Source organism: Gopherus evgoodei, chromosome 2 (assembly GCF_007399415.2).
Source record: "Gopherus evgoodei ecotype Sinaloan lineage chromosome 2, rGopEvg1_v1.p, whole genome shotgun sequence".
In the NCBI taxonomy this organism is placed as follows: Eukaryota; Metazoa; Chordata; order Testudines; family Testudinidae; genus Gopherus; species Gopherus evgoodei.
In genome coordinates this window covers 17,642,366-17,714,454 of record NC_044323.1, presented here as the reverse complement: position 1 = coordinate 17,714,454, position 72,089 = coordinate 17,642,366, and the positions used below count along the sequence as shown (strand labels likewise).

At 44.6% G+C, this 72,089-nt stretch overlaps 1 protein-coding gene and 1 long non-coding RNA gene across 3 annotated transcripts; both read right to left on the bottom strand.

Annotated features, from left to right (window-relative positions):
* Window positions 1-19,657: 19,657 nt before the first annotated feature.
* Window positions 19,658-35,065, bottom strand: INSIG1 (insulin induced gene 1). Of its 2 annotated transcripts, XR_003998739.1 has the most exons (7): window positions 34,869-35,065; window positions 33,559-33,971; window positions 29,038-29,162; window positions 28,148-28,314; window positions 27,523-27,622; window positions 23,803-23,949; window positions 19,658-19,670 (listed from the first exon to the last, which is right to left on the bottom strand). XR_003998739.1 is itself a non-coding variant. In XM_030550083.1 (6 exons), the coding sequence occupies exons 2-6, from the start codon at window positions 33,962-33,964 to the stop codon at window positions 23,920-23,922; spliced, it is 828 nt and encodes a 275-aa protein (XP_030405943.1). In that variant the 5' UTR covers window positions 33,965-33,971; window positions 34,869-35,065; the 3' UTR covers window positions 21,533-23,919. The 2 variants fall into 2 exon arrangements, 1 of the variants encoding a protein (XP_030405943.1); XM_030550083.1 differs by lacking the exon at window positions 19,658-19,670 and having other exon boundaries at window positions 21,533-23,949.
* Window positions 35,066-49,507: 14,442 nt separating this feature from the next.
* On the bottom strand, window positions 49,508-49,948 carry LOC115645435. Its single transcript, XR_003998740.1, has 2 exons — window positions 49,915-49,948; window positions 49,508-49,720 (listed from the first exon to the last, which is right to left on the bottom strand). It is a non-coding gene; the product is annotated as an uncharacterized LOC115645435 (long non-coding RNA).
* Window positions 49,949-72,089: the final 22,141 nt, after the last annotated feature.

Sequence of the window (72,089 nt, the reverse complement as noted above, 5' to 3'; positions counted from 1 at the left end):
TCAGCATCCAAGTATCGCTGCTAGCCCCTCTGAAGGCTGATAGATGACAAGATCAGCGAGGTTTGTTTTCCAAAAAGATTCCAGCAGAGCCCGAGAAGCAGCAGGCTGGCTTCGCTGGGACACGGCTGGGGAGTTGAGAAAACTTCCCGCCCGCCCCGGTGTGCTTGGGGACTGTAGGTTTGAATCTCTCACTTCGTTTCTCTTTCGCATGACGCACGGGGCGAGCGAAGAGCTCTCGCGTCCCTTGCAGCAAACAAGCGACTGGGGTTACCTTGGGGAGGGGGTCAGGTGGCTTTTGTGCTTTATCAACAAGTCCCACATTGCCAGAGGAAGGGGAGGGCAATACCGGGAACTTCCTCCCTCTGCGCAAAGGCTCCCCAGCCCCCCCAAGCTAAACCGGAGCGCAGCCCAGGAGAGCCCCAAAGGGCTCGGTCGCTGCGTGTGTGGACAGGCGAGGCACGGGGCTGCGCTCACTTCCCAGGGCCGAGTGTTAATATAAACGTTCCACCTTCTCCTTCCGGCCCTGCCCGGCGTAGCCCCCCCCCACTTGCTGTTGGGGGTTGTCGCTGTGGCTGCATTATCTCGATATTTGCACGTAGAATTAATAATAATCAGTGAAGAGCCTGCGGCAATTCCTTTAACCAGCCCGCTCGTTCTGGACAGTACAAAATCCCTCCCCTTGGTAATTAGGCTGGAGGTGGCCGCACGTCTGCAGTGATGGAGCTCCCAGAGGGCCATGCTAATTGAATGATTGGGTGAGCCCCCAAGCCCCTGGGGCATCACAGGGGACCGGGAAGGGAAGCGAAGCGGAGTGGTTCTCTTGTAATCGCCTGGAATGGGAATGAGGCAGCCTCCAATTCAATTATAAAGATCCTCCAGGAGCCATTGTAATGATCTTGTCAGGTTGTTTGTAAAATGTAACAATGGCGTGTTTAAGGTGATGGTAGGTACCTGTGTGTACATGTGCACTCACAGGCTACACCAGGGGTTCTCAGCCTTTTTCGTTCTGAGGCTGCCCCCAACATGCTATAAAAACTCCATGGCCCACCTGTGCCACAACAACTGGGGTCTGTGAGGCAGGAGCTGTGGGGGGTCACTTTTGGGGGCCCCACAAGCCCAGAGTGGTCTGGGGGGATTAGCGGGGGGCCAGGCGCAGCCCACTCTGCTTCCCTCGCACCGGCCGCAGCTGTGTCATTCGGGGGCTTGAGGGAGGGGATCCCCCCACTCACCGTCAGCAGCAGGAAGTGGAGCAGCCTGGCCCCAGTCCACTCTACTCCGCCAGCTCCAAACCGCAGCGCTCCGCTTCCCGCCGCCGGTGAGAGCCAGGGACGGTCCTTTCCCCAACCTGAGCAACATGGTTGAGGCCAGGGCAAGGGAAGTGCAGCGCTGCAGCTGGGAGCTGGTGGAGTGGAGTGGAGTGGTTTGGGGACAGGTTGCTCCACTTCCCACCGCTGCCAGTGAGTCCAAGGTCCCTGGGGGAAGAGGTTGGAATGGGGGTGGGCTGGGGGTGGAGCAGGAGGGAAGGGTAAGAGGCAGGGCAGAAGGAGTTGTCCAGGGCCCCACACCCCCCTAAGGACAGCCCTGCCCCTTGCAGGGGACCCTGACCGAGGGATAGGGCTGGTCGCTGGGGCTAATGCTGCCACATATGCAGCACACAGCTGCCTACGGCACCATGAAATTGGGGGCAATTTAGTGACCCAAATTTCATGGCGCCCTATTGTCACGGACTCATAGATCATGCCCATTCTTGGCCCTGTGTGGTCCGTGGGTGGTGCCCCTTTCAGTGAGACAGCCCTTCTCGGGGGTCCACTCTCTCTCGGGGTCAGGCCCCTCCACCTCCTGGAGCCGCACCTCTCTGAGCCTTAGCACATCTTCCTCTGCCATGGGCTCCCTCCAGAAGTCCATGCTCTCTGGACCCCCTGGGACTCTTCACCCCCGAAGGAGCTGATGCAACCCTGTTTTCTAGACCAGAGTGACTCTCAGCCAGCATAAAACAGGAGGGTTCATTGAGAGTTGATCACAGCACAGGAAACTCTCAGGGCCTCAGGCCTGGCCTCTCACAATAACAGCACATCCCAGTCTCCCTGCATCCAGGTGGGCTCGGCCTGCTTCCCCTCGCCAGCCCCGAGACCCCTGCTTCCCAGCTGGGCCTCTAATATCCCCAGCCTCAAGCCCCACCTCTGTCCATTGTCTTCTCTCCAGGTAAACAGGGTTGTAAACAGGAAGGCCTGAGTCCCCTCTCCTAGCAGCTCTCCTCTGGCTGGAACCGGCTGGTCAGGTCACCGGGGTTCTCTCTCTGCAGCCCATTGTCCTCCCACTGACCAGAACCAGTTGTCTCCTGGGCTGGGATCCCGAGTCCCTCTCCGGTCCTCTGTAACAACAAACTCCCTCTCCCCTCACCTTGTTAAACCAGTAACACCCAGGGACATTGAGTCCCACCCCCTGTGCATGCAAACCCTGGAAAAGACAGAAAACCCCAAGAAAAAAAACCCCACTTCGTCACACCTACACAGCTGCATATGCCTACGGACGGCCCTGCAAAAGATCACAAAAGATTCAGGTTGCTTCCAGTCCCAAAAGACCACTCATGTACCCCGGGTCAATTTGTACCTTAGATCTCATGCCAAAGACAACACATGCAGCCTATTCTATAGTAAACTAACTAGGATTTATTAACTAGGAAAAATAAATGAAAGCGTTATTTGCAGGTTAAAGCAGGCAAATGTGTTACACTCTCTGGTTCCAAAAGGTGGCACAGCTGTAGTAATCTGTCAGCACTGAATGTCTTTAGGGCTAACTCAGGTTGCCCTGGGTGCTCTCTGCTTTTGTTTCCTAGCTCCAGCCCTGTGAGAGTCTGAACAGCAAAGAGATGAAGAGTTTTCATGTTAGCTGTCTTTATTTCCTTCTTCCACAATTCAAGCGAATGGGATGAGCTTCCTTGCACATAGCACCTCCAGGGATGTAAGGGGGCCATTAACCCAGTCTTTGTATCACAATGTTCCACAAAAGCGCATTTCGTTTTGATAGTCCTTCTTGATGGGCCAAGAACCACTCCTCCTGCCCGGGTTCACAAGTTCAGAGCCGGGATTTTTAAGCTTATAAAGCCAAATTTACTTATCACCTTGTAGCACGGGGTGTGGCCATTACAGGTAAGATTAATGCATGCAGCAATTTATGGTATTTTAGAGATTCTAAACACATCTTTACAAATCTAACATCTATCTTCAACAATACCAACATACAGGTGAGCTTGTCTGGTTTCCAGCTGTGAATGTGTCAGTGCTCAGCTGATGCCTACAGCCTTGGCAAGAGCTGGCACCTGGTCTACCAGCATCACAAACATCCTCCTATACTTTGGCTGCCTAAAATCTGTAGTTGCCCATTACCTTTCAGGATGCTATTCAGCTGCTTTTGGGACTAGTGCTATCAGTGATGTCCTGGAACAGTGCATTGTGGGGTGTCTGTAGCGCACCATGAAGTGCTAGAGGCCTTCACGGTAGAGGAGGAGGATCTCATTTAAAAGCAGCATCTGTCTGTGCTCAGCTTTGCATTTTCATCTGGAAAAACATAACTCTGAAGAATTCTAAGATTTCTGCATTAGCTGTTTAAGTGCAATTACAAATGAAGAGAGGCACGGTCTGTCAGGCAGGTTTTCCTTTAAAGTTAGGGCTCTAATCATCTTTGCACTTTGCAAGTGGTTGGGCTGCTCAGAGTCACTTTTATAAGCAAAATCTCAGAAAGCTCCTGCTTCACCTTGAAACTAAACAGCATCCCAACGGCCTGCAAGGAGCCCATAATGAGCAGAGTGGCAGGGCTTGTTCTGTAATGAAACCAAGGGTCACTTTAAAAAAAGGGGAGCCAAGACGTCCATCTTACTGCTGAACTCTGTTAGTATTGTTCCTTTGTCCTCCTCCATCTCCGATTGTCTGTTTTGTACACCTGTCACTTCCTATCTGACAGCTACACTGTAAGCGCTCTGGGGCAGGAACTGTTTTCTTTGCTACATGTCTGAATGGTGCCTAACACAGAGTATGGTGTTCGTAGCCATTTTTAGTAGTTTATGTTTAACACAGTACTGTACAGTATTTGTTTTTTGGTTTTTTGTCTCTGCTGCTGCCTGATTGTGTACGTCCGGTTCCAAATGAGGTGTGTGATTGACTGATCTGTTTGTAACTCTGAGGTTCGACTGTGTTTACTAAAACGTGTCTCTTTGTGAGGGGAGAAGGGGGAGTGAAGGAGTGACAAAATAGTGGAAAGAGGAAAGGATGAAGGGAGAGATTGAAAGGTTGTCAGCAGCTTCACCTAAAGAGACCACAAATGGGAGAACTAATACCATTTTAAAACAGCATTAAAATATAAGAGCATGTTTTAAAGATCCATCCATCCATGCTAAGTCATGGCATCATAGGGATCAGGATGGAAAAGACCAATGAAGGACTTCCCCTGAAATGTTCTTGAGTGCTTTGTCTAGCATAATGTAAAAAGTCTAAGCGATGAGACAGTCCAGTAGACCTCTGATATCTGCCCCCCCTAATCTCATCCTATTTTCCCTAGGGCCAGATTGATGTGTGTGTGGAGGAGTTTTCTGTACCTGGATTACCCCTTTCATTGTGAATGGAGAGCTCAGCCATTTCTGCAGCACTGTTCTTCATCACCTCTCCTCCGACCCAGCAGAGACCTTTCCAGGCTGGCCAGCTGCCGTGAACAGAGTGGAGACCGGATAGGCTGTGAGGAGTGGGAAGATGAGGGATGGGGCCAGAGAGAATGCACACCACTTACCTTATATAGAGAGCCAGAATATTGGCTGCAAATATACTATGTTGTCTATCAGCACCAATACACAAGTCAAATGGTAAAGAATTCTAAGAGTCCGTTCGGAACATACTCAGCTACTGTCTCTCTTCTTGGATCAGTTTATCCCTCGTAGCTTATTAAAGTCCTGATCCTGCGAAGAACGACTCAGGTGTTGAGCCATATGCACAGTCAGCAACCCCATTGACTTCAGTGGAATTGATTACTCATGTGCGTAAAGTTAAGTATGTGTGTCAGTCTTGGCAGGATCGGCTCCTAAGTGTAAAAGTCATGGCGATGGGAGAGCAAAGCAAGGAGGAATACAAAATCACTTAGCTGTTTCCAGCCTGGGAATAGATTCACTCTTCATTCTCTCAGATAAGCAATTAAAGCAATTTCCCCAAGTAGTTCCCACCCAGTAAGGAGTCCCAAAATACGAAAATTCATTCCTCTCATATTATTTTCCAGATGTTAATTCTGTGCTTGCCTTTATTAAAGCTTCCTATTACCAGGGTGACTCATTTAATAATTAGTTCAGGCATAGGGTGTAGCATCTGTTACAGATTTTACCTGTGCCTCTAAGGCAAAATTGCTTACCTCAATTCTCTCTCTCTCTCTCTCTCTCTCTCTCCTTTACCTTCTAGGATTTTAATAACATGTAAAAAGGTCTTTGAATTAATGGGAAACCCCTATTCCTCAACAAGGTCAACATATGGCTCAGTTGGACCTACCTTCAATTCTGCAGCTGGAATGTACCAAAACAGAGGTGAGCCAAATCCAGCTGTTACCTCCCTAAGTCCCACTGCAGATCTAGCAGGAATTGTGCATTCATCCTTTCCCTAAAAAAATATTTCCCAACGTCTTGCCGTAGGCTGCACTAATACATTAATAATGTTGTATGACCCCTTGTATGCAAATCCCAGATCTAGACTTTGAGTTCTAACAGTGCAGGCATTTTGGTGACTCCCAGACATTGGCTTTAATATGGCTGGATCTTCTGCTATTATGTGTGATGTTCTTCAAAACTGGAGCTCTGTTATTTTAAATATTTACTTTGTATGAATGTTAAGAAAAGGAGAAGGGACATATACCTTCCAGACTACAAATATACTGAGAAGTTGTGACGATGCGGTTCTGGCGGGACCCAACTGAGAGTACCAATTCAGGACAAATCACTTAAAACAGGGCAGTTACAACCCAAGGCTGGGGTTTTTCCACCTCTAAGGCAAACCAAACCAGCCAGACAAAGAGGACTTTGATTTCACCCCACTGGCTAACCACAAGTCACACAAGCAATTTCCTTAGACACTCCAGTTTTCCAGTATCACCACCAGTGCCACTCGTCCTGGGGATGAATGGTTATGAAAACCAACACCCCAATAAAAGAAAAAGGTTCTCTCAATCCCAAAGAATCAAGCCCCAGACCCAGGTCAATATACAAATAAGATCTTACCCACAAATCACATTGTTGCCAATCCTTTAGAATCTAAAATCTAAAGGTTTATTCATAAAAGGAAAAAGATATAGATGAGAGCTAGAATTGTTTAAATGGAATTAATTACATACAGTAATGGCAAAGTTCTTAGTTTCAGGCTTGTAGCAGTGATGGAGTAAACTGCAGGTTCAAATCAAGTCTCTGGAGTACATTCCCCACTGGGATGGGTCAGTCAGTCCTTTGTTCAGAGCTTCAGTTTGTAGCAAAGTTCCTCCAGAGGCAAGAAGCAGGACTGAAGACAAGCTGGAGATGAGGCATCAGCCTTTTGTAGTATTTTCCAGGTCTAAGAACCTCTTTGTCCTTACTGTGGAAAATTACAGCAAAATGGAGTCTGGAGTCACATGGGCAAGTTCCTGCATACTTTGCTGAGTTACAAGGCCTCTCTGCCTTCTCTCAATGGGTCAGTTGTGTAGGTGATGGTCCTTACTGAGCCATCAGGCAGGCTAGGCAGAGCTGACACCAACTTGTCTGGGATGTTTCCCAGAAGCACAGCACAAGTTTGAAATAAAGACAGTATAGAGCCAATACTCATAACTTCAACTGCAACATGATACATACATATAGACAGCATAATCATAACCAGCAACCCATAACCTGGTCTTAGACACCTTATATGACCCCCTTTACATAAGATTTGGTGCCACTACCGGACCTTGGCTGCAACCATGTTCTATATGGTCCCAGATTATATCAATAACGTCACAGAAGTCATAATGTCCAGTGGATGGGGCATTGGGCTGAGACTCGGGAGGCCTGGCCTGTACACTGAACTTCAGCACTGGCCTGCAGTGTCACTTCAGGCAAGTCACTTTTTCTCTCTGTGCCTCTGTTTCCTTTCCCACCTTTGTCTGTCCTGGCTATTTAGATTGTAAGTTCTTCAAAGCAGGGACTCTCTTACCATGCACCTAGCACAATGGGGTCCCCTCTCAGTTGGAGTCTCCAGGTGCTATTTAAATACAAATTACAATAATAATAAAAAACCCAAATTAAATATATTGGTCCAAATTTTGTCCTCAGTTACACTCATGCAGCCTTGTTGGCTTCAATGTTGACTGCTAGTCTTCGACTACTGGGCCAGATCTTGAAGTCTGTACTCAAGCCACACTCTCATTGAAGTCACTGTGTCAAAACCTGATTGATAGTGAACACCACCAATTACTATTGGACCTAGTCCTAAAGTTCTTGCTCATATTTTTCTCAGTCCTTACTCAGGAAAAGCTCTTTTTATTTCAGTGTGGAGTTTTGCCTGAATAAGGATGGAGAAAAAACAGAGCAGGGACTTCAGGACCTGGCAGCGTGACACCAATGAGTATTTTGTCTGAGGGCTTGTCTGCACAGCAACTTGGTGTTCGGCAAGCCAAGCTGTGAATCGACAGCACCCTGCCCTGCCATGCGCTGTCTGGCTGTGTGGACTGTCACTGTGCACTGAAAGTTCTGTAGTGCCCTTTGACACACTCCAGTTGAAAACAGGAGTATGTCCAAGTGTACTATGGAACATTTTACTAGGGACCACACAGTGGACTGGTGTGCTGCAAATTTACACTCTGGCTTGCCACACACTGAGTCATTGTGGAGACAAGCCCTGAGTAAGACATTAATAAAGACTGAGAAGAGACTTTAGGATTTTGCCCTGTGTAAAGACTTCAGGATCTGAGCCTGCTACTAGACATGATTATCTTCTACTACTCACTGTAGTTGTAGCCGTTGCTGTTTGCTACTGTTTGGTCCAAATCCTGAAGTCCTTCCTCAATCTTTACACAGCCCATCAGTGTGAGTTCTCCCTGAGTAAGCTTGAAGTAGGTAGTGTAGGATTTGGCCCAAGAGAGTTTTGACTGAGTACAACAGAGTAAGGTCACCAGCAGGGGTGGTTCTAGCCATTTCGCCGCCCCAAGCACGGCGGCACGCCGTGGGGGGCGCTCTGCCGGTCGCCGGTCTCGCAGCTCCGGTGGACCTCCCACAGGCATGCCTGCTTATGCTCCACCGGAGCTGCGGGACCAGCAGACCCTCCGCAGGTGCGCCTGCGGGAGGTCCACCGGAGCCGCCTGCCGCCCTCCCAGCAACCGGCAGAGCGCCCCCTGCGGCATGCCGCCCTAAGCACACGCTTGGCGTGCTGGGGCCTGGAGCCGCCCCTGGTCACCAGGATCTGAACTTCTGCTGCTAGTACTCTGCTTCTGTTAGGCCTTGTCTGCACTATACAGGCTTGGCTGATACAGCTACACCGGCAGAACCCCCTTGTGTAGACACAGCATATGCCAGCAGAAAGAGGAGTTCTGCAAGCAGAGTAATACCACCTCTCTGAATGACATAAACTCACTCTTGTTGGCATAGCTGGGTCTAAACTGGGGGTTTAGCTGGCGTAGCTCTGTCACTAGGGCTATGTGGTTTTGTTACACTCCAGACTGACATCACTCTGGCGACAAAACTTTGTATTGAAATCCTAGCCCTAGTCTGTTACCACTACTCTTCTCTGCCTGCAAAGCTTAACATCTTAAGCAGGTGCATAATGTTTAGCATGCAAGTAGTCGCACTGACTTCTGTATTGACTTCAGTGAGGCCACCGATATGTTTAACATTACGCACATGCTAAAATAAGGGGGTTGTTATAGGTTAGGGGGTTGTTACAGGAGTGGGTGGGTGAGATTCTGTGGCCTGAATTGTGCAGGAGGTCAGACTAAATAATCATAATGGTCCCTTCTGACCTTAAGTCTATGAGTATGAGTAAGGGCTTTGCTGGACTGAGGCCTTTCTAAGTGGGATATCTGAGTGCTCCAAGGAAGCAATTGCTACTCAGTATGTTAGCTCTCTCTACAGAATGAAAAAAATAAATCTGAAAATAATCTCCATGTGGTAGAGTGCTGCGTGGGAATGCTAGCCCAGACAAGATCTCCTGTTGCAAAAGACACTTTTGAAAGGTTTGGTCTTCGTTCTATATGCTTATTGCTAGGTAAGACAGCAAAATATATAATTGTGTTGGTTTTCTCTTTTGTATAGCAAATCAAATTCTGCTCTGCATGACACCTCAGGATTGGTTTCCAAGACATTGCCAGATTAGTGAACTACAAAAGCAAGTACTGTCTACATTTCTGGAAAATGTTTTCAGCAGAGCTCTAACAACTTCAAGGGATTGGCTTACCAGGACAGAGCAAAGTGTGGGATGGATATTGCTCAAAATCCTGCTCTATGTTCCTCTACATTAGGCATCTGGAAAGAGATACGAGTCAACTCAAAAGGGAAGGTGACCCTGGTTGCTTATAGGAGAAAACGTAAACACCTCATGGACTACAAACTATTTTAGAAAAATCCATAGTCACGAACATGTAAGTATGCAAATTGATTTGCTAGCTACAGTCTATGCACACGAGAGGATTCCATAACAATTTCCAGCAGTTTTTTTCCAGCAATATTTGTAGTCTTTCCTCCACCCTCCTAATCATGCTTAAAGTTATGCGTATTTATAGGATGATGTTCTACTATCAGTTACACTGGTGTCAATCCAGAGTAATTCCATTGAGCTTTTCACTTTACCTGCAGCTGCTTTCTGAACTAGCCTGGCACACCTCTTCCTAAGCAGCCACCCAGGGGTCTGTCCCCAACCTAGGAGAATACTAAACATGCATTGTGCTGCAAAGTGACCCAGTTGCTTCTAGATTCTGCAACCATAGTATAGCCAAGACCTGGTGTATTACGTGGTTAATTGTACCTAAGCCCAGCCGCAAGGTTCTTGAATTCTTCAGCACTCTGGTGAGGTAGAGGGGACATTCTGTGGCAACTTTATTCATATTTTAAAAAGGAGGTTTTTAGTGAATTAAATGTAAAAATGAATAAGACATTTGGTAAAGCAGCCCTTGTGTTACCAATTTTGATGCTGAAGTCAGCCTTAGCCCCACATTTTCAGTGTCCAATGTGCTTTAGCAGTGGTTCTCAAACTTTTGTACTGGTGACCCCTTCCATATAGCAAGCCTCTGAGTGTGACCCCTCCCTTATAAATTAAAACACTTTTTTATATATTTAACACTATTATAAATGTTGGAGGCAAAGCAGGGTTTGGGGTGAAGGCTGACAGCTTGCAACCTCCCTCCCCCAAGTTTGAGAACCCCTGTGCTTTAGAATGCTGTATTGATGACTCACAGCTACATTATAGAAGTTATCAGGGAGAAAGCTGGAGGTTTTGGCAGCTGGGTAGAGGAGGTGGGGCTTTTGGGACCTGGGATGGCATCAGAGGCTATTTGGAATTATTGGATAAATACATAAGATGAATGTTTCTACTAAAGTGAGCAGAAATGAAATAGTTAACAACATTGATATTTAAAATAATCATCTGTAGGTTTCAGAGTTAAAAGTTTACTGAGATGAGAAGCAAAGGTCCCCGTCCCCCATCCCGAACTATAGTTTCGGGTTGCCTGCAGTCTCTCAAGGACAGCACTGTGTTAGTTACACTTAGCTGACCTTTTAAAGCTGTTCTTTACAGCCATAAGGGCTAGAAAGATTTGGGTTGTTTGTTTAATGAAAGCTCAACTTCTGGAATGCAGTTCTGAAGCAAGGGGAGGATTCAGTGGCAAATTCTACAGCCAGATTTCCCTAACTATTCCACATGGGAATTGTAACAGAGTGAACACTGGTCCCTTAAGGGAGCTGTGATGCAGTTTGTACCCAACATAGGTAATGAAAGAGTTAAATGAAGACAGGGCTATCAATGCACCTGTAAGGTGGGCCAGGCCCAGCTGGAGATGTAGCCCAGTTTAGGGATGAGCATAAAGGGAGGAAGCCCAGATGAAAGGGAGGTGGCAGCGAGTGAAGGAAAGAACTCTGCAGTCCCTCACTGGTTGTTAGAGTGTGAAGGGAAGGTCTAGAGAGAGGCAGATGGACCATGAGCCCAGGGAGGGGCTATGGGAAAGGACCAGAAGGAAGGATAATGTAGGAAGAAGTCCAAGGAGGCTGTGATGAGTCTGAGGGAGCAGATCTTTGCTGCTTTCCCTAGGGTCCATGGACTAGAAACCAGAGGAGAAGCAGGGCCTGAGGTCCACTACCAGTCCATTGGAAATGGTGGTGCAGAAACACCCTAACACAAGTGGGAGAAGGACTATTGAGTTTGGAGTTGGCCTCTAGGGAGAAATCCCTGGGAGGTCTTGCTCTGTGCAAGAGGGGAAGCAGAACCCCGCAGAGCCTGGGCCGGAGTGAAGGGGCTGTGGTGGAATGAGCTGGGTAGGGGTGAAGACTGATGTTTATCTGAGTTTAGTTATTGGACTCTCTCTTCAACTCAGAAGTGACTAAAAGTGACCTGGCCAGAGGGATGAGTCATGAGAAGAGGCAGATCACTGCATGACCAGAGTGGTTGTTGATGCTAGAGGAGGAGAGCCTGCTATGTCACACCGAGCCATGAGAAGATGTGCCAGCTGGGAGTCCACTTTTCTACAAGAGCCTATAGGCCAGGCATAGTCCTGGTCTCTGTGCAGTCCCTAACGAGGGCTTTTTGGGGAACGTAGTCAGGGGAGAGAGACTGATGTGAGGTGGAGTCCAGGAACTTAACATTAAGATCAGATCTAAAATAATTGAATATAATGAAAGGTCTTGGAAGCATAGACATGTAGGACTGGAAGGGACTTTGAGAGGTCCTCTAGTTCAGTCCACTATGCTGAGGCAGGACCAAGTAAACCTGGACCATCGCTAACAGGTGTTTGTCTAACCTGTTCTTAAAAACCTCCAGCGACAGGAATTCCACAATTTCTGTAGGTAATCTGTTTCAGTGCTTAACTAGCCTTAGAGTTGGAAAACTTCCCTCCCGCCTCCAATATCTAAGTTTTCTAATAACTTTCTCATTTCTTCTTGGCTTAATTTGGGAGAGACGAGGGACCGGGGTGGGTTTGGAGTGTAGTACTCTCCCAAGATTACTGGGATAAGAGCCTAGGAGGGGCTGTGAGGGGCTGTTAGGAGGCCTAGAGACAGACTGGAGAAGAGCAAGGAACTCCATGGAGGGATAAAGCACATCAAGGAAAAGGCCTGAGGTAACGTAGCAATGGTGTGGGCTTGAATCTTCGCGTATGCACCTGTGCTTCCCCGACTGAGAATTCCAGTGAGAATTGGAGGAACTCCACCTGCACCTTGCTGCATCAAAGGAGGGTTGAAGCTGTGGCCTAGGGAGAGCCATGGAAGGAACTGGGTAGCCTGGGAAGGGCTAAGAGACTGTTTAACCCAGGAAGGGTGATGGGATCTTAGTTCTGTGTCAGTGGGTAAAAGATTGTCAAGCTCGGGGTGGATGAAGGAGTAATGTGCACAAGAAGGGTGAAGGGCTGTTCTGTTTTGAACTCTTTTTGTTGCTGTGGAAGGGGAGAACCACCCAGAATTTCCTTAGTATAAGAGGCAGACTGCAGAACCGGGGGGAAATCAAGACAAGCTCTACAAGGGAAACTGAGGCATGGTCACACCTGACAACAGAAAGGTAAGGGCTTGGTTATAAGGACGGAATGATCCAGTAGCAACTCGGTAAGGGGAATCTCAAGGGGTTTGCAGTCCTGTACATCAGATTTTTTTCCACAGAGATGAGCTAGGCCCACAAGCTACTTGTGATGGAACAGGGAAAGTGCAACAGCAGACTAACAATTGACACTCTGTCTCACCTTAATTCCTCCATGATACCTAGACACAGCTGTGACCTTGGGTACCAGAGGTCTAGTACTACGCACTAGGGCCTGATCTTCATCCTACTGAACTCAATGACAAAACTTTCAGGACCTCTGAAGATGATGCAGGCTCTGCCCCTATCTTTGCAGAACTAAAGTATTCAGCCCACAGCCTCACACTGACTAATGTGATGTTGCTGGCTGAGGATTGTAATTTTCAAGTGAGGCATATGTGGGGTGGGGGTGAGGGGGCAGAGGAACTCCTAACCCTGGCAGGAAAATGGAGGATTTCATGCAAATATTCTGAGGTCCAAATCTTGATCCTGCAAGCAAAGCATGAGTGAAAAGTCCTCGCCCATGGGAAATATGTGGGGTGTGTGGGGAAGGGCAGAATCTTCACCTGCATAGCCAGGCTGCAGCTACTATTGTAGCCTATGGGGAGGTGTAGCACATACAGGCTGCTGCATCCCTCACAGGTATTGAGGGCCACTGGCACTCACCCATCCACTCTGGCTTTATACTGAACAGGAGGGTCCAGTGCCTCTAGACTGGGGCCACCACACATCTGGCAGCATTGAAGAGCAGCCCGACTGCTGTGGACTTGAATGCAGCTACATTAAGCCTCTCTAATCCTTAAAGGGGAAGAAATCAACTATTAGTATCCCAGAAATACGCCATGTGGGAGAAGAATTTTTTCCAATAGATTTTCTCTTGCAACGTCAATGTGAGGCATCAGTGTCTCTTCAGATGTTCAGATGAGATGAAATCACTATTGTCCAGTTCGTAAAGCAAGACTGCAGAAGAACCTAAACTTTTCAGAAACACTGTTGAGTGGCACAAATAGTGAAGCTATATGCCAGGGATTGGCAACCTTTTGGCATGCGGCCCGCCAGGGAAATCCACTGGTTGGCTGGGATGGTTTGTTTATCTGCAGCATCCGCATTTCAGCTGATCGCAGCTCCCACTGGCCGCGGTTCGCCGTACCAGGCCAATGGGGGATGCAGGAATGGGTGGCCAGCACATCCTTCGGCCCACGCTACTTCCCGCAGCCCCCATAGGCCTAGCATGGCAAACCGCGGCCCGTGGGCCGCAATTGGCTGAACCTGTGATTGGCTGAACCTGCAGATGCTGCAGCTAAACAAACCATCCTGGCTCTCCAGCGGATTTCCCTGGTGGGCCGCGTGCCATAGGTTGCCGATCTCTGCTATGTGCTTCAGCCACAGAAGGTCTCAATAGCTGTGTAGTGCCAACCATATGTTACAGCTGACTATACGAATGAGCACTCCTTCTGTAGTTAATCTGTTGTAAATCCTGCTCTGGAGATCATGTTATAAAGGTCTGATGATATGTAGGGCTAGCTTCACAAAGACATTTAGTTTAGGTGCCTAAGTACTACATTAGGTGCCTAAGGCTATGTTTACAGTGCTACTTATGTTGGCAAAATGTATGTCACTCAGAGGTGTGGGAAAAAACCACACCCCTGGGCGACATACATTACACCAGCATAAGTGCTCATGTGCACAGCACTATGTCAGCAGGAGAGCGCTCTCCCGTCAGCACAGAGCGGCTGCGCAAGAGATCTTACAGCGGCACAGCTACACCACTGTAAACTATCCAGTGTAGACATAGCCTTGGTCTGAAATTTAGATCCTCAAAGTCCTTGCCTAATGCTTTAGGTGCCTATATTTCCAAGGGACCTAAGTTTCTGTGCGTGGGCATACACACAGCCGCCTAAGTCCCAACACCACCAAGCAGCTCAGTGCCGAACTCACGCCTAAGCTCCCTTTTAGGTGCCCAATTCTCCTCATGCAGCATATGTGCAGGGCCGGTTCTAGCTTTTTTGCCTCCCCAAGCGGCAGAGCTGTAACGAGCTATTTTTGCGCCCGAGGCAAGAATATAAAATTGCTCCCTCCCCGCTCCATATAATTTCATAGTAGTTACTTTGTAAACAAAAGAAAAATATATAAATAATAAGAATAATAATGATAATAGAATGTTTATTTATTTTAATTATAAGATCTGCATACAAAATCAACTAATATATATAAGGTGTGCATCAGAGTGCACCATGAACTGTGGGGGTTGGGGTCAGAGCCTGGTGCAGGGGTTGGGGTTGGGGCTCACAATCTGGCACAGAGGTCGGGGCTCACAGCTTGGGGTCGGGGCTCACAGCCGCACACTGGTGTCGGGGTCGGAGCTCACAGCCTGGCGTTGGAGCTCGCAGCCACACACATGGGTTGGGATTGGGGCTCACAGCCATGTGCCTGGGTCAGGGCTCACAGTTCGGCACAGGGGTCGGAGTCGGGGCTTGCAGCCTGGTGCAGGGGTTGCAGCTCACAGTCCGGGGTCGGGATCAGGGCTCACAGCCCGGGGTCGGGGCTCACAGCCCGGGGCAGGGGATGGGGCTTGCAGCCACATGCTCAGGTTGGGGCTCGCAGCCCAGTGCAGGGGTAGGGGCTCGCTACTTGCAGCTGCACGCTGGGGTCGGGGCTCGCTACCCCCTGCATAACTGGGTCATGACCCCCAGTTTGAGAACCAATGCTTTATAATTACCGTAGGGTGTATTGTATTTATTTTCCATTTACATTGTACATTTGTCATGATGCAATGTGCATATTATGTGATTATAATTTTTCATAAAATAAGAATTAAAAAACTTAATTTGTCTTTTTTTGCGTCCCTCAGCTTTGCACGCTCGAGACAAGTGCCTCACTTGCCTCGCCCTTGTTACGGCACTGCCAAGCAGCAAAGAGAAAAAAAAAGCCGCGATTGGTGGCACTTAGGCGGCTGCTCTCCTGTGCCGCTTCATTCTCTGAGAGGGACTGAGGGACCCGCCGCTGAATTGCTGCCAAAGACCCGGACGTGCCGCCCCCTTCCATGGGCCGTCCCAAGCACCAGCTTGCTGCGCTGGTGCCTGGAGCTGGCCCTCCATACGTGTAAGAGCCTGGGGATTCACAGGGAGCCTGAGTGCCTAGCTCAGAGCTGTGGATTCCATTAGACAGCAAGGCACCTAAATGCTAAGCATAGCAAAGCTGAGCCTAAGTCCCCTTTGTTGGTCTAGCCTACGTAGCCAACATTTTCCAATGTCACTTTTAGTGCCTAACCTAAGATGCCTTTTTAGGAGCCTGATTTTTCAGTGGGCGTATGCTTGGTGTGGATGTGTAATGTATAATAATCACATAGACACACCAATCAGGAAAGGGTTAATCTTAAAAAACTAGCCTCAGTTTAACTAGATGCAGTCTGGGCTGATGCATCCTCCAGCATTCGTGAATGAGCAAGTGAGTTAGTCTCTCACTATCACCTCTAACTTAACCAACCAGCCCTATGCTGTAGCTATCATGTTATTATAAGATCCTCTTTTAATTCTGGCTCTTCTCCTCTGAGGTACTTCTGTGTTTGTTTGGTTAGATAGCAATAGGCTGCTTTTCTCCATTCATAAAATAATGCCAACTGAATTTTTAATGGAAACATGAAGCCCAGCAAGATTTGAATTTACTGGGGATGATTCCCCATTAATGCATCTGCATTAGGCTGGTGTCACTACGCTGACCCCAGTGCTGTTACACCGGTGTAAAACTGGATCCCACAGTGGAGAATTAGCACTACATTTTGGAGCACAAAACTTGCTCACTTGCTATCCATTATCTTTAGATTTTGTTTTCTCCTGAAAGTTCAGAGGCTGTATTAGCCAGCAGAGGGAGCCCATACTGTCCCATAAAATTTTATGAAACAAAGAAATAACATAATCACTAGGACTGCAGAATTCAAAGTGCTTTCATGGGGTCATATCAAGCTCTACATGTGGTGAAACATGCAGGAAATAATTATAAATTTCCAAATGATAGATCCTCTACCTTTTGCTGCTAAGCAGAGAGTGAGAGAGGCACTATTTTGCCAGGGCTATCTCCCGGTGGGAGATCTGCAAGCTTTGCAGGCCACCTCTGCCCCCAGAGGTGACTTCCAGTGGCCACAGGGGAGCATGGAATTGGGGCCAGCCAGACTGTAAAAATAGACACCAGTTGTAGCTGAGTCAGGTGGTAGTGAAAGCAAAATACACAATTTTGCTAAGGTGTAAAAATATACATGTCATTTAGTGGTTTTGCTAGATATGGAGGCTTGATTCCCTCATCCTGCTGCCACCCACATGGAGCCCTAGATAGGAGACTTCCATCTTCCTTCACTTCGACCTATGTGACATTCTGGATATTATTGTCTAGGGTGGACTGATACTTCAGATTGTCCTTGGGGACTTTTGTCCTTCAGAGGTAACATGTGCTTAGATTAGACCATGTCCCTGGAAGTTAAAAAGTTGATCATGACCTGCAAGCCGTAGCTCAGCCCACTAGTCCCATTAAACTCAGTGGGACTCTGTGAATGAGCAAGATCAGATCAGATCCTGTAATATCAAGCAATGAAGTAACTAGGGTGTCCATTGTGTGGTTGGAAGCTGGTTTGAGACATCTTGGCTAAATATGGACTATGATCCACAGCCTCAAAGGTATTTAGGAACCTAATTCCCATTGATTTAAATATCTTTGAGGCTGTGGATCTGTGTGTCTCAGAACTGCAGATCTATCAAGCTGTCCTACAATACTTACTGACTTTGTTTATAGTGTAGATGGGGCAGGAAGGAACTCGTTTGCAGTGTGCTTCCCTTCTTGCATACAGAATCCTATTTGTATCTCTTTTGGATCCCATTATAAATATAGGTTAGCCAGTGTTGCTTTATGTACCAGGATACAAAATTACCATGTATTAAGGATGGGTGAATTAATCAGGGAAAATAAAGAACTCCCGTTACTATTGTTAATATCAACAAGGAGTCCTGTGGCACCTTATAGACTAAGGGTATGGCTACACTTGAAATTTCAAAGCACTGCCGCGGGAGCGCTGCCACAGCAGCGCTTTGAAGTGTGAGTGTAGTCGGAGCAGCAGCGCTGGGAGAGAGCTCTCCCAACGCTGCACGTAAACCACATCCCTTATGGGTGTAGCTTGCAGCAGTGGGAGCCACGCTCCCAGCGCTGATTACACTGAGGCTTTACAGCGCTGTATCTTGCAGCGCTCAGGGGGGTGTTTTTTCACCCCCCTGAGCACGAAAGTGGCAGCGCTGTAAAGTGCCAGTGTAGCCATGGCCTAACAGATGTATTGGAGCATAAGCTTTAATGGGTGAATACCCACTTCGTCAGATGCATGTGTCTAAAGGCCCCATTCATGGATCAGTACCCCAGTATGAGAGGTGCTACACCAGGGATTGGCAACCTTTCAGAAGTGGTGTGTGGAGTCTTCATTTATTCACTCTAATTTAAGGTTTCGCGTGCCAGTAATACATTTTAACGTTTTTAGAAGGTCTCTTTCTGCAAGTCTGTAATATATAACTAAACGATTGTTGTATGTAAAGTAAATAAGTTTTTTAAATGTTTAAGAAGCTTCATTTAAAATTAAATTAAAATGCAAAGCCCCCCAGACTGGTGGCCAGGACCTGGGAAGTGTGAGTGCCACTGAAAATCAGCTCGTGTGCCACCTTCGGCACACCTGCCGTAGGTTGCCTACCCCTGTGCTACACAAACACATAGCAAGAACATTGTCCTTGTCCCAAGAAGCTTACACTCTACCTACACCTCTACGTCGATATAACACTGTCCTTGAGAGCCAAAAAATCTTACCGTGTTATAGGTGAAACCATGTTATATTGAACTTGCTTTGATCCACCGGAGTGCTGCTTTACTGCGTTATATACAAATGCATTTTACATCGGGTGGCGTTATATCGAGGTAGCAGTGTATGTGTTTCATTTGGCACACAACTTCGCATGTGTATAACTAAGACCTTGCCAGCAGGTGGATAACGTATCTGCCTAACTGCAGAGATATTCAAAGGCAATGGGAGTGAAGAGTGTTTTTATGAGAAAACTTACCTTATTCTCTGTCAATATCAAACACATTTCCAGTGCCTAGAGCTTTGTTCTGCAATACTCACCTACTGAGAACAGCTCCAATGTCCCACTGACTTCAATGGAGACTACCTGTGGTAGTAAGCATTTCTCTCAGAAGCATTTGCAGGAGATGCGCTTAATTATCTTTGTCATCCATGAGGGTTCTACCCTTTCCTTTTGTTCAAGTAGTATAATATATAGTAGTAAACCTAATTTTCATGAACTGCTGGATTAATATTTTCATATGCAGTGAGGCACGACTGAGGATTTTAACTTCATTATTCATCTTGGTATGTTCTTAATGCATTCAGGGAATGGTAAAGGAGCCACCTGTGGCTAATTTAACATCTGCAGATTCCCAGGGTTATAACCAAAGACTATGTAGCACAGTTAGTGGATAGTTCCTGTTGAGTCATTCATAGGATGAGTTATTCCACTTCTCATTAAGGTTGAACTTTTCCATTAAAATTTTATACACACTTCCCTGTCTAACACCATCAATTTTATTGTTGATTAACCTGCACTGTTCATCAAGACAAAAACTGACCCCAACTTTTTTTGTTCCTTGTCAGAAAACCCCAGGAGAGAACTAGCAGGCTCTGTGACCTTCCTACACACTGCTTAGATATATGGGAGGAGGCTGGAGAGAAGGGAGGCAAATAACAGGCAAGTCTGTGGATATGGAGATCACACTACAGTGTAACTATAAGCAGCACCAGCTGATCCCCTTTAAAAATGATTGCAGAGCTCTTCTATATAAGGGATATTGCTGAGCCTCGTGAGGACTGAGTAACAAAGCCCTCCTATTACCATCTGTGCTTCCATTTGAGAACTCAGCAGCAGCTTCTCACCCATGTTGTGGTGTGGAGATGGCTTTCAACTTAGGAAGGCCTGGAAAGAAACTGAAGTCTGTGAGTTGGGTTATGTAGAAATGTAGTTAGGCTGCTTGAATCTGTCAGGGAGCTGGCCTTGTGGAAATTTGGATTAAAGGTGTCTGAAATAAAGGAATTTATGTGATGCAGCTGTCTCAATTTAACAGTAATTGCACCTGCATCCTCATCCTCTGTGGTTCACTCCAGGAGTTCTCCATTAGGTCTCCAGCTATCACCTGTCTCAGGGCACGGACCATTGTCCCACTATCTTCTGACTGGGGTTTTAAAGCAGCCCAGCTCTCTGCATTCCACTGCAATATCCTCAACAAGCTAGTCTGCCTAAAGGCCCATGCCTGTACTTTGCTTTTGCTCTGTGAACAGTGTATTGCCAGCACTTACAAGTTACCACAGCTCTTACTGAGCAAGCACATTTATTCTTCAATTCAAAGCATAACAGAGAAAACAATGGACAAACACACACAAAATATTCCAGGAGTCACCCATTAGCCTTATGAGGCCCAAATAGGCCAAAGGCTTTCCACCCCTTCCACAAGGGCAGCCTCCCCTTCAGCAGAAAGTCCTACTTGCTGAATCAGAAAGAAGGCCCTGAATAAATCTAACTGCAGCCTTCTTATACCAAAAGTCCTTTCATCTGTCAGTCTCTGGAAAATCCAGTTTGAACCTGTATAAGCAAGGGTCTCGGGGGGGTGGGGGTACCTCTGTAGATGTGTTTAAAACCAAAGTGATTCACCTTAGTCATCCCCTGCTGTTTTAGTTCCTTGAGGAGCTGTGATAACCCTCACCCATGGAGTTGAACAGTCATACACACAATCCCTGGCCCACAGTGATACATACTGTATTAAGTTTATGTTCCCCCAAGAACACTGTATATAGTTACAATATTTGTCACAGCTATGTTTGTAAGGTTTTTAAAGGTATAATTCTTTTATATTGTCATATTATTGCATAGAATGGTGTTAGGCTCAAGCCTACTTCATTTATCTCTACCCCATAGAACAGTAACATACCCTAAAAGTCTTATTTTTCCACCTTGAGCTCCTAAATGCTTGGCAGTAGGAACGTGCATCACTCCTGGCCCAGTCCCCATTCAAAAGGCAGCAGAGGCTTATTTCCATATAATTGCCCAGAGATTTTATACCCAGAGCATCTGCTCAGACCACAGATTATTATAACCTAGAGTCTGATAATTTTCCCCATAATCTAACTTGTATTAAAAAATACAGCTGAGTTAACTACAGGCTAGTTAATCTGCCCTAGATGTGTGCCAAATATGGCACACACTTCGCAAGAGATTCCATTAGATGGCAAATTTGAGAGCATTCCTTATTGCACAGTAACCAAGTAGCTTCCCTACCATTGAGAGAGGAAAATTTAAATTGTACACTTGTTTTTTTTCCCCATAAAGTCTGAAGATTTTAGCTGAAGAATTAGAACATCTTGGAAGGAAATGAGACACACCATCCTTACACTGATTTATCCTTTCACTGTTATTCAAATCACACAGCAGCAACATATGCTGATCTGCCAAGGAGAGTTAAAAGATGTACCAAATTGTGTAAGGCAGGAAAAGGTTTTTATCCCTCCATCCCCCAAAAATTCTTACCATCTTCAATCACAATGAGTTGTAAGCCATGGTTTACTTTATTTTCTAAAGGACAGCTGCCTCAAAATTTCACTTCATTTGAGTTTTAAAAGGATGTGTGTTATATGTAGTACTTTCTGCCAATCAGAATGAATAAGAGAATGGCTATCAACTTTGGCCTCATTCAGTAAATTTTTCTTAAATAAAATCCACAAAGAATAAATTACTTGGTCTTAAACCTTTAATAATAAAAAGGCAAAACACGCTGCTGAAAACTCATCAGTAAGAATGAGAATGTAAGTGTTCAAATCCTGAATAGTGCAAATTTCTCTCCCACAACTGATCACTTTGGTTAATATACTTAGAAGTATTGGCAAAACTGAACTTTTGATTTACATTTTTGGCTGCATTATTTCTAACACAGATTTAGTTGGTCTTTTAAAAATACACCTTAAATACTTACTGCTGTACGATCAAATATATTTACAGCTTATTGTGCCCTTTAATCACATCTGGTTATTTAGGCATTGACACTGGTAACAACATTTATTTCAACTTAATAGGTTTCTCCAAATAGCACAGTCAGCCATTTTATTGAATGAATTAGCTCAATTCTGATCTCAGGCCTTGCCACCTTGATCTTGCAAGCACTTATGCACATAAATTTCTCAGTAGTCCTATTGAGCTTAATTTGACTATCCATATCTATAGTTATTCTTATCATAAATGTTTGCAGTAGAAGGCCCTTATACCAGTGATATTCCATTGAAGCAAATGGAGTTACTGATTTACACTAAAGCAAGATCAGAATTGGGCTCAGTTTAAGATAGCCTTTGTGCTAGTCTTCAAGCTGAAGGCAATTTTACTTTTGTTTACTCCCTTCCCTTCAAATTCAGGATTTTCAAGTCTGCACCAAAGCGTTAATAATTTCCCTCAAAAAGGAAATAAAATTACAAATACTATTATTTAGTCTCAATGTCTCTTCTGCTGATGGCTAAGCCTCTAAACAGATGTCATGGGCTAGCTCTGAAGCTACATAAGATTGGAAATGAACAAAAATTGCATCATACAAAAGGCAAATCCATAAAAGTATACAAGTACATCATAACCACAAAACTGGAGTATTTCTAAAAGTTTGGGTTCAATAAAGGGACAACAATAAGCTAACTTTGCTAATTAAATTATTGCTGAATTTTTCCTCCATGCAGCATTGAAATGAATTCAGAACCCTTCTCTTTAATATCTCATAAGAAACAATGACTCTTGAAGAGAATACAAGGCTCAGATTTTACTGTACATTGCACTTGAATTTTAAGACCTAATACTTGTTATTTAAGTCTACGGAGGTCTAAGCTATTAAACATATACATTGTGCTCACTAGAACTAAATATTTAGAAACACCAAATGTTCAATGTAGTGACATAAGCACTATTTAATTTTTTTTTTTACAAGGCAATCACAGATTGCAAATTTTATAGGGTTGTGAAAAAATAAAGTGGTGATCTCTCCAAAAATTGAACAGACAAGTAACCTAATAACTATGCTTCATTTATTAAATAGTAAGTGACAATCCTAGTCTGCTCCTGCTTCCATTGAATTCAGTCAAAACTCTTACTGACTAAAGTAGAAGGAAGATTAGGCTCATAATCTGCTCTTTACAGGGCCTGATTCAACTCCCAAAGAAATAAATACAAGTATTTTCATTAATTTTAATGGAAGATAGGGGTCAAATTCTGAGCACCTGCAATTCCCACTAGTAGCAATGGGACTGCAGGTGCTCAGCATATCTGAGGCCCAGATTTAGTAAAATACTAAGGTATATACCCAACATTAAAGCAGGCATACTGACACACTTAATATGACCCCGATTCAATAAAGGTACTTTTTGGCCAAGATACAGATAGAAGTATTAGACAGATGAACTGTAATGAAACTATTAAAATTGGGGCTTTTAGCTGTTTCATACAGTCTGCTTTAAAGAAGATTGTCTATAGTATTCTCCTATTGTTCTGAAATGGTTTATAGATTCTATACTACGTTATCTCAAAAAAGCAATGCAACATTACAAATAAGGGGATGATTCCTTCATACAACTCAAAGCATTGCACTAATGCTTTTAATTTAATTTAGATCGCTTATTTTTAAACAACCCTTTTTAAAAAAAAAGATTTGGATAAATACTATTCCTATTAAACCATACTTCACCTTTTTTAAGCACCATCAATCTACTTCCTTTGGGCACTGATACAAGAGCTTGTAATTAAATTTTAGTTTCAAGGCTTTGAAATATGGCAGCTGCTTCAATAACTGAAATTGGAATCTAGTAATTGGAAAACTGTCACCTAGTCAGAACTGCTGTATGTAACTTGATGTTAAATTCTTCCAGAGAACAGCCAGACGCAAATGCTTATGCAGTAAATCAAGGTAAGATTTCAAGATAAGCAGTTAATTTCACTTGGCTATTCTAAAATGGATTAATATTTTTCACAAGTCATTTGTGCAGTAAGCCCACAGAGATTTAGAAAAAATAATCCGCAGTCAAAAACAAGAACACATCTTCTTAATTTTGTTTTCATACTGGCACCATGTCTTTTGCTCCAAGGATTTAATCAGTATGTGGTTTCTCAGGAATACCCTGTGGTTTAAAAAAAAAAAAAAAAAAAAAAGAGTGATTAATATAGTAGACAATACCGCATTTTATTGTTGTGTGACTTACATTATCTACTGAGGTACACATTACTGTACACTAAAGGTTTCCAGTATTTTTTAGAAATTATTGAAATAACTTGAACAAATCTGGACCTTTATATTTGTCACTGGCTGGGAGTTAGAAAATTTGGGTTCTAATCTGAGCTCTGCTACTGATACACTGTGACACCTTGGACAAGGCACTTCACCTCTGTCTTAATTTCTCCCATCTGAAAATGGGAAGGATATTTTCCCCTTTGCACAGCAAGTTTTTTATCCATAGACCTAAACTATAAGTATTACATATTAATGCTTACAAAAATGAGGTTTAATAAGTAGCATTTAGAATAAGCTCCCAAAACAATTGTTAAGAATAGATTGTTAATACTTCAGAACTTTGACCAGAGAATAGTCCAGCTTAATGAACTTTCATTGATTTTAATACAGCATTATAGCTAGTTATACAGATGTCAATTTGGGAGAAGTACATCCATCTTTAATTCAGGAAAAATCTTTTACTTTAAGCATGTATCTGCACTTAAGTCCCATTGACTTCAAGTGTTTTCCTGAATTGAGGCCACATATTCCAATCTACAGAAGTACTGACAATGGAACTATCCATATAATGAATTGGGTAGAACTGATTTGCTATTAAAGACTAACAGAATGCACCAAATCGGCTTTAGCTCCCAGTTAAGTGTATCTCATTCTGAGAATAACTGTCTGTCAATTGCTCATTGTCAAAACTGATCTATTGATTTCTGTTTTAACATTGTAGTGTTCTGACACTTGCTCCCATTGTTTTCTTTAAGCCTGCCTACTGTTTTCCAACTTTGGCTTAAAACATAGCTTTGTGTCAAAGAATACAGCTCATGGCATAGTCAGGTGGTACCTTGCAGTAAATCTCATAGTAGCAGGGAAACATTATTTAGCATTCTCTAAGCAGGCTAACCTTAGAATCTATGCTCTGGGGTAGCATCCAAATGTTAACTATATTGAAATGGGTTATGAAACAGTTGTACATGACCAAGTTTTCTACGGGAATATTTGTACTAGGAAACAATGTAGTTTTCAATGCAAGTCTTTGTATAAAAATGGAGAAATCCTTGGATGTTTTGACATGGCTTGCACTTCATAACTGGTTTGTCTTCAAAAGATTAGATTGGGCATTTATGTCTAAAACTGATTCTGTTGATGCAGTTAAGATGCATATTGATTCCATACACTACAGGGCCCTACTGTTGTACCGTTTGCACATCCAGAACAGTGCAGTCCATAGGAGTTTTGGAACGGCAAGGAACAGAGCTTGTGACACAAATCTCCAAAAGATATGACCAAAGGGTTATTAGTGTGGTCCCCTACTATTTTAGTAAGAGTCCTCGAGGCCGTTGTTCTCACAGAATGCGAAGTATTCCCAGACAGTAATCCAGGAAGATTAAAACCTAGGCAGTTTGAAATAGAGAAACAAAGATGCACATAGAATGTCAGTGTTGAAAATGGACATATCCCAAGGAACTAAGGGTGGGTTTGCAATTGTTTATAACCTAGTCAGTCTTCCTCTTTAGGGCCAAATTAAATGTCTATATTTAATGGTGTCAAGAGTAGAAGGATTATGCTTCAGTTAGAGTACTTTAAGGGGCTTCTATTAGCAGAGACTAAGAGTGATCTCAAAGCACTACTGATTTCATCTATAATAGAAGTGTTGTATAGCACATTATAAAATTACACATAAAAACTATTAATGTTAATATTGCAAAGTTAAGCACTCAAATCAGGAAGTGCCAAAACTAAGGTTCCCCTTGTGTGTATTCACTATAATAGTCTTTACATGATCATATTTTTTCGCATCATATCTCTGCTTCGTTCAGTGCACAAGACAGACAGTGCTCACTTAGCAGGTAGTGATTCAATATTTCTTTTCATTTTCATCACTCAATGTGTGACCCCAGGCCTTAATTACTGCACATGATCCAAGCCCTTTAAGGAATACAGCGTTCTTCATTTCCTCACAGGTTTTTTTTAGTGTTCATCTGAGTGCATCACAAACATTAATAAATTTATCTTTACAGCACGCCCATGAGGTGAAGATGGTATCCCCAGTTTATAAATGGGAAACTAAGGCACAGAGATTAAGGACCAAGGTGACAAAAATACCAACTAATTTAGATGTCCAACATGACAATTGCCAAGAGTATTTAGCATTTTATAACACCTGATATGTTCAAAACAGAGTTTCAGTTGTGAGCACTCAGCACTTCTGCAAGACAGGCCTCAAGTGTCTTAAACAGGGCATCCAGGATGGAAGGAAGAAAAAAAAAGAGTAGCTACCTCTGAAGTTTGGTATAAGTGAATTGTTTAGCATTACAAATGTGGTGGCAGATGCTGAAATAGAATCAGGAGTACATCCTCTTCGTGCAGTTCCCTATTTCATGCACCTTCCAATTTCCTGAGACAAGGGCGCTACAAGTTATTTTTATGGAGAAATATAAGAAGGTCTCCTACACAAAGTTACACTAGCACTAAGAAACTCCTGTTGGGGGATAAAATCCCTACTGTGCTAGGTGCTGTACAAAGCTACAATCCCTACCCTAGGAGAGCTCACAACCTTGGTTAGTGACAAGATACAGCAGAAGTAGATTCATGAATGGGTGGAGGCAGACAGAGGATGACTAATGAACATGTTTTAACAGCCTAGCTGTGTGCATGAACCCACACTTTTTGGGGGAAAGGGACTAAATTCAGCCCTGACTAAAGTAGGTGAAATTTCCCTTGCACTTGCTCATGCCAGGGATGACTATCCATCAATGTCAGAACACATTTGACAAGCAGGTTTTAAGCTGATTTGCAAGCCATAGGCAAGAGAAAGTTTTTTTTAAACTGTTAAATATTGCTGTAAAGAAAGCAAGTTTCTACTATATCTATTTAAGAACCAAGTATATGAGGCTATTATCCAGCATATACAATCCCCTGATGTGTGAAGTTACAGTTATGCAGAAGTAAGCCCTGAAATACATGTTTGTGAGGAGAAAGATGCCATGTATTTTCATAGTAGGATGAAGGAAGATAAGCTCTATACAGGGCAACATTTTTCTGAAAAACTTTATCTTAAAAAAGCAGGTTTCCTTCCCTAGAGTCTTTTTACCTTCCAACCTCCCCACAATTTCTAGTCTCTTTAAGTGTTAAGACAGTCAGTGGAGGGGACATCAGAAGCTCTCCTATGGTCCTGCACTTCACTATACTAAGATTCTTATTAGGCCTACAACACCCAGTATGATTCATATGGCCACTGGAAGAGCTCTGATTAGGAGAAAGAGCCGAGTGCTAATGAATACTATAGAATTCCATCCCAGTGACAACATGCCAGATTTCTATGCTCCAGTTTCAGTCCTTGAGAGGTGGTTCTACAAGGCTTACTAGTCAGTTCATGAATCATGTCCTCACAGGCACAGTCTCCATGGACGAACATCTGTAAAGGATGCTTCCCTATTAAATATCCAAATATTAATCATACAACAGTTACCATAGCCAGTTGTCTTCCTATGTTTCCTACAGTCACGCCGCCTGAGAAAAATATACATGGTAGCCAAGAACGGATGTAAAGAAAATCTGGCGATGTATACCTAAAGTAAACAAAAATTAGTGCATTAGAAAAAAAAAGACATTGCATTTCCATTACATTAAAGAATTATAGTCCAATAGTCTTACATAGAAGCATAATAATAATAAATAATAATAATGCAGGAATTCCCCCCGCCCAAAACAAAGAGGAAATAATCCTCTTCTTTCCAAAGCCCTGTGTTGGGTTAAGGCCAACTTCCAGCCAAAAAAGGTTAGCAATTTCCTCCTTCTGGAGCCAGTCAATGTCACTTCAGGGTCGGGGGGGGAGAGAGGGTTGGAGAAAAAGGACTTGTCACTTTACCAAGGGTCTGAGCTTATTTTTACCACAATCTTCTCCATAAGCTCACAGTCCTAACTTGGTTGGCCCTGCCTTTGTTTTAGGAGTAGTGCATTACACTTGTTTATATTCTTTGGGTTTCAAACTACAATAACTCAAATATAAAGCAAAATATTGAAGTTTCCATATTTTATAAAAAATGAATTCTCTAGCAGTCAGGTGAGTTCAAGTCTTAAATGTGTATACTTACTGATAAACGCCATTATATACAAGAAACTGAGTTATTAGAGTGGCTAGAAAGGCTATTGTAATTCCAAGACCAAGACCACTTCTTGAACGATCAAATGTCCACCAAAGGCCCAATGATAGGGCTGCTAGAGTCAAGGAGAGCTGAATGTTATTTGCAAAATCCAGTTTCTAATCAGAAAGTTAAGGACAATTCCTTAAAGATTTTAGTCATAGAAAAAGGTTTCAGACAAAACTTTAATACCTTATGTAGAAAAGAAATGGAAGTTGACAGTTTAAGAACAATCATTAATTCTGGATGCCCAATGAGAGAGACCTTGGAGCTGGTTTGCAGAGAGCCTATTGATTTTTATAGTTGGTGTTGTGAGCACTTTACCATGAAGATCAGATCAAGGCTGCTCATACTAAGTACCTAAAGATTAAGGAATCCCAATTTAATGGCCACTTCTTAAAGTTTTGGCCTATAAAACCAAAACTTCCTCCCCTTTGTTGATTTAAGTTTTCTGCTGGAATAGTAACTATTCTAAGAATTTCAGTACAATAAGCATCCATCTTGGATGGTGACTACCAGTCACTTCTGAGACTGCTGTTTACATGGGTGAGAAACCTATCTTTATCAACCATTTTAGTAGCAAAAAGGTCATATTTTTAAGTTTGCCTCGGTTCAGTTGGTATGAACTCTAAAAACAATTCTGACACATGAACATACAATTTGACAAATACATATTCTAGTAATAAGTATCTATTCGTCAACTGTTGTATAAGCTATGACCACATCTCTATTTGCATTAAGTCTTACCTGTTTAAGACTCTTTTAAGACAAACCTGCTACTGTAGTTCATTATAATCAACATTTAAATAAAATCACAAAAAGGTAAACTAGTTCAAGGATACAGCACTTGCATGGTTAATACCAACAAAAACTGCTATACATCGCATTACACTGGCCCATTCTCTCTTGAATTTGTGTGGTTCTCCAAGATGGCTGTCAATACATGGGTACAGCAGACCAACAACAGCTGTAAGAATGAAATGAGACAGCTTGTACACAGAATTTATACAATTAATATTTCAATATTAGTCTGGCAAATAAGTGCATGGCAAAGCCTCCTAAGCAGTCAAAGACTCATATCGCTTTATATGTAGGGCCATACCAAATTCTTGGCTGGGAAAAATGCATCATGGACAGTGAAAGTTGGTCTCCTCTATGAAATCTATAGGATAGAAGTACACAGCACTTCTCAAACTTGGGGTCCTGACCCGAAATGGGGTCACAAGGCTATCGTAAGAGGTGGAATGTCACAGTATTGCTACCTGTACTTCTGCGCTGCCTTCAAAGCTGGGCAACAGAGTGGCAGTTGCTGGCGAGGCACCCACTGAAGGCTGTACTGCCGCAGTGCAGAAATAAAGGTGGGATGGTATGGTGTATTGCCACCCTTCCTTCTGGACTGCCTTCAGAGCTGGCCACCTGCTCTCTGACTGCCCAGCTCTGAAGGCAGCACAGAAGTATGGTTGATGTGGTAGTGAAGACAAGTCCATAGAGTCAGGGGACTTCCTTTTCCCAAGAGTAACAGTTCACACTCACTCTGCATCTATTCTGCTGGATGTGTGTTACATAAAATCAACACATGACATTACCAAAAACTTAAATCAAAGTGAAGGGTGGAATATTTCTTTACTTTCAGAATCCAGTATAGCCAAGACACCTCCAGTGACAACTGAATAGGCATGACTGAGTTACAGGCATCTTACAATAGACTGAATCAGGATCATAAATACCTGCCTGAACTTAAACCATGAGCAGAGGAACTCTCCCCTCACATAGCTATAAAAAAGTTCAGGATTGTCACTTTAATGTCTGAGTCAGTGTGAAGTGATGGAAACAGCTGCAAGCAAACAGACAGAGTGTATGTGTATGTGTGTGTTTACAATTTCACCAGGATCAGTCATCACTGGGATTCATGATCCATTACTATCCACTTTTTAAGTTCTCAGCCATTTTGACTTTACCCAATTACACCCATGCAACACCAGAGGCTTTCAGCTACTATATCTATCCAGCAGTACTAAACCAGTGACAGAGGTAACAGCCAATTGCCACACTTCTTGTACACCTAATTTGTATACAATAATTTCATTTGTTGTTACGAGTCAGTGATATGAGGATGCTTGTACAAGATGGATTATTTGGTCCAACTGCCACAATTCTTCAAAAGTTGATTTGCCACCTATACAACTCAAACTCCCCAATGCAACTAACACCCCCAAACAAGTCAATATAATCACCCACACAAGATTCCAAGATTGTCACTCTGTCACAGACTTTCAAATACTAGTTGGATTATAATGGCCCATTTCTGCTCCCATTCAAATCAAGGAAACTGTGAGTATACAACTTATGTAGTTTTAAGAGAGCTAGACAAATTTATGAGTGCACTTGTATGACCAGGTTGCTTGTGATGGGAGGGAGCAAGATTCCACAGCACTGGGGCTCACTTCTAGTTTGTCTTATCTTCCAGGAGCTCATGCTTCAGCATTCCAGCCTGCAACTCCAAATGTATTCTGGAAGGATTTTGTTTATTTTAAATCTCCTTCCTTTGAAGGATCAGGGATGGCCACAGCTGGAGATGGGACACTGGATGGTATAGGCCAGGGCTCCAAGATGGCACAGAGCAGTCTCTCCTCTCAGTGCCTGGATGGCTAGTTCTTGCTCATATGCTCAGGGTCTAACTGATCACTGCGTGTGTGCGTTGGGGATGGTGTGGTCAGGAAGGACTTTTCCCCCAGGTCACATAGGCAAAATGCCTCCCCCACACCCACCTCCCAGGGTCATTTCCATTCTTTTCAGTATCTGGGTGCATGTCACTTCCCAGGATTATCTGACTCACTCATTTAATCATGCCTGCCATTGTGGGGGCCTTGACCAGTGGTGCACCTGGGTCCCATCGATTCTGTCCTTTGCACATAACGGTCTAGTTACCTGGGGGTTGTAATACTTTGGTGTTGTGTTTGGCATGTGGGTGGCCTGTGATATATAAGAGATCAAACTAGATTATCTAGTGGTCCCTTCTGGCCTTTAACACTGACTCTAATCCTAACCCTTACTGTAGACTTCAACAGTAGCAGGATAAAGCCTTAAATGAGCCAAATTCTGTTGTCAGTTGCACCAATTAAAGTTATATTCCATTGCAACTACAGGAAGAATTTCACTCAAGATTAGATGGCATCTGTTTTTAAAAGCAACTTCTAAGAAGGGGTAAAAATCACTTCTATTTACAGAGCTTACTGGGACTACGAAAGGTCTGTTTGATCTCTTTTCACACATGTTCTTGCCATGCACTTAGCTTCAAAAAGTTGTAGCTGGCTAGAGGAGATGCTCAGAAGCTTGGGATTTCAGACTTTTCTAGAATGTTATATTAGCTACACCATTATCACGGAAGCAATTCATTTTCAAACTGAAAAACAGATTTGTCTACATTCAAAAGACATTGTACCAAACAGGAGACACTCTTGTGCTACTCACTCTGGGGCAGAATACTCTCCTTTGGAAACAATTTACTGTGGGGACCCAAACAGTGTTAAATGGCTACAGCTTTAAACAAGTCAGACTTGACGCTGAGTTACTTTATGTAGATGTTTGTTCAACTAAATATCAGATCAAATTAGCTAGCTTATTAAATTTGTGCTTTTTTGTTTGAAAGCACAGTACAAACTCTTTAGTATTTTCTAACCTTTGGTTAGGTGTTTTTGCTACTGTAGAGGTACTTGTACCTGTAGGGTAGAGGAACTTGCCTAAAGTCAGTATATTGTAACACAGGATTCGCATAATCCTCTGATCAGAAAGCACAAAACTCAAATGAAAGCTTTCAATTTAGTCCTGCTGAAGAAAACTTCTGGTCTATCAGTGATGATGTACTCAGCTATATACACACTTACTCACCAAGACAAACACTCTGTTTAACACACCTCCCCCCCCCCCCCCCACACACACCCCAGAACAAACACCACACCCTTGCATTTTCAGAGGGTTCTTACAAGAATGATGAGATTGTTGAAAACATTATACCTGGCCAGAGTTGGAAAGTAAAGTTGTATGTAATCTACTATAATTGTTATCCTTATATTAGATGGATTTAAAGGTGTATTGGATTGAAAGGTATGTTTTTAAGAAGGAAATTTTCTCATCAGTGTTTCAGATGTTTTCCTTGGATTATTAAAACAATTCTAAAGAGCAGAGTTCCTTTTCACTGGTTATGGTGTTTTCAGCTTCCACAAGCCAGAGAGTCTACAGATTTTCCACTCGTACTTTAATGCACTACTAGCACAGTGCTATAACATTTGGATTGCAGATGCTACATGGGAAGGTTCAAGATTTTTCTTCTTCCCTATTTGTGTTTTTAAAGAAGTCATGGGAACATTTATCTTGGTTTTATTTGTTTTTAAATTTAAACCTGCCATCTCCCTCTCCACCCTTTCCCCAATGCCATCTGTAAATACTAGATATACTAATAATTTAAGCCCTGCTTTTACCGTACCAATACTGAGGTCAGCTGCCCATTTTTGTTCAAAGAGACAAAAAGACCTCTTACTTTCATTGTGTGTTTTGTTACAGACTGTGCTGTAGCATGCAAGAACTCAGTTTCTGGTGGTTACTGAGATTGTGGCTGCTGGCAGTTGCACTGCTCTAGGCAGAGAGCAGGGCAGGCAGCCAGAAAGGCTTCCCTCATTCCCCACTGACACGTGACTTCCTTGTTTTCGATTCTCTGTCTGTGGCATGTTCACTCAGGCAGCCAATAATAACTGAACCTTGCGACTCACCAGTTTCAGAGGGAACCAATCATACTGCAAGCAGCGATGATGAGAGCCATACCTGCTGCTACACTAGGTCCAAGCACTGTTGACAGTCCTGCTAGACAACAGGACACCCAGGATGTACCCCAATACTCTGCAACAAGTGCAGAGTGCTTCTCTTGGCTCCCAGGAGAAAAACCCTATACACCACAGCCTGCAGAAATCCTGTCAGCCATAAAGAGCTGTGTGTAGAGAGATGTATCCAATTATTCCCTCAGAACATCTCATTGCTGAAATATTGGCCACCTGAATCGAGTATTCACACCTCAAGTGCACGTAAAGACAGTTTGAAAGAGAAGCATATCACCTTTGTAAAGAGTGTACTTAAGCCCAGGAAGCACTTTGTGCCAGATATGAAATTAGTTTTCTCCTGGATGTGGGGAAAAGCTGGACCAAGTCTATTCTTACCCAAGCCCAGACATCATGCCAGCTACATACACATTAAGTGTGGCCACTGCCAAACCCCCGAACATGCGGGCCACAGATGCTCCCCACCTCCAGTACCACCTTCTCTCTCACATTGCAGCTGACCAACCCACCTCCAGGCCAACTATAGGAACTCACCTGCAGCTGTCCCACAGCAAGGGGGCACCCACCAGGCAGAGGAGAAGATAGTGGCAATGACTTCCTCAGGGAACAGAGTCACGTTCCTCTGGATCTGAAGTAAGTTCAACACCAGTGCCATGAAAGCACCCACAGCAAAGAGCACCAGGCTCCGTTGCACCAAGTGTTGGTTCAAATTCAGGCTGCTGGTGCCACTGCTACTGCTTCTGATATTGGAAGCAGTAGGGGTCCGTGTTCCATGATCCACCAAAGTCATCGGGGAGCTTGAGACAGAAGCGCTCAGCATCTCGCCCACCTTGGCAGCCAGTCCAACAGCGGTTTTCCCCTGCTGGTTTTTATGCCTTCCCCTAGCAGCACAGGAACAACTCCAGGTGCAATTCTCTAATCTGGGCATTGGCTTCACCATCAGGGTCCTAACACACATGGGGGGGGGGGAAGAGAGAGAAGAGTGCCTATTAGTGCCCCAAAGCATGGGCAATCACTAAATGCTCAGGTGCACAGACACACATAAGCACTATTACTTCACATGTCTATAGTGCCTACCATTTGAGAAGTTCATAGAATATCAGGGTTGGAAAGGACCTCAGGAAATCTAGTCCAACCACCTGCTCAAAGCAGGACAAATCCCCAGACAGTTTTTTTTTTAATCCTGATCTCTCAGTGGCCTCCTCAAGGATTTACTCACAACCCTGGATTTAGTGCTCAAACCACTGAGCTATCCCTCCCCCAAATTTTAAATTAATTTACAGCCCCAGCACCCACAGCCTCATTTTACAGCTGGAGAATAAGACACTGAAGTCAAGTGACTTGCCAAAGCTCACAGAGGAAAACTGTGGCAGCGCCAAGAACAGGCCAGATGGTGCATCCAGGTCTCTGCATGTGACTCCATCCCACGTCAGACCCCGGGAAGGGGATGCTGGGGAAGACCATCAATAAGGTCAAGGCTGCTACACCCGGCTAGACAGGGGAACAGGCAGCGGTGGGGCATCCTCGCCTAGACCCCGGCACCAGGCTCTCAGCCCCCGGACAAGCTACCTCTAGGCCCCTCCCCAGCCCAGCCGGGTGTCAGAGGCCAAGCGCTCAAGCCGGAAAGGACTGACCCACCCCACTCCAGGCGGGGTCCCCGGGAGCGGCTAGCTGGCCCAAGCCCCCCCCAGGGGCAGGCAGCGCAGCCCTGCAGGGGTCCCCCTCAGCCCGCCGCTAACAGCGCCTGCCCGCCAAGGGCAAGAGTCGGACGACAGCGCCCGCCACTAGCGGCCACGCTGGACGGGGGGAGGAGCGCTGAGCACCACGGCTGCCGGGTCACCTACCTGCCGCGGCTGGGCTGCCACCTGCGGGGTCGCTGCTCGACTCCCTCGCGGTCCCGTCCCGTCCGGCCGCCGCAGCGGGCTGGGGAAAGGTTTATAAGCCGCCCGAGCCTCGATGTCACGTTACCCGCTCCTGACCTACCCCGGAGGCAGAGGCAGAGCCGGCCCCCGCCCCTCCCCTCGGAACGGTGGGGGCAGGGAGCCCTCGCGCGGCGCCGGGAACAACATTCAGTCTGGTGAGGCTCGGCAGCCAATGGGAGCCAGGCGGCCGATATGACGTGCGGGACGCACCACCCGCCTTCCTTCTCGGTTGACAGCCGCAGAGCGTCAGGGCTGGCGCGCGGCTGGGCTGGGCGGGGGCTTGCTGCTGCGGGGGGGTCACGGATCCCTTCCGAACGGAACGAACGTTCCGCTCCCGTCCCAACGGAAAGCGCAGCCGGTTTCAACTGTCTGAGGCCAGGTGGGTGGGGAGGGGCAGGGAATAGGCCTCATAGACCAGAATGGAGCAGGATGCTCACGTGTAGGGTTGAGCTGAGCTGAGCCTAGCAGGGGACCAGGGGGCTGCCAGGTCCTGCTGCCCTTTGAGCACAAACCCCGCGGATTGCACCGTCATCGCAACAGGCAACAGCAGCTTCTAACATTGCCCCAACTCCAGCCCCCATGCGCCTGCGCAGCTGGCCAGGGGGCATGGTGCATTCTACCCCCATGCACCACAGATCTGCCCCAGCTCTCCCAGGCGCTATGGTCTGTGTGACAGGAAGTCAGAGTAGACAGACACTTACAATGGCCTCTTCTGGTCTTAAAATCCCAGTGCATGAGCATCACAGGACCCTGGGTCCAGCTGGAGCGTGGCAATTTTTGACCTTGAGCTTCCACACTATATTAGCTAAAAAAGAATGAAGTGTAGCTACTCTCACTTAAGTGAAGAAATCTGGATCTCGATGTGCTCAGTCCAATAGCACTGAAAAACACGTGCCTGACTCTTGCCCATTTTTAACCCTAATCCCCCAAATTCTACTGCCAAATCTGTGTGCAGTGCATAGATATTTTCAAAAAGGTCTAAGGCAGTGGTTCCCCAACTTGTTCCGCCACTTGTATAGGGAAAGCCCCTGGCGGGCCGGGCCAGTTTGTGTATCTGCTGCCTCTGCAGGTTCAGCTGATCCCAGTGGCCATGGTTCACTGCTTGGTGCTCGGGGCAGCTTCAAGCAGCGAACCGCGGCCACTGGGATCCGTAATTGGCCGAACCTGCAGACAGTGCAGGTACACAAACTGGCCTAGCCCACCATGGGCTTTACCTGCATAAGCGGCAGAACAAGTTAGGGACCCACTGGTCTAAGGGATTTAGACATCTTCCATTAAAATGGGTTTTACATTAAGGATAATATGTAAAAATTCATTAGGCAGTTTTGATAATTTCAGTCAAACACTGAGCTGCTAAAGCCACATCTATAATGTAATCGTTCACATCTGCTAGGCCAGTTCCATGGCAAAATTTCAATGTAAAGCTGTGCAATTTGCTTGTATCTGAACGCATCAAGATCTGAGTTACCTGGATACCGAGTCATCTGATGTAAAAGAGTGGCTACAACCTATCTATCTAGAAGGCAAAACTATGGGAATCTAAGTTTAAAAAACGGGCAGATGCAGGTCCATATCGTATTTTTCAAATGCAGCTGTGCTAGGATGTTTGAGGGGACCAAACTTTTTTAGTGGATTAGGAACAGTTACATTTGGTTTCTGTTTATGTGCTGTCTATTTTTATGGTAAAATTTGGGGCACGTGAGGGCCAAAAATGATGGCCTCCATCAGGATCCAGTTACTGGATACATATCTCTATGTTGCTATGAGCAGAGATGTTTCAGGGTTTGGATTTTTGCAGTGACATTACAGCAGCTTCACTTTCTTTTTACCTGATAGAACTTTGGGGTTTGGGATGAAAAAAACTCAGTAGGGTCCACATTCTGGACACCAATTTTTGAGGTGTTGCACACTAGTTTGCAATAGGGTCTGAGTTTTTGGTTTACTAGGAGCTGGAGCATTTTTTCTCTAGGCAAAACAGTAGAATTTGGATTAAAAACTGGCAGGCTGCAAGTACCAAATACACGTTTCCAGTGCAATTCAGCCACGATGAATCATGGTCCAGATTTATTCACTGAAATAGGATCAGCTATATTTGTTTTGCATTTAGCTTGCAGAGTTTGGCAGCTTGGGCCAAAAATTGCCAAGCTCTGGCTGGGTACAGGTGGTGGATGAAGGTTTTTGCATATTGCCATTCTTCAGACCAATGGTCCATCTAGCTCAATATCCTGTCTTCCAACAGTGGCCGGTGCCAGATGCTTCAGAGAGAGGGCACATCATGAACAGAACGGGGCACCTCATGGAGTGATCCATCCCCAGTCATCCAGTCCCAGCTTCTAGTAAGATATTTAGGGACTACCAGAGCATGGGATTGCATCCCGGACCATTTTGGCTAATAGCCATTATTGGACCCATCTTCCAAGAACTTATCTAATTCCTTTTTTTTTAACCCAGTTATAGTTTTGGCTTTCACCACATCCCCTCCTAATGAGTTCCATAAGTTGGCTGTCTTGTGTGCAGAAATACTTCCTTTTGTTGGTTTTAAACCTGCTGCCTATTAATTTCATTGGATGACCCTGGTTTGTGTATTATGTGAAGGGCCAAATAATACTTTCCTATTCACTTTCTCCAAACCGTTCATGATTTTATAGACCTCTATCATATCTTCCCTCAGTTGTCTCTTTTCTAAACTGAACACTCCCAATCTTTTTAATCTCTCTTCATATGAAAGCTCTTCCATACTCCAATCATTTTGTTGCCCTTCTCTGTATATTTTTCCAGTTCTAATACACCTTTTTTTGAGATGAGGTGACTAGAAGTCTACACATTATTCAAGGTGTGTGTGTACCATGGATTTATGTAGTGGCATGATATTTTCTGTCTTTTTATCCCCTTCCTAATGGTTCCTAGCATTGTTAGCCACTTCGCAGAAGTTTTCAGAGAACTATTCACAATGATTCCAAGATCTCTTTCTTGAATGATAACAGCTAATTTAGACCCCATAATTTTATGTGTATAGTTAGGATTATGCAGGGCCATCCCTAGCCATTTGGGTGCCCTATGCCGCCCCCAGGCCTCCCCCCAGGGTCTGGGAGGCAGGAGCTGGGGGGCACTTTGGGGGGCCCCACAGGACCAGTGTGGCCCAGGGGATTAGAGTGGGGCTGGGAGCAGCCGCTCCACTTCCCTTGCCCCGACCCCAGCCGTGTTGCTCAGGGGAGGGGGCTTGAGGGAGAGGATCCCACACACACACTCACCATCAGCGGTGGGAAGTGGAGCAGCCCAGCTCTCAGCTGCGGTGCTCCACTTCCCACTGTTGGTGAGAGCCGGGGGTGGTCCTTTCCCCAACCTGAGCGACATGGCTGGGGCCAGGGCAAGGGAAGCGGAGCGGGCTGGGGCCGTGTCTCTCCACTTCCCGCCTCCGGTGAATGCAGGGGGCGATCCTTTCCCCGCACTCACTGGCGTTGAGAAGCGGAACGCTGTGGCTGGGAGCTGGCAGATCAGAGGGGGTTCGGGCTGGGTTGCTCTGCTTGACGCTGCTGCCAGTGAGTAGGGGGTTGCTAGGGGAAGAGGTGTAATGGGGGTGGGCTGGGGCGGAGCAGGGGGGAAGGGTAAGAGGCAGGGCAGAAGGAGTTGTCCGGGCCCACACCCTCCTAGGGATAGCCCTGCCCCTTGCAGGGGGGGCTGGCCGAGGGATAGGGCTGGTCGCCGGGATGGGTGCTGCCGCATATGCAGCATGCAGCTACCTAGAGCACCATGAAATTGGGGGCAATTTGGTGCCCCCAATATCATGGTGCCCTACGCAGCTGCATATGCCTAAGGATGACCCTGGGATTATGTTTCCCAATGTGTATTAGTTTGCATTTATGAACAGTGAATTTCGTCAGCCATTTTATTGCCCAGTCACCCAATTTTGTGAGATCCGTTTGTAACTCTTTGGACTTAATTATCTTGAGTAGTTTAGTATCATCTGCAGACTGTGCCACCTCACTGTATATCCCCTTCCAGATCATTTATCAATATGTTGAATTCCCAGTACAGATCCTTGGGGGTCTCTGCTATTTACTCTCTGCTCTCTCTATTGTGAAAACTGACAGTTTATTTCAAAGGGTTGTTTCCTGTCTCTTAACCAGTTATAGATTCAGGAGAATATCTTCCCTCTTATCCCATGACTGCTTATTTTGCTTAAGAGTCTTTAGTGAGGGACCTTTTCAAAGGCTCTCTGAAAGTTTGAGTACGCTATATCCACTGGATTGCCCTTGTCTAGTGTCCAAAGAATTCTAATAGATTGGTGAGCATGATTTCCCTTTACAACAGCCGTGTTGATTCTTCCCTAACATATTGTGATCATAGATGTGACTGATAATTCTGTGTAGAACTGATATGTGAAATTGTTTTTAATTGTTCACTTTATTAATGTAACTTCTGTTCACCATTCACTACACTTGCCTACACTGTAACTTCTGTTCCATATTGTAATTCAAACCCCATTTTAAAACACACTCCATTTTGTAAAAGCTTCCTCCAGCCTTCATTTTTGCAAACCCTGCTGTAATCTTATTAGTTTAGTTTAGATGTGTGAATGAGGTATGTATGAATGATGGAATCAACCTCCAGCCCCAGCCTATCCTGATGAGATAAAGTTCAAATACCAACGGCTGAAGACCTAGACAACAGCCCTAAACAAAGTAAGAAGCATCCACCCTAAAAAGAAAAGGACAACAGAACAACAGAAGGAAGATCAAGCCAGGTTCAAGGCTGAAAGTCACGCCTGCAATTGATGGGTGATCAGTCTAAACCCAGAGGCAGCGTGACACAGCAAGACCTATAGACTTTGGGTATGGCTACACTTACAATTGTACAGCGCTAGGAGTTACAACTGTCTTCGTACAGCTGTGTAGAGAAAGCACTGCAGTGTGGCCACACTGACAGCTACCAGCATTGCAGTGTGGCCACATTTGCAGTGCTGTTGGGAGTGGTGCATTGTGGGCAGCTATCCCAGTGTTCAAGTGGCTGCAACGTGCTTTTCAAAACGGGTGTGTGTGACGGAGCGTGGGGGAGACAGAGAGAGTGGACTTTTGGAGCTGACACTGTTCTCAGCTCCCTGCCTTGCAAGTTCTAAGGACTGAAAGATACACAGCACCTACCTTCAATCATTTTAAAAGTTTTGACCCCTTCCCCCATCCCTCTCTTATTCACTGAATGCAAATTATACACTCCTAAATAGCCTTCAGACCACATAAGCAGCTGCTCAACACGGACTCCCCTCTTTCCTCAAGCAAACAGCTGTGAACATTCCAAAGCAATTCCCCTGCCTCCGCTTGTCGCTTGCTGGAGCAAAGAGCAGCTGTGTTTGTTTTTTAGATAAGTAGCTCTGGGGAGCTCAGAGTTCAGCCCTTCTTCTGGTTTGTTGTGGACAGGAATTCTGGGATACCTCCTACTACCCTGGAGACCAATAACAGTGCTTTTGGTGGCCACACTTTATGAGCAGCGCTGCATCACCAGCGCTGCAATCGTTACACCCCAAGCAGACCAGGTGTACAACCAGCGCTGCAGCCAGGGAGTTGTAGCGCTGGATGTGCCTTGCAGGTGTGGACAGTTACTAAGTTGCAGCGCTGTAAACCCACCACCAGCGCTGCAACTCTCCAGTGTAGCCAAGCCCTTTGAATCCAAACTAAAAGCCTATAAAAAAAGAAGGGCGAGATGAGAGACTCTGGGTAACATTCTGCTGCCGACATAGAAGAACATCGGTGCCTGCCCAACAGAGATCCAGCTCAGCCTTGTGCCCGGCTTTCCTGGCCAGTTAGCTGCCACAAGCTACGAACCCAAGCTACAAAATCAAGCTATGAACTTAAGCTATCTTCAGGACTGGTAACTATGCAGCAGCTGCAGAACATCTGATGGATGTGTGTGTGTGTGTGTGTGTGTGTGTGTGTGTGTGTGTGTGTGTGTAGCTATTAGGTATAATGTGTGTGTATAAGAATTAAGATATTAGTTATTAGTCATAAATTGTTATCATAATAAATGTGGCATCTTTGCCTTGTCCCCTTTAATAAGATCCTGCTGGTTTTTACTGGTCTAATATAATTGGTACAACATCTGTTCTTCACTGTAGTTTAAACCAATTTGCCTGGTGCTGAAGTTAGTGTTACCAGCCTGTAGCTGCCAGGACTGCTTTTGGAGCCTTTTTTTAAAAATCGGCATCACATTGGCTATCTGCCAGTCATCTGTTACAGAGGCTGATTTAAGCTATAGGTTACATACCACAGTAGTAGTTCTTCAATTTTGTATTTGAATTCCTTTAGAAATCTTGGATGAATACCATCTAGTTCTGATGACTTACTATTATTTAGTTTATCAATTTTTTCCAAAACCACCTCTACTGACACCTCAATCTGGGTCAGTTCCTCATCTTTGTCACCTAAAAAGAATGGCTTAGGTGTGGCAATCTCCCTCACATCCTCTGCAGTGAATGCAAATAATTCATTTATCAGAGGGTAGCCGTGTTAGTCTGGATCTGTAAAAGCAGCAAAGAATCCTGTGGCACCTTATAGACTAACAGACGTTTTGGAGCATGAGCTTTCGTGGGTGAATACCCACTTCCTCAGATGCATGTAATGGAAATATCCAGGGGCAGGTATATATATGTGTGCTAGCAAGCAAGCTAGAGATAACGAGGTCAGTTCAATCAGGGAGGATGAGGCCCTGTTCTAGCAGTTGAGGTGTGAAAACCAAGAGAGGAGAAACTGGTTCTGTAATTGGCAAGCCATTCACAGTCTTTGTTCAGTCCTGAGCTGATGGTGTCAAATTTGCAGATGAACTGAAGCTCAGCAGTTTCTCTTTGAAGTCTGGTCCTGAAGTTTTTTTGCTGCAGGATGGCCACCTTAAGGTCTGCTATAGTGTGGCCAGGGAGGTTGAAGTGCTCTCTTACAGGTTTTTGTATATTGCCATTCCTAATTTCTCTACGGAAAAGGATAAATGGACACAAATCAGACATTAGGAATGGCAATATACAAAAACCTGTAGGAAAGCACTTCAACCTCCCTGGCCACACTATAGCAGACCTTAAGGTGGCCATCCTGCAGCAAAAAAACTTCAGGACCAGACTTCAAAGAGAAACTGCTGAGCTTCAGTTCATCTGCAAATTTGACACCATCAGCTCAGGACTGAACAAAGACTGTGAATGGCTTGCCAATTACAAAACCAGTTTCTCCTCTCTTGGTTTTCACACCTCAACTGCTAGAACAGGGCCTCATCCTCCCTGATTGAACTGACCTCGTTATCTCTAGCTTGCTTGCTAGCACACATATATATACCTGCCCCTGGATATTTCCATTACATGCATCTGAGGAAGTGGGTATTCACCCACGGAAGCTCATGCTCCAAAACGTCTGTTAGTCTATAAGGTGCCACAGGATTCTTTGCTGCTTTTAATAATTCATTTAGCTTCTCTGCAACAGCCCTGTTTTTCTTGAGTGCTCTGTTAGCACCTTGATCATTCAGTGGACCCACTTTGGCAGGCTTCCTGCATCTCATGTGCTTAAAAAATAAAGCTGTTAGCTTTTGTGTGTTTTGCTAATTGATCTTTGAACTCTTTTTTGGCCTACCTAATTATGCTTTTACATTTGACTTGCTAGAGTTTATGATTCTTTCTATATGTTGATTAGCTGGGGAAATTGGCCAAGTTCTGTTCTGCTGCCTTTATTGCCGAACTTCCTGTGCACAATAAATTATTTAAAGAACTGTAGATGTTGGGTCTCTACTGATGTTTTATCCCGACAGTGTAATCATTTATTAAGATGGGCCTCAGATTTCACTTCCATATAATATAATGGGTTGGATTATTATTTGTAGCAGTAGTTTTTGGGGAGGGGTTGTATCCATGTAGGCATTTATGGTGTAGGAGGCCTGCAGAACTGTTCCTTGTAATGCTTTTGTAGCCAATCTGAAGTGCCCTGATATGTTTATTGCTAGGCCCAGGTATATGTAATTTAGAGTGTGTTCAACCTTCATTATACAATTTTACTTTGTTTAGGTTAGTTTGGGGCTTCCTTGAAACATCATGAAAGTGTCACTGCAACACAATGTAGTAGAAAACAGAGACATCTGCACTAACCGTACACAATAGCATTCCAGATATTAATTAGGGTGACCATATTTCCCTATGCTGAATATGGGCCACCTGGTAAAATTACTCGTATTCAAGAAAGTTCAATGGCAGTCAGTCAGAATTGTGCAGTACAAATGTTCAAATTAACATCAAGTTGACTGAGCCCCCGTTAAAAAGAAATAGTGTTATTATAACATTAATAATAAGTATAAAATTGTAAGTATATACTTACAATTAAGTGGTTACTGCTCTTTAAAAATGCCTTCCCTGTCCTCATCTTGCTGTCCTCCATAGCGTGATGCTTCTTGTGGACTATTTGTCAATTAAAGCAATTTTTTTGAAGGGTCTGCTTGTCTTTCAGAAGTTTGTCATAGAATGCAGTACAGTCCAGGTCAAAATTCACTCACACAAACAAAATAGACTTGATAGAAGAAACTCTGAGATATGATTTTTCAGGTGACCATTACTGAAAAGAAATGTTCAACAGGGGCTGTGGTGCTTGGCAAACACAAAACAAACTCAACTGCCTTTACCCAGATCTGAGTATTCTGCCTTATTGTCCATCTCTTGAAAAACATTCCACCACCTTTCAGAAACTGGTGCTTTCTGAGTGTTCCAGTCATATATGTAATGGAATGTTACTGGTTCTGCATTTGCTCACTCATCAAAAAGACAATTCTCATCTATCAAATTTAGAGTGGGAATTTGTGTGTGGCAAGTGGCAAGGCTGCTTCGTATATTATCCCACACTGGTATGCTTCTCAACAGGGCACACTAGAACTTTTCTGTGCACTCAAAGGCAGGTTTCCAGTGCTCCAAGTACTTCAGAGATGTTGAGTAAAATTTCTCCACTGCATTGTAAAATTCCTTTTCCTTATTTTCCCCACCCGCAACCAAAGACTGCAACAGGATCTTTGTGTGTGATGTGACAAATCTTTCTCTGAGCCTCTCCGCTAAAGTATCTTGAGGATACGAATATGCAGTGCAACTTCTGTCACCAATGAGTACTTTTTCTTTTTTTCCTCTACTGTATTCTGAAAGGTGTATGTCTATTTACTAACAAAAGCAAACCACAGTTTCATGCAAGGATCATTGAAGACTTTCTTCAACAGTGTTGGGCATTTGTCTTGAGAGAGAAAATATGCCTTGAGCCCATCAAAATTTCGACAAAAAATTCTGACAAGCGCTGATCCAAGAGAAAGGAATCGTGTGCTGCCATGCTCTAGTAATTTAAAATATTCAAGGTCGACAAATCAGCAGAAGTCTTTCAGTTCTTCGACATGAGCAGTGTAAATGCGAAAGTATTTATAAACTTTCACTGCAAAGGACTCCAAGTCAATCAGAAGACAGTCAGCTGCTGTTTGCAGACAGTTACAAGTGATGTAAGCACTGCAACCAATACCAAGGATCTTTCCCTAGTTTGACTTGCAGTTTTTGCCCTACGTTGTTTTTTCCAGCACATTTAGCACCACCAAAATTTGTATTGCCATTGTCTGTCTGTGCAAAGCCCAACAAGCTTTTCACTAAGAGAATGTTTCCCAATCAATTGTTGTAGAAATTTGCACTGCACACCAGAGGTTTCGTAGGGTAGAAAAGAAAGCTAAATAATTTTTGTGTTTACTCCACTGATTGGAAGAAAATAGCTCACAAGAACAGGAAATAGCTTTTGGTCCTTTTTGTTTGATGCATCCATGCTAAGTGTGATAGATGAGCACGCCTTTAATCACACTGCAGTTCTTCTGTTGATAATGGAGTAGATACATTGCAAATTATTGCCTCAGATTTGGTGTGCACAGATGAATACTTGGGTTGGTAACGTTTTTTAATCAATTGTAAGGTACAATCACTAAATCTGAAGCTGTGTCCATGGCACTCAGAATGGTAAGCAAACAGTCCCTCAGTTGCATGTATTTGATCAGTTTCTGTGTTTAGCTTAACAGAACATTCTGAAACACTAGGTGTTGCACACTTAGTTCATTCAGCATCCTTGTGGTTTTTTGTTTGAAGATAAAATAAAAAAAGAACAAGTTAAAAATCTCTTTAAAAAGTTAGATGCCTGCAAGTCACCAGGGCCTGATGAAATGCATCCTTGAATACTCAAGGAGCTAACAGAGGAAGTATCTGAGCCTCTAGCTATTATCTTTGGAAAATCAAGGGAGACAGGAGAGATTCCAGAAGACTGGAAAAGGGCAAATATAATGCCCATCTATAAAAAGGGAAATAATAACAACCCAGGAAACTAAAGACCAGTTAGTTTAACTTCTGTGCCAGGGAAGATAATGGAGCAAGTAATTAAGAAAATCTGCAAACACTTGGAAGGTGATAAGGTGATAGGGAATAGCCAGCATGGATTTGTAAAGAACAAATCATGTCAGACCAATCTGATAGTCTTCTTTGATAGGATAACGAGTCTTGTGGATAAGGGAGAAACGGTGGATGTGGCATACCTAGACTTAATAAGGCATTTGATATGGTTTTGCATGATATTCTTATCAATACTAGGCATATACAACTTAGATGGGGCTACTATGAGGTGGGTGCATAACTGGCTGGATAACCGTACTCAGAGAGTAGTTATTAATGGTTCCCAATCCTGCTGGAAAGGTATAACAAGTGGGGTCCACAGAGGTCTGTTTTGGGACTGGCTCTGTTCAATATCTTCATCGACAACTTAGATATTGGCATAGAAAGTACGCTTAAGTTTGCAGATGATACCAAACTGGGAGGGATTGAATCTGCTTTGGAAGATAGAGTCATAATTCAAAATGATCTGGACAGATTGGAGAAGTGGTCTGAAGTAAACAGGATGAAATTTAATAAAGACAAATGCAAAGTTCTCCACTTAGGAAGGAGCAATCAGTTTCACACATACAGAATGGGAAGAGACTGTCTAGGAAGGAGTACGGCAGAAAGGGATCTAGGGGTTATAGTGGACCATAAGCTAAATATGAGTCAACAGTGTGATGCTGTTGCAAAAAAAGCAAACATGATTCTGGGGTGCATTAACAGGTGTGTTGTGAGCAAGACACAAGAAGTCATTCTTCTGCTCTACTCTGTGCTGGTTAGGTCTCAACTGGAGTATTGTGTCCAGTTCTGGGCACAACATTTCAAGAAAGATGTGGAGAAATCAGAGAGGGTCCAGAGAAGAGCAACAAGAATGATTAAAGGTCTAGAGAACATGACCTGTGAAGGAAGGCTGAAAGAATTGGGTTTGTTTAGTTTGGAAAAGAGAAGACTGAGAGGGGACATGATAGCAATTTTCAGGTATCTAAAAGGGTGTCATAAGGAGGAGGGAGAAAACTTGTTCATCTTAGCATCTAAGGGTAGAACAAGAAGCAATGGGCTTAAACTGCAGCAAGGGAGGTTTAGGTTGGACATTAGGAAAAAGTTCCTAACTGTCAAAGTGGTTCAACACTGGAATAAATTGCCTAGGTTGTGGAATCTCCATCTCTGGAGATATTTAAGAGTAGGTTAGATAAATGTCTATCAGTGAGAATGCGAAGGGAAGATGCCTTGACCACCCAGTGGGAGAAACTCGTCCACTTTGCCAGGTATGTCTGTCTAGTTGAGGGCTTTCACAACAGGGGCAAAAGTGTCTTATTGTAAGTGGGTATCAGGTCCAATATATACTTCACGTTGTGTCCCAAAGTTCTCAAACATGAGTGGCTAGTGAAAGCTGCCCAATCTATGGGCAAGCAGCACCTAATTAAATGGCTTAATTTTCAAAGATGCTGAACTTCCATTGATTTCTATGGAAGTTGTTGATGCTCAGTACTTCCTAAATCCAGGCCACTTTTATGTAGTGTGGCAAAGTACCTGTTTCTCCTCTGCTGGCTCAGTCCCCTTTTTCCCTGGAGACACAGGCTTGGGCAGAGTAAAGTCCTTCCCAGTCGCGCAGGGTCTGGCCGATCCTTTTCTCAGTCAGTCCCTTGCTTTGTTTTTCTCCCCTTCTGGGAAGAGTGCAAGTCTTCCTGGCTGGAAGAATTCAGAGTCTTGCTGCACCCACTCCCTGGCAGTTTCTCTGCTTCTCTCACTCCCCCTCTGCTTCCCTGCCAGGGAGGGTTTAAAAAGGTCTCCAGCAATTTGGGCGAGCTGAACCTAATTAGTTCCCTGGCAACTCCTGTTCCAGCTGAACCTTATTCCTCCATGGCTAGCTCCCCTCAATGAATAGGGAGAGGCCTTTTAGCCCCTCTGGGACTAATTACTATCCCTCCTTTGGTAGCTATTTGTCCTGGGTTTGCCACATATCCCACCCCCTGCTCAACACTACGGGGTTGGGCTACTTGGGTCAGAAAGCAGTTCACCCTTGACAGGCCATCCGCATTGCCATGTTGGGTTCCAGACCTATGTCGTACTGTGAAGTGGAAGAGTTGAAGCGGCAGAAACCATCTTGTTACTCTTGCATTTTTGTCCTTGTTTTGGTGCATCCACTGCAAAGGGGCATGGTCCGTGATCAGGGTCAACCTCCGTCCAAGTAGATAGTAGCGGAGGCTTTCTATGGCCCATTTTACTGCCAGGCATTCCTTCTCCACTATGGCGTATTTCCGTTCCCTAGGTAGGAGCTTCCTGCTGAGGAAGATGATGGGGTGTTCGTCATCTCCGACCATTTGTGAAAGCACCGCCCCCAGCCCTACTTCAGAGGCGTCCGTCTGTAGGATAAACTCCTTCCCCCAGTCTGGGGCTACTAGTACGGGGTCTGTGCAGAGGGCCGTCCTCAGATCTGCAAAAGCGGCTTCGGCTGCCACCAACCGTTTTACTATGTCTGGGCCCTGAGCTTTAGTTAGGTCCGTTAATGGGCACACCCTGGTGGCGAAGTGGGGAATGAACCGTCTATAGTACCCCACTAGTCCCAGGAATGCTCTGACCTGTTTTTTCCGGAGTGGTCGGGACCACTTCTGTATAGCTTCTAACTTGTTGAGCTGGGGCTTCACCACGCCCCTCCCCATTATATACTCACCCAAGGTACTTGGCCTCAGCTAACCCAATCGAATATTTGGAGGGATTTTCAGTCAGTTCTGCCTTACTCAGGGTATCTAGGACTGCTTCTACCTTCTCCATGTGAGTCTCCCAGTCGGGGCTATATATGATGATGTCATCGAGATAGGCAGCCGTGTACTTTCCATGGGGTCGTAACAGTTTGTCCATTAGCCGTTGGAAAGTAGCAGGGGCCCCCTGCAACCCAAAGGGCAGAACAATGTACTGATATAGTTGTTCTGGAGTTGCAAAGGCCGTCTTCTCCTTGTCGGCCTTAGCCAGGGGGATCTGCCAATAGCCCTTAGTAAGGTCAAGGGTGTAGTAAGTGAAGGCCCTGATAAAGGCCCAGTATGAGGCCTGAGGCCTGAACTAAAATAATGGCCAAGACTTTGCTAACATAAAGCAAAGTGAAGCTGTGAGCCAGAGGCAGGCCCTGCTCACAGAAGCTGGCAAGGAAAGGGCTGATGCTGCAAGAAGATACATACCTAAAAGGTACTGAACACTAGAGATCAGTAAAAGCAGCAAAGAATCCTGTGGCACCTTATAGACTAACAGACGTTTTGGAGCATGAGCTTTCGTGGGTGAATACCCACTTCCTCAGATGCATCTGATACTAGAGATCAGAACATTCACATACTTGCACATTCCACACAGATAACAAGGAACAGACTGACTCATCCCAATGACAGGGGCAAAAGGGTAAAATGATGGATAGAGTTGTTTTGATCGAACCAACATGTACAAGGTGAGAGGCGGCACCTTACTACGTAGAAGGGTTGTACCTTGCTGTGTAGAGGGGCTGCACCTCAATATGTCAGGAGTGATGTGTAACTTGTTTGTACCTGTGTATAAGAATGTATCCCTGGGACGTGTTGTCAGAGGTGTGTTGTTAGAGGCTACCGGTGTGGTGCTCTACTCTCCCCTTGTTGGTATCACTCGGCTGCGTGCGTGTGTTCCCTCTGTGTGCTGCCCCAGCTCTGCGCAGATAACTGACACAGCAGACCCGAAGAGAACCCCCAATGACCACGGAATCTAGTAAGATACGAAGGCACGTCGGCCAGGTTTATTGCCGTATGGACACAATTGCAGTTCCCTCTAGATTGTTACTCTACAGGGCATACTACGAGAAAGTGTCCCCGCTCAATGGACTCGGCTCAGTTAGTGGCGGGACTTTCCACTGCCCCCTCGGCTGGACAAAGACATCGCCCCAGGGATACATTCAGTGTGTATGGGCATATATGTATAGTATGTATGTGTACATATGACACCAACTTATATCCAAGTGTAACCATGTTTTTCCAGGCTGCTGGTGTACTCTGGCCCTTTTACTTTGGTGACACAGATAGAAACACCCTTCCATTAGGGCAATTCCAGTGACCACCTCTCTCATTATTAGTAGTAGGCTGAGTATTTTGAAATACTGGGATAGGGGTTGTGATAGTGTGTCCTATGGTGTATATGAGAAGTAAAACAGAAATTTGGAGTAGTGACACTACCACTGAGGCCTTTATATATAAATATATTGTAATTAGTTACTACACAGTACTGTCCATTCATGTTATAGGTTATCCTTGCTGCTGGTCGTCACCCTTGGGTAAGCTTTACTGGGCAGGAAACAGAAGTGGGTAGCTTCTTTGTTCCATTGGTTGATGTAGATTCAGTTGTTTCTTATGGATGCTGTCTTCCAGATAACCTACTGAAGAGACAGTAACCAATTTATTAACTATCGCTGTGTCAGGATTTAATATTGGTACCCAGATACTGAACAAGATTGTTTTGACTAACATGTGCCTCAGTTAGGATGCAGTGTCACTGACCCAGATTATGACAGGTACTAACAGGCAATTTGTTTACCCAATTTGTAGTTACTATGTAACTTAATTTCTTTACCAATTTGTTTTTTCCTTGCCTTCATGGTGTTTGCTGCCATTCGTTCGTTGATTTTTACCTGTGGATTGGTTAAACAGTTTAGCAAGGTTATACACATTGTACAGCAATAATACAATACAGCAATAATACAGCAGTACAATGATAATACAGTAGTAGAGCAAGAATACAGTTATTTTTACACAGTAACCAAGTTGAAATCAAATGACAGTTTTTCTGGTCCAGCTAGTGGTTTTTGTCTGATTGTCTTAATTGTCCATATATGGTAGATAGACTGTTCAAATACACTTCTCTTATTTATAAAGCATTTTTCTTTTCTTGATGCTTGGAGGTTTCTTCACTGTATACAGTTATCTGGTGTCTTCAGGGTGTGATATTTTCTGGCATCTTTGGTCTGTGGGATGCAACTTAAACAACTTTTGTTAGTTAACATAGTAAAGTTTTGTTTGTTTGTTTTTAGTAACCCAAACTTAATACACAGTTTTAACTTAGTTTGTTTATAATATAATAAGAACAATGTAATAGGGACCGAGCCTTTTATAACATAAGCTATACTTTTGCAATTGTTGTATAGACATTCATTTTCATTTGTGGTGCATTACTAATATTTAATACTAAATGTAATGCTTAACAGCTAAAATAAATGCTCACAGTCTTTCATGAGAAGGGGTATTGCTTTCCCTTGCTGAACACTTTGTTTTAGTAACATAACTTCAACAAGCTTTTTAGAGTTAGAGTTAATTTGCTTGTGATACCATTGCTCCCCATAAACATAAAACAAAACAAAAGCATATAAAATTAAACCAGCTGTAACATTAAACCAAAATAAATTTTAAATACAGATACATGCAAATACTTTGAGGGTATACTTTCAAAATGCTTTGCTATGTTTGGGAGCCAAAGGTGGAAACCTGTTAAAAACGTGGAAACCTGTTGAAATTGTTTGGTTAACTTCATGCATAAATTGTTATTTTAAAACATTTTGGTTATGACAGTCTTATAACTATATTTAACAATGCAAACAAATTTTTAAAAAGCCCAAACAAATTGACATTTTATTAATATTATCTTTACCTTAATGTTGAGGTTTCCCCTTACATTTTTTCTTTGACTAACAATTAAAAAAAACTTAAAAAACAAAACTGTGATTGATAAGAAAATTATTTTTGTTTGCAATTGCATTATTTGTTGAGACAGAAATATATGTACATATATTTGTAACTGAAACCTTTTTGAACTTTGCACAAAAAATTGGTGTTAATAATACTATGATTATACTCCAACCGTGATTTTAAAATAGTGTGGTACCACATCTCATATATTTTTTAAAAGGGTATAAAATTGACTTTTGTTGCAACAACAAATTTTTTTTTTAAATAGTCACGTGACACACACAACATAGACACAAGATACACACACATGACATACAGGACAAACTTACAATTAAAAATAAATGGCGCCAGAATTCTATTCATACCTACACAAAATAACACCAAAAATAAAAGTAAAAAGGGTTAAACATTTGAATAAACAAGTTATTACCTTATTTAAAACTTGTAGCATGAATTTGATAAAAAATATATTAATATTTGCCAAATGTATTGTATTAATTTGGTAACAAGGAATTTTGCATTACTTTATATTTAACATTATTTTAAAACTCTGCTGTATGGAATAAGAAAAGCCCATGTTTCAAATATTAGTTAGTGGTTAGGATTAGAAGCAGAGAATGCATTTTTGTTGCTTGGCAACCATATCTTCAAGAAAGTTAGGAATAATTCCAGCTGTTGCATTCCTGAAGGGTTAAAATAATTAATTTACTGGATTTAAAGTTTTTACCTTATTTTCGTTTTGTTTCTTGTTTTGTTCTGTTTTCAATTGCTTTATCTTTTGGAGGTTTCTGTAAAAACTATAACTTTTAACTTTTAAAACAAAGAGAAAAAGTAGAAGTGAGGAGAGGGGGGATGGGTGAAGAGCAACCTAGATAGGTAGCGAGACCTGAGTCAAGAGAGATTAACTCTATCAAGGCATTTGAAAGTACAGGCAGCAGCAGCAAGTTTAGGAAACTGAGAAAACATATAAAGGACAAAACTTAACTGGTATGTAAAAATATATAAGAAAGAAGGTTCTATTCTCAGATATGAGCGCGGAGTGTGGTTCCATGGGTCAAAGCAATTGGGAACCTGCACAGTTGGGGATTGCGCCCCTGGTTTTTATCCTGGCTCTAAGAGGAGATTGGGAGTAGTTACCTGCTCTTGTAAAACCTGAATTTGTTCCCCCAGTGTCTGTTGCTTTTGTGTGCATGCCAAATGGATAGTGGGAATGCCCTTTTTTGCTGCAGTTAACTGTTTTTGGGCAGCTCCATGTGTTAATGCATCACTTCTAGGTGTTAACCCGCTTAATTTTAGTTTTTTACTTTGAAATTCTTTTTTATTCACTCCCCTGCAATTGAGTCGCAGCTCCTGTCTCCTAATGTGCTCTGTGAACTGTTCCATTTTTTCCTTCATTTGATTTACCAATTCAGTGAGAGTATTGTTTGCTACTCTTTCCTTCTGTGCACTTACTTGTCCCATTCTGACAGGCACCAGTCTAGGTTCCAGTTTAAGTTTAACTGGAACCCGGCTTTTATCATAAGGTGATGGTTGCAATGCAGTGGACCCAGTTTCATCTTTTAATTTTACTAGGACCACCTCTTTCCACTTCTGTCCCCATTCTTCAGGCACAGGGTAGCTACCTGAAGCCTGCTGTTTACCACCAATATTTATAACGGGACGGCACATGTATTTTTTGTAGGTTCCTTACAGTTGTTTCCAGTGTTTCACTCTGTTCCTGTGCTGATTGTCTCTGGGCTGCTTGCCACCCTGCAAGGGTGGTGGGAGTATTCCAGGGCTGTGTAGCGTCTTTTGATTCTTTTAACTCTTTCTTTGTTACTGTTACTTGCCCTGCTTTTTCTATTACTTGTTTGGCCAGCATGCTGTTTCAGCCATCTCACTGCCATAGACAGTAGTTGCAAAATTTTTGCTTTTTTACTTTTATTACTATTTCTTAGAGCCTTAGCTCTACATATGCCAGTCCATGTTTTCCCACTCTCTTTTTTAAATTCATATGGACTCCCCTTACTGGCAATCCAGCGGGTCCAAGAGTTATCAAACTCCGTGGGAGGGGATATGGGGGTTCCCTAGCATGAGGTTTTGTGCTATGTTAGATGGCGATTCCTACAGCGGACAGCTCGCTTACTCACCAGATCAGCGGTCGGGGTCACCAGTGTTGTCAGAGGTGTGTTGTTAGAGGCTACCGGTGTGGTGCTCTACTCTCCCCTTGTTGGTATCACTCGGCTGCGTGCGTGTGTTCCCTCTGTGTGCTGCCCCAGCTCTGCGCAGGTAACTGACACAGCAGACCCGAAGAGAACACCCAATGACCACAGAGTCTAGTAAGGTACGAAGGCACGTCGGCCAGGTTTATTGCCATATGGACACAATTGCAGTTCCCTCTAGATTGTTACTCTGCAGGGCATACTACGAGAAAGTGTCCCCGCTCAATGGACTCGGCTCAGTTAGTGGCGGGACTTTCCGCTGCCCCCTCGGCCGGACAAAGACATCGCCCCAGGGATACATTCTTATACACAGGTACAAACAAGTTACACATCACTCCTGACGTATTGAGGTGCAGCCCCTCTACGCAGCAAGATACAACCCCTTACGTAGTAAGGTGCCGCCTCTCACCTTGTACATGTTGGTTCGATCAAAACAACTCTATCCATCATTTTACCCCTGTCATTGGGATGAGTCAGTCTGTTCCTTGTTATCTGTGTGGAATGTGCAAGTATGTGAATGTTCTGATCTCTAGTGTTCAGTACCTTTTAGGTACGTATCTTCTTGCAGCATCAGCCCTTTCCTTGCCAGCTTCTGTGAGCAGGGCCTGCCTCTGGCTCACAGCTTCACTTTGCTTTATGTTAGCAAAGTCTTGGCCATTATTTTAGTTCAGGCCTCAGGCCTCATACTGGGCCTTTATCAGGGCCTTCACTTACTACAAAGGGTAGACATAAACCATGCCTTTCCCAGTCTGTCAATCAGTTCATCTATCCTGTGTATAGGGTATGTGTCAAATTAGGACACCTCATTCAGCTTGTGGAAGTCATTGCAGAACGTCATACTGCCATCTGGCTTAGGCACTAAAACCACAGGACTGGACCATTGACTATGAGATTCTTCAATGACTCCTATGGCCAGCATCTTCCTGACCTCTCTCCTAATCTCCTCTTTCTTGGCCTCCGGTATGGCTTGACGTTCACCTTCACTCCAGGCTCTGTGAAGATGTGATGGTGAACCTCAGTAGTCCTGCCTGGCTTTTCCGAGAACACATCCCGGTTGCGTTTGATCAGGCTGATCACTTCTGTTCGTTGTTCTGGAGTCAACTCTGGGGATATTCCCACCAGGTTGGGCTGATTGCCTTTCGGGGATGGTGCCCCCAGTGTAACCACCGGAGCTTCTGTATCCTGCCAAGGTTTCAGCAGATTTATATGGTTGATCTGCTTCAGCTTCTGGCGACCTGGCTGCTGGGTCTTATAGTCGACTTCTCCTATAGCTTCTATTACCTCATATGGCCCCTGCCACCTAGCCAGGAGCTTGCTCTCTGCGGTGGGTATGAGCACCATCACCCTGTCCCCTACCTGGAACTTCCAGGTCATTGCTTGACGATTGTAATATGTCCGTTGTGCCCCATGGGCCTTCTCCATGTGTTCGCGCACAAGGGGGGTGACTCAGGCTATTCGGTCTTTCATCTGCAGCACATGTTCCACAACGTTTCTCCCCGGGTTCCGCCTGTTCCTCCCAGTCTTCTTTAGCCAGATCCAGTATGCCCTGGGGTGTCAACCATATAACAGCTCGATGGAGGAGAATCCAGTGGAAGCCTGAGGGACTTCCCGTACGGCAAACAGTACATAAGGCAGCAGGGCATCCCAGCCTTTCCCATCACAACTAATCACCTTCCGTAACATATTTTTCAATGTCCTATTGAAACGTTCGACAAGGTCATTGGTCTGGGGATGGTAGACCGATGTTCTAAGGGTCTGTATGTGGAGCATGGTACATAGGTCCTTCATCAGTTTAGACACAAAGGGGGTCCCTTGGTCCATCAGGATCTCCTTAGGTATTCCTACTCTGGAAAAAATCTGGACTAATTCTTTGGCTATGGTCTTGGACATGGTATTCCGTAGGGGAATGGCCTCGGGGTATTGGGTGGCATTATCTAGTACTACCAGGATGTACTGATGGCCCCGGGCTGACTTCTCCAGTGGCCCTACTATGTCCACAGCTATTTGGTCAAATGGAACCTCAATAATTGGCAGAGGTACCAGAGGGGCCCTTAAGCATGGTCGGGGCCCATGTATTTGGCATTCCGGACAGGAGGTACAATATCGCTGGACGGCCACATAAATGCCAGGCCAAAAAAACCTCTGTAAAATCCGATCAAGGGTCTTATCTATCCCTAGATGGGCCCTGAACAGATGACTGTGGGCCAGATCCATTACCGCTCTCTGATGCTTCCGGGGGACCAAGAGTTGTTCTATGACTTGCTCTTGGACGCGAACTACTCTATATAGCAGATCCTTCTTAATCATATAATATTAACTGGGCCCTTAACTCTTCCCTCCACTGGACCCCATTTATGTCGACTACTGCTTATGAATATTGTGGTATATGGGATCATTGGCCTGATCCTGCCCAAAATTCCCACGTGCAGTCCCTATTTGTCCAAATTCGGGGGGGTCTACCTCCGTCTCCCCCTCGGGGAGAGCCCCTGGGGAACCAGGTCCAATGATAGGGTTGTTGATGGCCGACCCAGTCCCGCTGTCAGCTGAGCCCCTTCTTTCCCCTGCCAGCGTAGCCTTCAGGTACTGGGTCAGGATCCTCGTCCCCCTCCTTTTATCTGCCCTTCGTTCCCTCCGAGTCTTCCTGGTCTTCCCCGGCGGGGAGAACAAATTCTGGCAAAACTCATGGAAGGCAGGGGGAGGGTCACCTCTCTGGGCCACACCTTGGGTCCCAGGGTCATTATTTTCTTCTACCTCGTCCCCAGGGAGTAGACCATCAAACGCGGGGAAGTCTTGTCCGATAAGGACAGTGTAGGGAAGTTTCAGAACTACTCCCACCATCAGCTTAGTGGGGTTTCCGAGAACTTCTATGCTTATAAGGATGGTCGGATAATATGGTCGGTTGACGTCCCCATGCACACAGGATATTCCTGAGCGTTTGGCCTGAGATAGTTGGCCCAGCCTTACCAGCTTCCCTGAGACTAATGTGATTGCCCTTCCCGAGTCTATCAATGCTGTGGTCTCTATACCGTTCATCTTAACGGTCCTAGTGTGTCTATGAGGGACCATCGCAACCCCAACTAGACTTATTAGCTCACATGGTCCCACTATATCTCCCAGTTCACCTTGCATAGGCTCCCCTAGATTTGGGCATTGGGCAGCAATATGCCCTAGTTCACCACAGGCATAACATTGGTACCCCACTCGGGGAAGCCCCCTATTTTTTGAGCTGCTGGGATTTATCCCCCGAGTCCTTCTCCCCCAGTCCTCCAGTCTCTTCGGGACTGCTGGCTGCTCTTCCGCCTTCTTCCTCCCCTCCATTTTCTGGCCTCGTGCTAAGGTAAACCGGGGCCTCGGCACAGAGACTGATCTCCGATTCTGGCGCCTTCCTTCCCCGGTGGTCCAAGAAAGTTCTTGGGCTGCTGAGTATCTCTCTACGAGAGCAAGTAGTTCATCATAAGAGGAGGGATCATTTTGGCGGACCCACCCTCGTATGTCCGGCAGCAACCCCCTCATGTACCTGTCCAATACCAGGATTTACACTATCTTCTCTGGCCCATGGGTCTCGGGGCGGAGCCACTTCCGAGCGAGGTGTATCAAGTCAAATAGCTGGGACCTTGGTGCTTTGTCATCCCGGTACTTCCACTCGTGAAAGCGCTGGGCCCTTATGGCCGGTGTCACGCCTGTCCTTGCCAGGATTTCCGCCTTCAGCTGAGGGTAATCCATAGCTGCTTCTGGGGTCATGTCAAAGTAGGCTTTCTGGGCCTCCCCACACAGCAATGGAGCCAGGAGGCCTGCCCACTGGTCTTGGGGCCAGGCCTCCCACAGTGCTCTCCTCTCAAATGCAAGGAGATATGCCTCTATATCATCATCTGTTGTCATTTTCTGTAAATAGTTGCTCGTCCATAGCAGCCGGGTACCCTGGGCCCTGTGCATCAGTGTGGTCAGAGCTTTCAACTGGTTCACTACTTCATTCAGGGTGGCTCGATCTTGGGCCACCTGGCTCATCAGCAGCTGATTTGTCTCCTGTTGGACACGTATGAACTCTTGTTGAGCCGCCGCCTGTACTCTGGTAGCCTCTTGTTGAGCCGCAGTGGCCTGTATCAATGCCTTCACTATGTCCTCCATTTTTGTGTGTGTGTGTGATTTTACCTTGCCCTGAGATGGCTTGCTACAGAGCTTGCTACAGAGCCTCACTCACTATGCCATCCCACTTCTGACACTACGTGTGGCAAAGTACCTGTTTCTCCTCTGCTGGCTCAGTCCCCTTTTTCCCTGGAGACACAGGCTTGGGCAGAGTAAAGTCCTTCCCAGTCACACAGGGTCTGGCTGATCCTTTTCTCAGTCAGTCCCTTGCTCTGTTTTTCTCCCCTTCTGGGAAGAGTGCAAGTCTTCCTGGCTGGAAGAATTCAGAGTCTTGCTGCACCTACTCACTGGCAGCTTCTCTGCTTCTCTCACTCCCCCCCTGCTTCCCTGCCAGGGAGGGTTTAAAAAGGTCTCCAGCAATTTGGGCCAGCTGAACCTAATTAGTTCCCTGGCAGCCCTGTTCCAGCTGAACCTTATTCCTCCATAGCTATCTCCCCTCCATGAATAGGGAGAGGCCTTTTAGCCCCTCTGGGACAAATTACTATTCCTCCTTTGGTAGCTATTTGTCCTGGGTTTGCCACAGTAGGTGTCTGACATTAGGTACCCAGGTTGAGATTTTCAAAGCAGTTTAATGGATTTAGACACATCTTCCATTAAAATAATGAGACCAGGTGAGGTAATATCTCTTATTTGGTGAGACAAGCTTTCAAGCATACACAGAGCTCTTCTAGTCTGTGTAAGCTCAAAAACTTGTGTCTCTCTCTCACATCAGAAGTTGGTCCAATAAAAGATATTACCTCACCCACCTTGTCTCTCTAATATTCGGGGACCAACACAGCTACAGCAATACGGCATACATTAAAATTACTGGAAGATAAATGTGTCTAAATGCACTAGACTGCTTTGAAAATGTTAAGCCCTTAGTATAATGTAGTCTATTTAAATGTAGTAAATACAATTTCTTTACTAACTCAAACCTTACCAACTGGCTCTTGTTAGCTAAATTGCAAACTGACACACTCTATTTTGTACAACTATCTCAATAAATAAAAACATCATAACAGGCACTCAATGGTTGTAGCAATTGTTGATGTATTGAGCCTCTCTTCTTTTAAAGCTGTCATGACTTTAGGCAAAAGTCCAATTGAACTCAACAGTTGAAGCCCTCAGTCCTTTCACACCCAGGATTGTCCTGCTGTCTCCAGGATCTAAAGATTAATCTTTAATTAAAGTGTGGCGAAACCTCCAGGAATATGGCCAGCCAAAACTAACAACCTTAGTCCCAACTCAGGTTGGGAGTGACAAAGATTTGTGTGTGTTTTTGTTTTTGTTAGAGCAGTAAGATGTTAGAGGAGATTAAATGAAGTCTGAGTTTTCCACCAAACCAGTTCTGCACTAAGCATTTGTTTACTTTCATTTTCACAGGTCTGTATCCTGGTAAGTAACAGCTTGAATGTGAAATACTGAGGTTTTAATGGACTCCAGTTTTTTAATCATTATGGGCCAGAGTGCAAACCCTGTACTCACATTGTTTCAGTGGTACTCCTCCTGGAGTGAGGTGCTATTTAGGGGGAATAAAGGTGACAATCTACCCCTATATATCTCCTTTCTGTAACTAAAGTAATAAAAACCTTTAGCATAACCAAGTGAGCTGTCCAGAATCAGCACCAGATATTAATATTTGTATTGTGGTAGGGCCACTATTAGGTGCTAGGTGCTGTACAAACAGAACAAAGATTATAAAATCTGCCCTAAAGATCTTACAATCTAAGTATAAGCCAACAGCCAATAGATGGATACAGGGGGACTGACAGAGGAGTACAAGGGAACAAGGAGACAACGTTGGTCAGCATAATAGGTAGTGGATGTGCTGAGACCACTGCCTAACTATGGTCTCCAGTTGGATTTTTTTATCTGTTTTTTACATGCATTTGTTTTCAGCAGTATACCTTGTGTACATAGTGATATTGAGGAAACTGAAGCTGTCCATAAAAAATAACAAGCCATTTCTTTTTGTCAAGTCATCTACATTATAGATCAGTGCTCCACAAACTGTGGGGCATGCCTGCCCGGGGGGGGGCACAGAACTTTGGGGGGCTGCAACAAGACCTGGGCCAACCCCCTTAGGGGTGGGAGAGAGCACCACCCAGCCCCGCTCTGCCCCCAGCTCTGGCAAGTCTGGCCCCAGCTCCTGGCTGCAGCTCTGCTCTTGGCCCTGCTCCCAGTCCCAGCCTTGGCCTTGGCTCCTGGCCCAGCTGCAGCTCAACTCCTGGCCACAGTCTGGAGTTCTGCTCCTAGCCATCGCCCTGGCTCCAGCCCCAGCCCCAGCCCCAGCCCTGGGCCCCAACCACAGCTCTACTCTGGCCACAGATCTGCCCCTAGCTGCAACCGCTGGCCCAGCTGTGACTCCAGCCCCAGCCTTGCGCACGCACGTGCCCCACCCCCAACCATGGCACAGGGGAGCAAGTGCACAGGGGTAAGGAAGAATGCAAGGTAAAATGTTTGGGGACCACTGTTATAAAATTCATCTTTTTTTTTAAGAGCTTATAAGGAATTAATGTTCAAGGTTCATGTTTAAATCAGAATAGTACATATGAGAGACTTGACCTTTGTATTGTTTGTTCTTTTATCTGTGTAATATATGGAAATATAGTAAATATTTTGAAACTGGCCCTTTAAAACGCCAATAAGGGCTTGATCCTGCCAACACTTGATACAAAGCATGGTGCTTATTACAATGAGTAAGCCATAGCCCTGCTGAAGTCACTACTAAAGATAGTCCCCCTGACTACTAATGCCTGGATGCACAAAAGGAGTTGATGCCTATGCTCCTCTTACAGGCACCTGAGACCCAGTTTTAGGATCACTGTGATGCACAAAACAGCTTCTGAACCCAATAGACCCCTACATTCACTCAGTTCCCAAGTTTTTGTAGTAAAAGATCCCTCTACTCCTAGTTTCCGCTTCTGAGCGTGAGCACAGCTGCTTCCACCTAGGCACCAGATTCCTCTGTCTCTCCTAAGCTGCAGAACAATTCACAAACTGGGCCGAATGTCTGTCTGTAAGTCACTTGCGGGGGCCGAACTGATAGATGCTCTCTGAACATGCTTAGCAGCTTGGGCCCATCAGGTGAGTTCACATAAAATAGTGAGGGGAGAAGGCCCACCTCCCTCATCATTTTAGCCCAGGGGTTAGGGTACTCACCTTGGATGTGGGAGACCCCAATTCAAGTCCTACCTCTGCTGGAGGGGAGAATAAGGTGAACTAGGATCTGCCACCTCTCACTTGTGTGGTAATCATGGGGCTATGGGATATTCTGATGTAGGGGTCCTGATAAATAATTCTAGAGTCGCTAGAGCAGGTAGGTTGAAGCCTGAGTCTCCTACATGCTGGGTGAGGAGAGTGCTCTGACCACCAGGCTATAGAGTCAATTTCCTAAAAGACCTTCTGTGACAGATGCACAGTCTGGGTGCTCTCGAACCACTCTGAGAGAAGCTCAGGCAGGACTCTGGTGCAGCGTGTCTTCCCCTCAGGGCACTCTTTCACAGGGCAAGAAGCCTCCTCAGCGTTGGCACTTTCTTGGTCTGACATCAGATCATTCAGCACCCTGTTCACTCTATGTGCTCCCCACAGCAAGTTAGGGTGACAGATGTCCTGATTTTATAGGGACAGTCCTGATATTTGGGGCTTGGCTCCTATTAGCCCTATCCCTGTCCCAATTTTTCACACTTGCTGTCTGGCCACCCTACAGCAAGTCCACCAGGATGGGACACCTGAGGGAGATTTATATGTCCCCAAAGGGTCATGCACCCCAATTTTGCAGTCAGCAGTGACTCTCAGCCACTGTTGTAAAACAAGAGTTTATTAATCGACAGGAACACAGTGTAGAATAGGTCTTGTTAGCACAGACATTAGAAACATTCAGCAAAGTCTATTTTGGAGGGAGGGTGGGATTCAGGGCCTAGCACCCTGGATTCCTACCTTCAACTCTCATACCAGGAGATGGACTTGCTTCCAGCTGCCTGGCCTACATCACACCGTTGCCTCTCCTCTTTTTCTCCCGCACTAGCAAGTCACCTCGTCTGCACCAACACCGGCTGATTCTTGCAGAAGATGGTGCCCGGCCATCGAGTGCCAGGCTAGTGTGTCGGCTATTCTCTGCAGCCAGTCAGCTGCAATGATCTCACATCCTTATCCCACCATCTAGATACTTGAGTAATTCGTAGGGGAAACTGAGACACACATGATATTCAGAAAAAACATTAAGAACATTCCCACTTCATCACAGCAGTTTAGCAGTAACGGGGTGGACCTTTTGAAAGACAGCCATTAACGTGGGCCAAAATGTTTTCAGGACTGGACTGCAAGATGCATAAGCATTTTGGTGAATTGAGGCCTCAGGCTTGGATGAACAAAAGGAGTTAGGTGCTCAGGTTCATAACAACTTTTAGGCACCTAGAAAATCACTGCAATTCACACAGTTGGAGTTAGGCACCTAGGCTCCCATACAATGAAGGAGAATGTTTTGGTTCCCCCCCCCAAAATGAAGCACTTTTTGTTTCTTGGCCTTCTTATTTAATGAGTTCCATGGGAGTGTTCCACCCTCTGGACAGAGCTGCGCAGAGTGTCTGATTTCCACTCTTTCAGAAGAGAATGACCCCAAAATAACCCTATATGCCTCTCTCCAGGTTTGACTGAATATTTAATATAAAAGATGGGTTCTTCTTATTGAGAAGACACAAATAAAATCTTTGTCTTATTAGATCCACCTCAGGTTTCCTCTCCAGGACCCAGTGGGTTATACTCACCAGTGTGAGAAGTAATTAGGAATATCATCGATATCTAATATGAAAACTGTGCTAGCATAGGGAAAGACTGTGAGATTCCTATACTGACTTACACAGTGAGATTAGCCCCACTGACTTTAATGAGACTATTTGGTATAAGCAAGGGCTTCTCAATCTGGCCCTATACCTTTATATCACCATGGAGTGACCAATCATCACCTTGATCACTCTACTAATTTTCTGTATGTCATGTCCTCTGTCTATTCTCTTTGTCAGCCTTTATATTGCATGCTGCTTGCAACAGAGATAGTTCCTTCTTTGCTGTTTGGAAAGCGCCTCTCATATTGTGGGTGCTACTAGAAACAAACACAATAATCATACTTCCCAGTATGCCTCATCTCTTCATTTGTATGTCACAGGTGAACGTGTTTAGTGCATTACATATTAAGCAATATCTGTTTGTCTCTGATTTTGGTTTAATATTCTGAGGCTGCTCCTGTCACTGGTGCAGTGTTCCTCCTGATTCTCGTATGTAACCACATCATAATTAGTAGTAATTTAACACATGGGTTCTCAAACTTCATTGCACCACAACTCCCTTCTGACAATAAAAATTACTGTACAACCCCAGAACGGGGGACCAAAGCTTGAGCTGCCCGACCTTCACCACCCCTGGTTCGGGGGGCGCAAGCCAAAGCCTGAGCCCTACCACCCTGGGCAGAGGGACCAAAGCTGATGCTCAAGGGCTTCAGCCCCTTCAATTCTTGGGGTTCAGATCTGGCCTTGGGTGGTGGGGCTCAGGCTTCAGCCCCGGTCCCCAGGAAGTCTAACGCCAGCCCTGGTGACCCCATTACAATGGAATCGCAACCCACAGTTTGAGAACTGCTAACATGACTGTCAATCACGTATGAGACGAGGTCTTGTCCCAAGTTAGGTCTTCTCTCGGTTCTTTCCAAAGCACTCTGCATTTACACTTGTCTAATGTTTACACCTAGGTCTTCATCCAACTGACTGTGTTTTTCACTTTCTACTGTTTATTCTTAGTCTATCTTTGTCTGTGTATTGGGCCAAATCTTGCCCATCTCACTCACACAGATACTTCATATGAGTAAGCCAAGCAAAATGTGGCCCATAGAGGCACTTCTGTAACATTGGGGACCAGATGGACAGCACTACAGAGGCAGTGCCTCCCTCTCCTTTTTCTCCTCTTCCCTCCTGAGTCTGCTAGTTCTGAACTCTTTCCACTCACAGGAGAGAAGAGGACAATCTGGCCCCCTGATAACAAGTGGACATGGCTCAATCAGGGTTGCCCTTGATAACAGTCTTTCAACTTTGGCTGTTGCAAGCTGTTGATAGTTGAAATGGACTGTGGAGAAGAGGCTTAGGGAAGAAACAATTCTACAACCTGGATATTACATATTTGGATTGGCAGCAGCTCATAAATGGCTAACAGCTTGACATAAAGTTAATTTTGCACTTGTTATTTCCAAGCAGATGTTTAAAGTCCACAGTCGAATTTGCTGAGGAAGGTCATTAACATTTCATTTTCTATTAGGAAATGTCATTTATTGACACGTTTCACTGACAAAAGCAGAACATAGGGTTTGTGCCAGAAGAGGTGCATGCTCCAAAATAAACTCATTCAGCAAAAACTTAGTTACATTTTGAATTACTTTTTTCATTCATGTTAAAAAGAGTTACTACATGATGTGATCTGATGTTTATAGTCTGAGCTGATTGCACAGCTGAGACTGAAGTTTACTGACCTCACTGTGGACCAGATCAGATCCACAGAATTGAAATCATAGCATGAATTGTAATCATGCTTTTTTTACATTTCCAGCTACAGACCACATGTAGGGTCTTCATAGTTATAACACGTCTGTTTCTTCATTTAAAGTTGCAGCGAAAGTGTCCATCAATACCTTTTAAATAATGCATGTTTCAGGGCAACAGGAGGAGAGGAAGGTGATTCTGCAAACGTACACATGCAGGAACTTGCATCTGAATGGCATAGCAACGTGCCTTTGACTCTAGCAGGCAGAGCAGTTTGTCACTGCTTTTGCGATACAGTGCTATTCAGTTATAATGAAAGTAAAAAAAAATCTGAACAAACAACTGAAAAATGTTATTTTAAGTAATGCTCTGCCCAGTGAGTTGTGCTGCTGCTCAGACTGAGCAATTGGGGAAGAGTTTGGAACTTAGCTGGGAGTGGTGACATACTGTAGTGAAATCTCCACTGCGGAGAACAAAGCGGTAAACAGAAGTCTTGATTTGGCCAATTTTCCATTTATTACATGGAGGACGTAAATCAAAGCAGCAGCCACTGAAATGGAGCAGATTGCTTCATCTACACACTTTCTGGGACTATATAAAGGCTGCCTAATTAGTAATTAACTTAGTGTACATTAAATAGTCTTTTGCCCTGGATTGTGACAGCTTTATCTGCAGAAATACAAAATCCCAAACTTTGGGTACAGGAGGATGACAACTTACTGGACAAGAAAAAAGCTGTGGAATGCACAGGTTTCCTGTGACTCTAAACATAGTTATTTAGCGACTAGACTAGACATCTGTCATGCTCATCCTCAGAGTGCCATGTCATATTTCGGTTTTCTCAGGTCACGCTGTTACTCTATTAAATTGATAGCTCTGAACCGGCATGAACTTTAGGGTTGTGGACCAGATCAGAACTTTGCAAATGATCTTTCTCTGCAATGGGCCAAACTAAAACCCCAGAGCTGAACAACCCCACATTTTGGGCAAGTTTGAATCTGCCTGCAGGTGTGAACTTTCCAGTTCGGGCCCATGTCAAAGAATCACCTTCAGCCGGCAACCCACTTTAAGTATGCTTAATGTTTCCCAATACAACTGATTTGACCTTTAGTTAAACCTCCCATCAACTAGGCAACAAGTCTTTACTTATTCTTTGGGCAGCCATGTAAGACAGAGTTCATTGCCTCCTCTAGGAGAAAAGGGAGAAGAGTAGAAATTCACTAGGGAGCTGACCACTGGGACCTAATATACCCAGTAAGCACATAGAGACTAATAATATTATTAATATGTATTGCAGTAGCACTTAGAGGCCCTAATCCCACTGTGCTAGGTGCTGTACAAATACAACTAAATGGTTAGGAGAAATATTGCAAACAATAAGATTTCTGATTGGACTAACTACTGTAAAAGAGTTGCTAGTGTCCCCCACTGCTATGAACCCAATTCTATTGTATTTTTCTTTTCCAGACTTTCTCTGACCTCTGGTCTTTTAAACCTTATTACCCCCCTGCTTGATTCAGTTGGCAGGACAATGCTCTGAGCTTGTTTGAATTTCATAGCGAAAAGGGGATGCTACCTGCTGATTTTTTTTTTATCAACTGATGATAATCACCAGAGACCTGAAATTCAACTGACCAGTCAGCAAGCTTCATTATAGCATGAAATTCAGTCAATGGAGAAACTGGGATGCAAGCCATGAAAAGCACATTGTAGCATCAAAAGTTTATAGTGATTATTTTCCCCTGCACATTGACTGCCTGAGCATTTTTAGGAAAAGAGCACTGCAGGGCACTGACTCACAATATGGGCCTGGTTTTCATTTACGCTGAGGCCATTTTACACTGCACTGGCAGTGTTAAGGGTATTAAAAGGGGGAGTAGGTTTTATATTTATTTGAAGGTGATTTTCCATGACTAGAGCAGTGTAAAGTGACCTTAGTATAAATGAGAATCAGGCCTCATGTGTTTACATTGCCAGGTTACTAATTATATTACTAGGTAGCTCCACTTCCATCCCCATCCCGAATTACAGTTCAGCTCTTGCTCTTATGGCAGCACCAATGCCTAAACAAGGCCAGAAATTGGTCTGTTATAATGCCTAGGTGGGACTGTGATCTGATTCAAGCAAGTACAAGGTGGAACCTGAGTGATTTTATGTTATGATCCAGAATTTCAAATGTAAGCATTTTCAACTGTGTTCATACATTTGTGCATACCTCATTTATATGTACAAATACCCAATGTGCATATACAAATTAGGTATTTGCACATGTACCTTGTTCATCTAAGCACTTAGTTGACAAGCACATGCACATGTACTTAATTGTGAATGCACATGGGATGTATGCATGCATACCTCTGTGCTAAGCTACACATGCAATTATACACCCCGACTTTGAAAATCTAGCCTTATATGTACTGATTATGGCTGTCTGTCTATCCGATTCTGCACCCATCCCTCATTCCTGGGGGCGCTATTAACAATCTGTTCAAAGGAGTTTTAAAATTATTCCCAAAGATTCCTTAAAACGACCTGATTTCTCCCTCTAATTTCCTACATTGATATTGCCAACCAATTTATATGGTTTATAACAGTGGGTCTCAACCATGAATACATGTATCCCTGGGGTACACAGAGGTCTTCTGAGGGGGTACATCAAGTTATCTAGAATAGTGTTTCTCAACCTAGGGTTTGTGATCCCCAGGGCGGTTGCAGGACAGATTTAGAGGATCACAAGTGCAGGGCCAGCGATAGGGAGTGGCAAGTAGGGCAAATGTCTGGTGCCCCACTCCACAGGGGTCCCCACAAAGCTACATTACATGCTTCAGCCCTGGGCAGTGGGAAACGGGCTCCAGTCCTGGGGGGGGTGAGGCTTGGGCTTAAGGGTACAGTAGTCTGGGAAGGTTGAGAACCACTGGTTTATAATGACTTATTTCCTGCTATTAATCTGATTAAAGCAATGTTTTCCTATGGCTTTGCAATGTAAAGTTACAAAGAAACCAATGGGATTTCAGCAGTGCTATTTTCCTGCTTGCTTTGCATTTGTTCCAGACTGAAAGTGAAGGCTATGCAAAAGACCTATAGGGGAAAAATGAATTGTAGTTTGCCTGGACAATTTGTCCAAAATGTACCTTTTCAACTGGCCCTTGTGCTGTGGAGTTAATGTTGAGCCGTTGCTTCCATTCTACACACCACAGGAGGAATTCTCCTTGTTGCTGCAGCCCCTTAGCCAGCCAGAGGAGAATTCTCCTGGTGCAGGGAGGCAGCCCCAAGGCTGGCCCAAGCAGGTCCCCTCACCAGCCTCAGCTCAGGGATATGCCAAAGAGTGGAGTGCTGAGGGCATTAGGGCAGGCTCATGGTACTTAGCATTAAGGAGATTCTGGGGCACCTCTGGTCTGCTTAAGTTGTACCAAGGGTCCCCAACCTGCCTAGAATTAGGAGGCTGCAAATGGTGGCTTAAAGTAACCTTTCCTCCACCCCATCAGCTATGCCTGTATGTGCTGAACTTCCTCAGTCTCATCCCTAGCATTGTAAGCTCACCTTGCTTTCTAATCTCCTTGTCTTTGTTCCCCATCAGAGAGAAGGTTTAGCACTGACATACCATCTCAGGGCTGGTCCACACTACGGGGGGGGGGGGGGGAATCGATCTTAGATACGCAACTTCAGCTACGTGAATAACGTAGCTGAAGTCGAATATCTAAGATCGGATTACTCACCCATCCACACCGCGCGGGATCGATGTTCGCGGCTCTCCCTGTCGATTCCGGAACTCCGTTGGGGTTGATGGAGTTCCGGAATCGATATAAGCGCGCTCGGGGATCGATATATCGCGTCTAGATTAGACGCGATATATCGATCCCTGAGCAATCGATTTTAACCCGCTGATACGGCGGGTAGTCTGGACGTGGCCTCACCCTATTTATGGTGTTGCTGTTGCAATGCTGTAAGCAGCCCAAAAGGTAATTTTTGTTAGAATTGTACCCAACTGAAAAGCAAAATGAATAAAGTAGCTATAGGCCTTTGTGTCTTTCACTTATAGAGTATAATCTGCATGGGCACATTCTGTGAAATCTCTCACTGAGTTAATGGGGTTTGGATCAGACCCTTCAGAGCTTGATCGTGCAGAGGTTCACGATTCCTGTGAGGTGTGGAGCCCCTTCAATACCCAGTGGCTTCCATGGGCATTGAGAGCACCCAACACTGCTCAGGAATGCTCAACACCATGTAGGACTAAGCCCCCAGAGTCTGATCCACTGAAGTCAATGGCAGCACTCCCAGGGTATATCTACACTGCATAAAACATCCAGGTCTGTGGGACCCAGGCCTGCAGACTCATTCTTTCCAGGCTCATGCTTGAGAATCCATTCTGCACTGCTAAACAAGCCTCATACCTATGCCCACGTATCCACACTGTACTACACAGACACAAGTCAGACGTTATAGATCCTGAGGGTGTATCCCTGGGTTCCAAGCATCTTCACTAGCTGTAGCCACTATAGAGCTTGGTTCATGTTGCATAGTGGGAGAATTTGTCTGTCCATCCCACAGCACTTGACCAGAAGTGCCCTTGCCCACCAACACATCCAGCTGAGCCATTTTGAGGGGTCTGCATGTTCCCTGCAATGGGAGTCAGTAACACAGATCCAGCACAAATGCAAAAACTTCTTGCATTTTCACTCCTTTTGGAAATCAGAGGGAGCATCTGGGAGGTGCTGGTGGACATTTCAGTGATGGTATTTGTCCTACTGAAGGCACCAATGAGACCTCCTTGGTAGAGACATGGCAGCCACTATCCAGCTGGTGGTGCTCATGTCTGTTGCCATAAACACAGATTCCCCATATGTTGACTGGCATTTCTGGAGCAGGCAAACTGGTGGAATCACACACACACACACCCCTTTATTTAACAAAGCATGGAGATTCAAAGCAGTAGCAAGTAGAAGTACTGGAAACAAATGGTTACATATAAAATACAATTATACACATGCTAGAGTGTGCCTTAATTAACACGATACTCTCATATCTAATAAAATATTGCTCATCAGCACTTCACAGGCAGGTTGGCTGTGATTTTTTTTTTAAATGAGACAACTATACTCCATGCTGAGAGAACAAGGAGTAATAGTCTCAAGTTGGAGTGGAGGAGGCTTAGGTTGGATAGTAGGAAAAACTTTTTCACTAGGAGGGTGGTGAAGCACTGGAATGGGTCACCTAGGGAGGGGTGGAATCTCCTTCCTTAGAGGTTTAAGGTCAGGCTTGACAAACCCCTGGCTGGGTTGATTTAGTTGGGGATTGGTCCTGCTTTGAGCAGGGGGTTGGACTAGATGACCTCCTGAGGTCCCATCCAACCCTGATACTCTATGATTCTATGCTGTCAGCTTACCTCTTTGGTGATGGATGCTTCCTGTTTCTTTGCATCTAGTACAAGATTAATCCTTTGATCTTTGCCATAAACAGAATACACTCTTCCTAACTGTTTTTTCCTGTAGATTTTCTCTTGTAGATTTTGCAATCTTTCAACTGATATCTGGCTCAGTATGCAAATAGGCATCCATGGTGAGGCACACTATGCCTAATACTCACATGGCCAGACACATAAGCATCTGTTCCTTCTTGCCCGAAAGGAATATGTCTTCTCTGAGTGACCTGCCTTAACTCTCAGACCTTAAGAATATAACTTTTAGTATAGTACATAGTTTCTTAAATATTATTTGTAAAACATATCACAATGATTATGATGACCAGTAGGCTATTGACTCTCAGCAGAGACCTCAAATGCTACCCTTTGAACTATTTTATATATATCTGACCCAGGGGATCCCCAAAATCCCTGTGCCCTCTGCCAGTAGGCTCCAAGAGGGTGCCTGAGTCACAAGCAAAACTGACTCACAGTAGCTAGCAGCAAAGTCTCATTTCAAGTTCAGTGGCAGAAGATAAAAGCTACTGTGCAATGAATAAGAGCAAAAGAACAATGGCCATGTTTAATTAATCTGGCATTAAATTAAAAAAAACCCATACAGTATAACAGGTTTCCTACTGTAGTTTTGTCAGACACATCTAAACATTTGGATGATGTGGCAGATTATCGGAGAGATGGAACTGGGTAGAGTGAAAGGGTGGAGTTCCTGTAGTTAGGTTTTTTCCTGAATCAAAAGGTAGTAGCAACTCTACTAATTAGGTCCAGCCTATGTGTTTTTGCTTTCTTAATAGCAGGGCTTATAGACAGAGTGCATAGTTTAACACTTTTTTTAATTAGGGCCAGATTCTGGTTTAGATAATGGCATAGAGAGTACACTTACATAGTTTGCTGATGATACCAAGCTGGGAGGGGTTGCAAGTGCTTTGAAGGATAGGATTAAAATTCACAATGATCTGGACAAAATGGAGAAAGGGTCTGAAGTAAATTAGATAAAATTAAATTAGGACAAATGCAAAGTACTCCACTTAGGAAGGAATAATCAGTTGCACACATACAAAATGGGTAACGACTGCCTAGGAAGAAGTACTGCAGAAAGGGATCTGGGGGTCACAGTTGATCACAAGCTAAATAGAAGTAAGCAGTGTAACGCTGCAGCAAAAAAAGCAAACATCATTCTGGGATGTATTCAGGGCCGGCGCTTCCATTGAGGCGAACTAGGCAATCGTCTAGGGCGCCAGGATTTTCAGGGAGCGGCATTTTGCCGAGGGGGGAGGGGTGGCAGGTAGCTCCAGTGGAGCTGCCGCAGTCGTGTCTGCGGAGGGTCCGTTGGTCCGTGGCTCCGGTGGAGCTGCCACAGGCATGCCTGCAGACAGCTCGCTGGTCCCGCGCAACTCCATTTGACCTCCCGCAGGCACAGCTGTGGCAGCTCCACTGGAGCTGCGGACCAACAGACCGTCCGCAGAAATGGCTGCGGCAGCTCCACTGGAGCCACTGGAGTGGCGCGTGGGGCGGCGAAATGGCCGTGCGCCTAGGGCGCGAAAAATTCTAGCGCCGGTCCTGAATGTATTAGCAGGAGTGTTATAAGCAAGACACAAGAAGTAATTCTTCCACTCTACTCCATGCTGATTAGGCCTCAAGTGTAGTATTGTGTCCAGTTCTGGATGTCACATTTCAGGAAAGGTGCGGACAAATTGGAGAAAGTCCAGAGAAGACCAACAAAAATGATTAAAGGTCTAGAAGGGGGGAAGACTGAAAAAATTGGGTTTTTTTCTTCTGGAGAAGAGAAGATTGAGAGGAAACATGAGTTTTCTAGTACATAAAAGGTTATTAGAAAGAGGAGGGAGAAAATTGTTGTTCTTAACTTCTGAGGATAGGACAAGAAGCAATGGACTTAAATTGCAGCAAGGGTGGTTTAGGTTGGACATTAGGAAGTTTTTCCTAACCGTCAGAGGGGTTAAGCACTGGAGTAAATTGCCTAGGGAGGTTGTGGAATCTCCCTCTTTGGGGATTTCTAAGAGCAGGTTGGACAAACACCTGTCAGGAATGGTCTAGATAATACTTAGTCTGGCTTTGAGTGCAGGGGATTGGTTCTATGATTCTGAGAGCCTTAGTTATACTGAAGTCAACATGACTCCTTGTGGGGAAAGGTGCTACTCAACATGAGTGAGAGTATTAGAATCTGGCCCCCAAAGACTACTCTATCCATCACTCTTACACAGTTTCCTCTTGGGTGAAACACAGCAACTGTTTAATAGCACACAGCAAATCTACATGCCAGCTTAGGAGAGGAAATGAAGAATAGTATTTCCAGGCAAGAGAATAAGAATTTAAGTAGGCATAGCTAAGTAGTACTCAGAGTAGAATTAGGCCAAAGTCTTTATGTGCCCCCAAAGTGCTCAGACCTTTGCTTTTTCATCCCATGTTAAGCATGACACCTCATAGGGGAGATTGCCAGCTACTGACTCCTCACCATCACCCCTGCCTGTAAAACCTAACTGCTCCATGGAACTCTGGATACATGTGGGCCCAGTCCTGTTTATCTGGTTTGAACTGAAATAATCACAGCAAAATGTGGTGTGGCTACTCACAATAAATAAAAACTATTCCAGTTTCAATTTTTTACCCTGGAACCTACAACAGACTAAGTGATGGGTGTCCTATAAATACCTGGCCATCACAGATAGGTAGAGTAGATAAGTTAAAAGTCCAGTAAGTATACACAAGAGAGGAGAGAGAGAGAGAGAGAATGCTCCATGGGATGATTCATAATGAAAGATTGAAAAGGCATAAGAGGAATAGC

Excerpts from the sequence above, each read along its gene's own strand:
- INSIG1 (XM_030550083.1), bottom strand. The coding sequence starts at position 33,964 with ATGGTGAAGCCAATGCCCAGATTAGAGAATTGCACCTGGAGTTGTTCC. Across the intron at positions 27,623-28,147 it reads GTATATAATGGCGTTTATCA|GTATACATCGCCAGATTTTC; the intron begins GTAAGTATACAC and ends TGTTTACTTTAG. Across the intron at positions 23,950-27,522 it reads TAGGAAGACAACTGGCTATG|GGTATTCCTGAGAAACCACA; the intron begins GTAACTGTTGTA and ends TTTAAACCACAG.